The following is a 71,339-nucleotide window of genomic DNA, read 5'->3' on the forward strand; positions in this document are numbered from 1 at the left end:
AGTCGAGCTCCGGATGTGGTGGGGGCCCGGTCTGGGATGTGACATTTTGGTATCAGAGCCTAACCTTGGCCGTGGTGTGCCGACGAGGTCGTCGGGCCCCTTAAGGTGGGTGGATTGTAACATCCCACATCGCCTAGGGGAGTGATCCTTAAATGTATATTCCCATCCCTACCTAGCATGAGGCATTTTAGGAGCTTACTGGCTTCGGGTTCCATCGGAACTTCGAAGTTAAGCGAGTTGGCACGAGAGCAATCCTAGGATGGGTGACCCATTGGGAAGTTCTCGTGTGAGTTCCCAGAAACAAAACCGTGATGGTGTGGTCGGGGCCCAAAGCGGACAATATCGTGCTACGGTGGAGTCGAGCCCGGGATGTGGTGGGGGCCTAGGTTGGGATGTGACAGTTTTGATGCTCGTCTTTTCTTTTGTGCTTATCTTGTAATAGGGCTTATGTTTGTACTTCTTGTTTGTTGGTAATGATAGTTACCCTTTGTCCAAAAAAAAAAGAAAAAAAAAAGAGAAAAGATCTGGAGCTCTACATTTGTTCACAGCTCGCATCTCTTGGTGAAATCTGGTCCTTTTGGGCTAGATTCATCTATCTTGTGTCAAGAGTTAGTGGTTGGTAGCGGTTAAAAGTGGTGCTTGTGGTCGGTCTCAGCCAGTGAGTGCTCAGTATCACGTATTTAATACAATGTCGACTATGATATATATTCTAAGTTTTCCTTCTAGGCTTGTCATAAACATGTCTTTGGGCTTTTTCTTTGCCTTGGGTCCATTTGTTGAATGTGGGTTTCTCTACATTTTATAATGGGTCACTGAAAAAGGACTATGAAGTACGAAATCCAAAAGTCTAGCTGAGTTCTCCAAAGTAGTGTGTAGAGAACTCTAATGAATAAGCCTTATTTATACACTAAAAAAGAATCTCCTACACTAATGTGGAGAATCTGCTAGTTTACAAAGCTGTCAAGTTCATGGGCCAAATCAGCTCCAAAATAGGCCCAAGACTCTTTTTAAAGCTTAAGTCGTTTTGAACATATTTGTAGAGGGCCCATCGCCATAAAACACCATCTTGGACGCCAAAGAGCCCAAATAAGCCTGTCACTTTGACAGTTTCGCGCGTTGGTGTTTTATTTAATCATCATAACTTAACCGCTTGGCATAAAAATCTGAAACTCTGACACGAACAAGTTGAAAGACTTGTGAAAGCCGTCCAATTGGAATTACTCCAAAATTCATCCGTTTGATAACTTTTTGCTTAAGAGTCTCGCATTAGAAATATAAAGCAAAGTATTAAAATACCACCAAAATATACTAAAAATAAGATAAAATTACAATATAATATTGACTCATCAATGAGTCTTGTCTTTTCCCACCATGTCTTATTCTATCAAAATTGTGCTCACCAAAGGTGACCTCTTTTTTTTTATTTTTTTATTATTAAGGAAATCTTGACGCTATAAAGAAATTTTATTGATAACGAAAAATGAAGTTAGACCTAGTCAAGGGGGACATAAACCTTACCCAATAAATAAATAAATAAATAAAATACATGAAAAAGAAAGGGGGACATGAACCTTACCCTCTAGAAACAAATACAAAAATGATACAAAAAAAAGAGAGAGGGACATCACAAAAGGTGACTTTCTCGACATGGGATGTGCCAACACCGTTGACCAAGCCATCAAGTCTTAGCTTCTTGTCTCGAAAATAAACAATAGAAGGTATGTGAAAATAACTCGTCTGTGAACCATGTGATCATGGCGCTACGGATCCGTGAGATGTTTCCTGAATCATTGGCCCTTGGAAAATTGATATAGACTAGACAAATTAAGCAGCCACAATTTATGTTATTCTAATTTTTTTTTTGTTTGGTGATGAGCAAAAGAAAATAAAATGGTACAATTTGAGCGATCTATTCAATATATCCATTCACTTTGAGGTAGGGAACGTTTTTTATTATGGTGAATATATAGGTTTGTCTATTCATTTGATTGGAGTATGAAATTCCCCATGTGACTAGGCAAACTTAGTCCTCTGCATAATTCAAAACTTGTGGTATTTAGAAAGTTAAAAGAAAATCTAAAGCGTAGTATCAAACGGTGTGGTGGTGGTAAACCCCTCAGATGATGTAGAAACAATTGACTTGTCATGAAGAATACATTCTCATTTTATGGACATTCACCATACGATTTTCAGAGAGTTGTAACTTCTCGTGAAAGGTAATTTGGAGAAGTACTTTCTCTTAAGCTATTTCACTACTACAAAAGGGCCTTATAGTGTCAGTTGTTGCGTCGGTTTAATATAATATAGTAGCGCACAAGAGAGTTGCGACACCCACTAAATATGACGTCGGATTTACAAAGCCTGCGTCGCTTTTAAACCGACGTAAACAGTTAATGTCGCTTATAACCGACACACATTTTAATAATTTTAAATACTGGCGTCGCTTTAAATAAAACAGTGTCGCTTTTAAGCGACATAAAGTATGGGTGTCGCATATAGAAGCGACACTAATTGTTGTTTTTATATATTTTAAATCCTGCGTCGGTTCTGAGCGACATATATTTTGTTTTTTTAAATATTTTGAAACCCGGTGTCGGTTGTAAGCGATAGATTGATAGTCTTTATATACCCTCCCCCGTGTTTTCTTCTTCTTCTCTTGCATTTATCTCATTCTCACGATTTACAAAGCCTTCTGGTTCTCTCTTTCACCATTGCAATTTCTTCTTCTCTTTCACCTTCCCGAGTTCTTGCAAGTTCATTCTTCACAAAGGTAAGTTTTTCTTGCTTGTAATATTTTTATTTTCTCCTCTTATGTTTAATTTTTAGATACAATTTATTTTTGTAGGGAATTTATTTGAGCTGGTTAAGTACATAAAGAATTGATCGACGATGGAATTCTTCTATAATTCAGGTTTCTATCACTAAATTCTTTAATTTTTAAATTGTATAATACACAAGTTTATTTATTTAAAAATTGTAATTTAAGTAGTTAGATAAATTTCTACTATTTTTGTTAAATTAATTAATATTTAGGCGAATTAATTAATTTTGTCACTTGAATTGTTATGAGAAAATGGAATGAATATTATTTATAAGCATTTATGTTAAATTAACAACATTAAATATAACATAAACTTATAATATTGAGTAATTTAAGAATATATTATGTTAAATTAAATTTTTTTGCACTCTAATTGTTATTTTAATTTGTTGTTATTTTGATAATTTTTTGTTGTTATTTACTAGAATGGATTAGATGAGAATAATTTGAATTGTTATGAGAAAATGGAATGAATAATATTTATAAGCATTTATAAACGAAACTAACAATATTAAATATAACATAAACTTATAATATTGAGTAATATAAGAATATATTATGTTAAATTAATTTTTTTGCACTCTAATTGTTATTTTAATTTGTTGTTATTTTGATAATTTTTTGTTGTTATTTACTAGAATGGATTAGATGAGAATAATTTGAATTGTTATTAGAAAATGGAATGAATAATATTTATAAGCATTTATGTTAAATTAACAATATTAAATATAACATAAAATTATAATATTTAGTAATATAAGAATATATTATGTTAAATTAATTTTTTTTTGCAATTTGAATTGTTATGAGAAAATGGAATGAATAATATTTATAAGCATTTATGTTAAATTAAAAATATTAAATATAACATAAACTTATAATATTTAGTAATATAAGAATATATTATGTTAAATAATTTTTTTTTTGCAATTTGAATTTTTATGAGAAAATGGAATGAATAATATTTATAAGCATTTATGTTAAATTAACAATATTAAATATAACATAAACTTATAATATTTAGTAATATAAAAATATATTATGTTAAATTAATTTTTTTTTGCAATTTGAATGGTTATGAGAAAATGAAATGAATAATATTTATAAGCATTTATGTTAAATTAACAATATTAAATATAACATAAACTTATCATTTTTAGTAATATAAGAATATATTATTTTAAATTAAATTTTTTTACAATTTGAATTGTTATGAGAAAATGGAATGAATAATTTAAATAAGCATTTATGTTAAATTAACAATATTAAATATAACTTTTGCACTATAATTGTTATTTTAATTTATTGTTATTTTGATAACTTTTGGTTGTTATTTACTAGAATGGATTAGATGAGCATAATTTTGATAACTTTTTGTTGTTATTTTAATTTGTTTTTACTATAATAGGTGTTGAAAATTAAAAGATTACAATCGTGATAGAGTTCGAGGGTTGAAAGATAGAAATTGAAAATTCTAATAGTTATGCCTACATGATAGGGATTGCAAGATTGTAGGCATCTTAGTGTCAGGGTAATATTTTACCTTCGTAAACTGGTAAAACATGGACAAGAGTTGGTTGACGATACCCCGAAATTTTGAACCATATACAGCTGGAATTAATTTGTTTTTGGATCAAGCAGTTGCAAATGGTGTTGGTCCTGATAAGTTTAGATGTCCTTACAAAAGATGTTGTAATCGATATACTTTTGTTAGGAACACTATTATTGAACATCTCATATTGTATGATATGGATAAAGATTATAAAAATGCTTGCTGGCGACATCATGGCGAGCAAAACATTGGAGAGCAAAATGTGGCAATTGGAGAAGAAGAAACAGGAGATGAGGTGATTGGCATGCATGACTTTCTTAATGATGTATTTGTCCAACCATTAACAGAAGAATGTGTTGGGCCGTCTACTGAACCGTCTATTGGGGAAGGGCATCCAGAAGAGGTGGAGACTTTTTTTAGGTTGCTTGAAGAGGCAAATCAAGATTTGTGTGTAAGGAGTTTAAGAAATTAGAAGCAGTTGTAAGACTGTATCAGATCAAGTGTTTAGTGGGAATGCCAGACGAGATCTTCACAACTTTACTGGAGTTAATTAAAAGAATGTTGCCTGAAGGGGATTGTTTGCCTGAATCTTATTATAAGGCAAAAAAACTTATCAATGACTTGGGTCTGACGTATGTGAAAATTGATGCATGTCCCAATGATTGCATGATCTATTGGAAAGAAACTTCGGATTTGACCGTGTGCTCGGTTTGTGGTGAATCAAGATATACAATTACCAACGCAGCGGATAGGTCGAGAAAAAAGATCGCAGCTAAGGTTATGTGGTATTTTCCTTTAAAACCACGATTGCAACGATTTTTTATGTTGAAGCATACAACTGAACATATGAGGTGGCATGCAATTAAATGTCCTAAATATGAGTTTATGAGACATCCTTTAGATTCTCCAGCATGGAAGCATTTGGATAATTTATATCCGGATTTTGCGTCAGAAATTCAAAATGTCCGATTAGGGTTGGCTAGTGATGGATTTAATCCTTTTGGAAAAATGAGGAATGACCATAGCACATGGCCTGTGGTGCTTTTTGTTTACAATTTGCCGCCTTGGATATGCATGAAGCAACCAAATTTGTTGTTGTCTCTTTTAATACCAGGACCGCGTAGTCCTGGTAAAGAGATTGATGTATACATGCATCCACTGATTGACAAGTTGAATGAGTTGTGGGAGGTGGGCACTCCAACTTATGATGCTTATTCCAACCAAAGTTTTACGATGAAGGCTACTGTCTTATGGACTATAAGTGATTTTCCAGCTTATGGAATGTTGTCTGGATGGAGTACACATGGCTATAAAACCTGTCCACATTTCATGCATGATAAATAATCTATTTACTTGCTGGCAAGTCGTAAAATTTGTTATATGGGGAATCGATGCTTTCTTGAAGATAATCATAGGTTTCGAAGGCAAACTACAGCTTTTAATGGTCGTCGAGAGCATCGTAGTGCACCAAGGCAGTGGACTGGTTTACAATGTCTCGAAGAACTTTGTACATTGAGATTTACTTTTGGAAAACCAAAGAAAAATGCTTCAGTTGGGCAATGCAGAAAAAGAACTTCGAGCAGTACAAATGGTAACAGTCAGTGGAAGAAGAAATCTATTTTTTATGAACTACCTTATTGGAGGCATCTGTTGATTAGACACAATCTTGATGTTATGCATATCGAGAAGAATATATGTGACAGTGTGATGGGAAGATTGCTAAGTATAAAAAAGTCTAAAGATGGATTGGTTGCACGTGCAGATCTTGAAGTCTTGAACATAAGACGCAGTCAACACCCACGTAGAGAAGGAAATAGAACATTTCTACCTCCAACTTTGTTCACGTTGAAAAGAGAAGAAAAAACTGCATTTTGCAATGTGTTGTCTACTATTCGGGTCCCCGATGGATATTCATCAAATTTATCGCAATGTGTGCACGTGAATGAACGAAAAATACATGGGTTGAAAAGTCATGATTGCCATGTTTTAATGCAGCAGTTACTCCCGCTTGCAATACGCCCGGTTTTGCCTAAAGCTGTTACTATGGTATTATTAGAGTTGAGTGCAATTTTCAGACAGTTGTGTAGTAAGAAGGAGTCTGAGGAAGGATTCAAGGAACTGAGTTCAAGAATTGCCTTGACATTAAGTCAACTTGAAAAAATATTTCCTCCTGCATTTTTTGATATAATGGTGCACCTTCCAGTTCACTTGGCAGATGAAGCAGCTCTTGCAGGGCCTGTTCCCTATAGATGGATGTATCCAATTGAATGGTAATTAATAAATTTTTATAAATTTTTTACAATTGTAGTCATAACTTTAATTTATAATTATAATTGTTTGTGTTTCGTTTATAATTATAGGTATTTGCAAACGTTGAAGCGCTATGTTCGTAATAAGGGTCGTTCTGAAGGTTCTATTGCTGAAGCATATTTGGTGGATGAGTGATTGTCCTTCTATTCCATGTATCTTAGAGGTGTCGAGTCTCGTCGTACCCGTAGAGGCCGAAATGAAGATGGTATTGGACGTGGAATGTCTGGTGGGTTATCAATTTTTGACTCCAAATGATGTTATATGGGTTCAGGAGAACATGTGGAGCTCGATCTAAATGCTCTTGATCAGTGCCATAGATACATTCTAAATAATTATGATGAAGTGAACCCATTTAGAAGGTAAGAACGTTTAATCATACGTCTTAATGTTTTATTGATTTTCTTAACTTTGAAAAATTAATTATCTAAATTTGGACATAATTGTGTAGCCAACATGAGGAATTCTTGAAAACTAAACATCGTCGAGAAAGGTTAACTATGCGACAAATTAAGGAGCTAAGCAAGAAAGAATTTCCAGAATGGTTCAAGCAACATGTGAGTTGATATAACAATCACATTATTTATTTATTGTTTTGCATTTTAATTATAACATGTTATAGTTATTCTGTCAATTTTTATCTTCATACTTATTACAGATGAATTCAAGTTATCATGCTAATGACACGTTGATATCTCAAGACTTGCATTGGCTAGCTAATTATCCTAGTAGGGTTGTGAGTAGATATAAAAGTCACATTGTTCATGGGTTTAGATTTCGTATAAAATCTGTGGATGATAAGTATAGGAATCAAAATTGTGGTGTCTTTGTACCTGCAAATGTTCCTAGAGCAATTGGGCAAGTGAATTGTTATGGCAGAGTTGTAGATATGTTCGAGTTCGTTAATCATGCCAATGTCGACGATGAGTTAACAGAGGATGACGGAGAATAAATATGTTAATTATTTTATGTATTAATTATACTATCTTTCATTTTGTATGTTATGATATCTTATTATAAAATTATATTTCTATTTTTTATTAAGTATTATATATAAGTCAAATCTTTTTTTTTAATATTGGGTTATACTTTTTTTTTTTAGCTTGTTTCCTGTCGCTTTTAACCGACGTCGGTTTAATTGAAATATTTTGGGCGGCACTTTTCCCCGTTTTTTTCATTTAGTTGGCATCGGTTTTAACTGACGCAACCTAAGTCTGTGTCGACGCAATGAAAACTTATTTCGACACAGACTGTCATGTTGGCGTCGGTTTTAACCGACGCAACCTAAGATTCTTTCGACGCAATGAAAGCTTATTTCGACACAAACTGTCATGTTATGTCGGTTTTATCCGACGCAATGTTAGCCTATTTCGATGCAATGTCAGTCTATTTCGACGCAAGATAAAAACCTGTTGTGAATTATATGTATTAATGCGAAAAAAAGGATGATTATTTTTTCTTATTTACAGTTCACGAAATTTTTGAGTTGTTAATTACACTATTTTTCTTTTTATTTAACAATTTTATACTTCTAAAAACTATAATTATATATATATATATATTAAATTCTTTTATTTAACAATTTTATACCCTAAAAAACGATCGATCTTCAATTTGAAATATTTACACTAGTGAATAGCACAAAATCTTATATTATACTTAATGAAAGTATGAATAAACTCTTTAAGTGTTAGTGAATCTATCGTTTTGATGGAATACGAATTTTACGAAACTAATTTCAACGATCGAACCATCAAACATGTTTGTATATAATTCGAGATCGCATACACCAAAAATTGTGAAAAAAAAAACTTTCAGAGACAAAGTAACGGGAAAAACTTATTCGACGGTTATTAACGAAAAATCACGATTTAACGGTTATTTTAACTCCGATTTTGATGAGTTTTTATATGTACACTCCTTCACCCTATATGAATACAGTGAATGAATGCGATCTTCAATTTGAAATATTTACACTAGTGGATATCACAAAATCTTGTGTTATACTTAATGAAAGTATGAATAAACTCTTTAAGTGTTAGTGAATCTATCGTTTTGATGGAATACGAATTCTAAGAAACTAATTTCAATGATCGAACCGTCAAACATGTTTGTATATAATTCGAGATCGCATACGCCAAAAATTGCAAAAAAAAAACATTCTGAGACAAAGTAACGGGAAAAACTTATTTGATGGTTATTAACGAAAAATCATGATTTAACGGTTATTTTAACTCCGATTTTGATGATTTTTTATATGTACACTCCTTCACCCTATATGAATACAGTGAATGAATGCGATCTTCAATTTGAAATATTTACACTAGTAGATATCACAAAATCTTGTGTTATACTTAATGAAAGTATGAATAAACTCTTTAAGTGTTAGAAAATCTATCGTTTTGATGGAATACGAATTCTAAGAAACTAATTTTAACAATCGAACTGTCAAACATGTTTGTATATAATTCGAGATCACATATGCCAAAAATTGCAAAAAAAAAAACAATCTGAGACAAAGTAACGGGAAAAACTTATTTGATGGTTATTAACGAAAAATCACGATTTAACGGTTATTTTAACTCCGATTTTGATGATTTTTTATATGTACACTCCTTCACCCTATATGAATACAGTGAACGAATGCGATCTTCAATTCGAAATATTTACACTAGTGGATATCACAAAATCTTCTGTTATATTTAATGAAAGTATGAATAAACTCTTTAAGTGTTAGTGAATCTATCGTTTTGATGGAATACAAATTCTAAGAAACTAATTTCAACGATCGAACCGTCAAACATGTTTGCATATAATTCGAGATCGCATACGCTAAAAATTGCAAAAAAAAAACATTATGAGACAAAGTAACGGGAAAAACTTATTCGACGGTTATTAACGAAAAATCATGATTTAACGGTTATTTTAACTCCGATTTTGATGATTTTTTATATGTACACTCCTTCACCCTATATGAATACAGTGAATGAATGCGATCTTCAATTTGAAATATTTACACTAGTAGATATCACAAAATCTTGTGTTATACTTAATGAAAGTATGAATAAACTCTTTAAGTGTTAGTGAATCTATCGTTTTGATGGAATACGAATTCTAAGAAACTAATTTTAACGATCGAACTGTCAAACATGTTTGTATATAATTCGAGATCGCATATGCCAAAAATTGCAAAAAAAAAAACAATCTGAGACAAAGTAACGGGAAAAACTTATTTGACGGTTATTAACGAAAAATCACGATTTAACGGTTATTTTATTTTTATTTCGTTATAACTATAAATTTGTGTAATAATTTTTTTATTTTTATTTTCAGGAGGTTGCTGAAAAAAACAAGATTAATCGGCAAAGGAAAACAATGAACCATACTATTGGTACAGAATCTTTTGCAAGAAGGCGGCAATAATATGTATGGATTGTACAATTTGAAGAAATGTTATTTTAAATATTCTATAGTTGTTATAAATTTTAATTTTAATGAGGTTTGCCTAAAATTGTTTGTGTGAAATTTTATTTTTGGTAAAGCGGAAGAAGCATGGGAAAGAAGCCGATCCTGTAACCTTTTTTCGTGAATGTCATACACGAAAAAATGAAACTTGGATTGATGAAGCATCGGAGCGTACATGGGTAATTTAGTTTACTGTGTTAGTATTTCATTGTTATTCATTTTTATTATCTATAGCTTATTTTTCTGTTTTACGATTGAATTTTTATTTTTAAAAATTGTAATGCAAGGCAACAATGGAGAGCAATCTACAAACTTTGATTCAGTCGGGGCAAGAGGATAATGAAGATCCTAAGACCCAAGTGTATGTTGATACAATGGGTCCTGAGAGGTATAATAAAGTCAGAGGATACGGTCATGGGGTGACTCTTGATATGGTGTCCTATACGTCTTTTTCGTCTTCTACATCAATTTCCTCCAAGAGGTCATCTAACAGTGCAATGGCATTGCTGATGACTCAAAATAATGAGTTGAAATTGAGGGATGAAAATAACAATAAACGGATTTTAGACCTAGAGAACAAGCAAAGTCAGATGTTTGCGTGGCTTTTCCAAAGATTTCAGCCATAACCACAACCACCGTATAGCCCGGGAACCCAACAGTCAGGCCAGAGTCAGCCACCTCCTCTTCAATAGTCGGGTCAAAGTCAGCTACCCCCTGCATATTCGTATGCTGGCCATAATCAGCAACATTCGTATCCTATGTATTCGATGCTTATGCAGCCCACGACATACATGCAGCAGCCGCCTATGCCATACATGCAGCAACCTCCCATGCCTTACATGCAGGAGCCGCCTTATCAAGTGCCAGTATATCGACCCGAGATGGCTGCTCCTTGTCTTGAATTTCCAGCTGGGGGGTTTGCTGAAATGCTTGTGGGTGTTGGATCTGATGTGGACTTGTCGAGGATGTTGGCATCAAATATAGGACCTCAAGGACGAGAAGGATCTGTGCCACGTTCAGGCGCAAATTCGGTTCAGTAGTTTATTTGGTTCGCTTTCTTGTCGGTTAAATATGACACTTTAATCGTGCTATCTTTTTTGTTTTTTTTATGTTATGTTTGTAATGTCGGATTTAGTAGTTGTTATGACGGATGAGTTTTTGTATACTAAGTGGAACGTTAGATGTACAATATTTGTGTATTTTGGCACTATTTTTATTGTTAATTATTTTCATTAATGTATGTACAATATTTGTGTATTTTGGCACTATTTTTCTTGTTAATTAATTTCATTAATGTTTATTTTGGCCTTGGAATTTATTAATATAATTATATAAATTTCTTCTGTTACAATGAATTGAAGACGAATGCAGTTTGCCGGTTTTTTTTATTATTATTAACAAAGGTGGTGTCGGTTAAGACCGTTATTAGTTTGCAAATTTTATTTATTTAATTGTTATTTGACGTCGGTTTATGGGATATTAAATTGATTTAATATTATTTCAGTGTCGTTTAAAAGCGACAGTAGGATGGATATTTTACAATTAAATTGCTAATGAACGTTGCCTTAAAGCGACGTAACGTGTACGTATACGTCGCTTTAAACCGACGTGAATTTTAGTGTTGCTTTAAAGCGACGCTGTTTAGTGGCGGTTTAAGCCAACAAACTGACGCTAAAGCCCTTTCGTGACGCTAGCAATAGTGTCGCTTTGAAAATGCGACATTCCATTATTTTATGTCGGATTTTTGCCAAAATTCCGACAGAAATCGGATTTCTCGTCGGTTTTTGCTCCGACGGTGATAGCATATATTGTAGTAATGTTTTGGAGATTTTTCTCGATACGTACTAGAGAAAATGATTTAATGTTGCATACTAAAACCAACATCATCATAATCATTTTCAAAACACTTAAAAAGCGTAGTCAGAGGCACTGAAGATGAATTTTTTTTACTCCATATAAGATATGTGACAGAGGAATCAAAGTTGTTATTGTGTTTTGCTAATGTTGAGGAAAGGAGATGATGTTTAAACTCTTCAAATTTGAAAAATAGCTCGAAACTTTTCATCAACCATAGTGTAAACATATTTTTCCTTACAAATATCCTTACTTTGAATTAAAAATCTGGTTATATACAGATAACTAATAGACAAAGTAGTACTTAAAATTTTCCAGTTTGAACAATAATTCATGCAACCTAAGAGATGCTTATTTGCACAGGAGCACTATCCGCTGGTTGGGGGATCTCTCTGTTGGACTGCGTCCGGAATTCAGAGACAACAAGCTGTAAATGGTCAGCCATGAGAACAAAGACTTCAACTTCAGTGCGGGACTTGACAGTTTTGGCTGAGATGGGAAAGTCGGAAAGGGAGTTATATGCCTTTGCCCAACCTATAAGTTCTTCTCCATAAAAATCACGACGTATAATGCTTGACGAGCCACTTCCTCCGCCAATAGTAGTCTTGTAGGTAAGTACACTGCCCTGCGTGATGAAAAGCATCCTATCCAGTGGCTCCCCCTCTCGAATAATATAGCTACCATCAGCATAGTTAACTGGCTCAAGATATCCCATGATTTTTTTCAACACTTCTCCATCTTTGTTTTCAAGCCCTCGCACCTAGGGTTAATTTATACATGTAATGAGAAATTTATAAATACATCGATAAGATCCAATAAGCAACATCATTTTACTAGGACGGATGATAATCAACTGTTCAAAAGTACACTCATGAAAGAACACCAAAAGAACTCAAATAGGAGTTCATGTTCCTATCTATATAATAGCTTGAATTCGTTAACTAGATTATTTGAAAAGCCTTCTACTACCACAAGTTTATAGAAAACTAAATAGAGCTATGCATATGGAGAAATTGAGAGAGATAGGACATTAGGAACTTACTTTCTTTAGTTTAGCCAAGAAGAGATGGTTCTTAATATGTTCCTTAAGTTCATTAGGAAGTAAAGAGAAGATATTCTTCACAGGAAGATCTTCGTCCTTTTCAAGCGCTTCTCTTACTAATTCCCAAATCGCCTCAGCTACAGGTTCACGGGAATCAGGGTTCGGAAGGTTATCAGGGATGCGATATTCAGATAACATGAAACGTATTTGTTGAAATATGACTTTCTTCCTCAGCCGTATCCTATATGTTCTGGTAGTTGCCTGCATAAATGTCTACTCCACAACAGGGAGGTTCTGGACTTGAGTTTATTAAATCCTGAAATGCATATATATGTAGAAACTACTCAAAAGAGAACAGATATACAGTATATAACTCATCACCGACCTGCAAATGTCCAAGCAGATATATGAATAGTACTAGGCCACTCATCGAAATAAAAATTACGAAGACGGTTTCCCATGCATAGGTACTAGTGTTGAGATTTGAAGCAAAAGAACTGCAAAAATGATTGAAGTAAAAAAATAAAATAAAAAATATATTAAAATAGTATTTTAAGAGTATTGGTATTCCAAAAATTTAATTATACACTTTTCGTAAGAGTGTTTTTCTTTCTATACACACACACACACAACACACACACACACACACACACACAACACACAACACACACACAACACACACACACAACACATACACACACACACACACATATATATATATATATATATATATATCAATGTTCTAAAAATTGGCCTAGGCGGCGGAGCTCGGACCCAATTTAGACCAAAACGTTCAGTTAGGCGGGGAGAACTTAGGCGGCTGCCTAGGCGCTCACTAGGCTCCTTAGGCGGGCTAGGCGGTGCTAGGCAACAGTCTAGACGGTTTGAATCTCGCTGTAAATCCTAAACTCATTGCAATTTTCGCAACGGATCTACAACTTCCGATCTCATACGTAGCAGTAGATCCCCAACGAATTTCTGTAGCTCGTCTATGTGAAGATGAGGGAAGAGAGAGTGTGAAGAGAAAGAGAGAGAGAAAAGGAGAGAGAGACTATTAAACATTTCAATCTGTGGTGAAGCTAGTTGGATTTGAGATCCAATTTTGAGGTTCTGAAATGGTGAAGAAGAAGAACGAAGATGAGGGGAGAGTGCGAAGAGAGAGAGAGAGACTAAAAGATATAATTTTGATATTCTGAAAGGGCAAAGAAGAAGAAAGAGGTAAGGTGGACAGGCGCCACCTTGGGTGATGTGAAACATGTAAAGTGGACAACATTGAAGGGTCATCAGATGGTTTTAATTGAAGGGTGATTTTCAACTACTTGAAAGGTCATCAGGCTTTAATTATGAAAACCACCCACTTGCGTGGGCTTTTTATATTTTTAAAAGTTTGGGATATATATATTATATATTATTTAGATAATATTGTTTTTTTTTTCCTAAGCAAGCATATTATATATGTACTTAAAACATTCACATATGTATGTTCTTCTATAAGAAATAACATATTATTCAATAATTATTTACATTTGATATAGTAAATTTAATTAATTCATATAATATATAAGAAATTTATCTAAATCTGTCTAGGCCGCCTAGGCGCCTACCTAGACCCCGCCTGGCAGCCTAGCCCACCGCCTGACTAGCTTCTAGCATTTTTTAGAACATTGATATAAATATATATAGAAAGGTTGGAGAACAATACTAGTGTTGAGATTTGAAGCAAAAGAACTGCAGAAATCATTGGAGCAATATATTAAAATAATATTTGAACATAACTATTATTAACACTCCAAAAATTTAATTATGCACTCCTCATAAAATTATTTTTCTTTCTAAATATAAAGGAAGTTCGGAGAAGAATAACAAATCCTTATGTGAAAAAGGACAACTTATTAGACGATTGGATTTGCATGACTGAATTTTGATAGTCAATTTCAATGTGGCCCTTAAACATTGGTGCATCCCATGCATCGGTGTGCTGTAGAAAAAAAAAACCATATGCATAACGCAATATCTTAGAATAAAAACACTTATGTAGGACAAACCTTAGATTTCGTAAGCCCCATGAGAAACACATCAAGAATTTTTGAGGAAAATCTGTTGTTCCCACTATGCCAGACTGGAGAGTGTTTAGGAATATGCCAAAATCGAATACCACTGGATTTGGTGGATTTGTTGGACATAAATCATGTAGAAATGTGATATTTCTGAACGTAGTATTATCACATTGCAAAGTACTTAAGTCACATTCATTTTCACTTCGACAAGTAGAAATCCAACAATCTATCTCTCGTTGAATAGAAAAAAAATACCAAAATGCCCCGAGTACCTAACAAACCAAGAATTACATTTGTAACTCAACAATATTTAAAGCAACTTATATATGGAGCAGTTAAAACAAAACAAAGATAAGACGATAACTTACATGGCTAGCAAGGATGTACATGATGAAATTTAATAGACCTGGAATCCATATTTTCTTTCTCATAGCAATGTTGTTGCTAAGTTCACGTGTTGACTTGTTATAGTTCTTACAGAATGTGAATATTGGACAAGCTCGTGCAACATATTGCAATAGAATAAGTAAGTTCAAAAACTTCATTCCATTCAACGATCTTGAGCCCCTCATTTTCGGAAGGAAAATTAAAATTACGATCTGTACACAAATGTAACTAGGAATTAAATTTAGGATGTTGTGTGACAGAATCAGCAAAATCAGATTATCCTAATTCCTAATATATGACTTAAGAGATTACGAAAAATAATTAACTCCAGAAAAGTAATTGGCTTACTTGTGGAATAGGAAGAACAGGTAAAATGTTATGAAGTAGGAATTCTGGGTGAAAAAGCCGACCTGCTTCTCTCCACCAGTAACTGTTCCTGTCCGTAGATCTCAATGCTTGCAACACAGACAGCACATGAAGGATGGTATTATATAGGTAAGGGACATCTATAATTGATCGCAAAACAATAGCTGTCTTTTTTAATTTTTCGTCCAACGCGAGACACTTGATATTTTCATTGATGATAGGAACATACAAGAACAAAGGGTCCACAAGCATAGGGCCAATATAAACCATCACGATGATCAGATACGATATCTGTAACATTATTGCAATTGTTGACTCTATTGACCACTCTGATCCATCTTTTCCATCTCTCTTATCAGACTTCCTCCTTCCATACTCAAACGTTTCAAATAATGATAATGTTGATTCTAGTGTTGATTCCTTTGATCTCTTTGCAAGCTCTAAAATTTCCTCACTTAACGACCTGAACAGTTAATACACAATAATTAACGCATGAAATTTATTTGTTTGATTTGTTTTTTCCTATTTCAAACAACCATGCATATTGATCTGATGCAAAAATTCTTTGGTTTAATTTGAAAAGGAAAAAAAAAATGTTAGAGATATCAAAAGAAGGGTTAATTTCAGTTTATTATCATAAAGTTTATTAGTTTTCAAACCCGAAGTTTTTTTAATCCCATAGTTGTACATCGAAGTCATAATTTTAGGATAATCTCGTATATCTGTTAAGATTGTTGTTAAGTCAACTGTTAACTAGTGATGTGGCTTCCACTTGGACAATAACTGGGCGCGACTTGTCAATATAGCCACGTGAAAATTAAAAAAAAATTAAAAATTAAAAAAATTAAAAATCAAAAATTAAAAATTAAAAAAAAATTTCTTCTTTCCAAACCCATGGCTGACTGCTTCCTCCACTTCTCCTCCTCCTCCCACGACCTCCTCTCCTTCCCATGGCTTTCAAGACCTCCTCGACTCCTTCGTCCGCATACACCAGGAGTTCAAAACTCTCATCCTCTCCTCCACTAAAATCCACATCTCCAAATCCACCGTTGACCGCTACATCTCCGAATACTTCGAACGCAGCGTCAAAGCCCTAGACGTCTGCAACGCCATCCGCGACGGAATCGAGCAGATGCGTCAATGGCTTAAATTGCTCGACATCGCCTCCCTCATTACCCACTTCACCCCTGTTTTCAACACTTCAGACCAAAACCCAATTTCCCAATTCGGATCAAGCCACGTCGTCATCTTCTTCTTCGACCAGATCAGCCATTTCTGCCGCAGGAACCTTCTTCGCCGTTGACAACTCAGCCACATCTCCATCCCCGCCTTCCCCTCCTTCGAACCCAACTCCCTCAAAGTACCCATTTTCCAGTTCCAATTCTCACCCCTCCCAATTCCCCATTTTTCCCATCCAACTCTTCCCCTCCCGACCCAGCCACCGCCTTCGCTTCATTCCCCGCCAACATCGCCGAGCCGATTAAGGCCCTTGCAACCTAGCGATCGCAATGCTCTTCCCTGTCCAAAATCCTTGTTGAGCTCCTGATGGTGGAGATCAAAGGGGGAAAGAAAGAAAATTTGTTTTGATTTTTAATTTTTTTAGTTTTTTAATTTTTAATTCCTTTTAACTTTTATTAATTTTTTTTCTTTTTATTTTATAATTTTTTCTTTTTTGATATTTTAATATTCATGTGGGCTTATATTGATACGTGATGTCCAGTCATTATTCACGTGGACACGACGTCATCAGTTAATGGTTGATTTAACAACAATTTTAACAGATGTATAAGATTGTTATAAAATTATGACTTCAGGTACCACTCTCGGATGAAAAAAACTTCATGTACCAAATGTTGAAAACCAATAAACTTTAAGATATTAAACTGATATTAACCTTTAAAAGAAATATGATACCTTGTTTGGTCGATTGACTTGTTATCGGAGGTGTCCATTTTTTGAATTGGTTCAGCAGAGTTCATCATAACTCAAGCTTCAAAATCCTCTGAACTATCAAAACCCGAATGAGGAGCTTCTTGAAATTACGACAAAGTACATATGTTCATTACAACCACTACAAGATGGAGAATTAGGAGGCTGGGGGTTGAATGGACAAATTAAGAAGCTAGCTAGCTAGGGTTTTGGAAATCCGCAAATGAAGGTATCATGCAGCAAATCCAACTGAAATTTAAGATCAAGCATAAATGGCTTTTTAGGCAGGTCGTTAGATTTATAATGGTCCACGGGGTCTTGGACTTTTCCCAAGTACGTACATTTTCTCATATATAATTGTGCTCACCAACCAGAGCAATAAATAGGCCACTTACCAACCGTTTCGGACAGTAGATGAAAGGCAAATGGGGTCTCGTCATTTATAGCTCATAATATATTAACAAAAATTTGGTTCAAAATCGTTTTGGAAGAGAATCGAACCTAAGATTTCTCACTTATAAATGAAAAAAAATACTACTAAACCGTAGTACTAAGTGGCGATGGGGTCTTGTCATTTAAATTCTTATTTATTTCGCCTGGAATGGTTTTGCTTCAAGTGAGCTATAAATTTTCGGATTCCAAGTGATGAGTTAAATCATCTCGGTGTACCTACTACGTAATATTACGGCATCTCTAAAAGAGATGTCAAATTTAAAACATTAAATTGATATTTAATGGCTTATGTAGTAATTTGACATTTTGTACAATTTTTTGATCCACCCAATATTTTGATTAATAATTTAAATTTTTGGCTAAATTGGATTAATGGTCTTTGTGGTGTTAGAGAATCAGAAGATAACCCCCGTGGTGAAACAATTCGGATTTAAACTCTCATGGTGAAGTCTATTACGATTCAAGCCAAAATTAATATTTACACCAACTTTCTGTTAGCCAAAATTAACAATCCCACCCTTCCTCAAAATTTTCCTGAGTTCCCATTACAGAACTCCTAATGGATGTGATATACATCCTACTATAAAACTCGGTATGATATTAAACCGTTTACGGTCTCAACAACCAATCGACTCATGCGTACAAGCAGCAGCAAGTAAGATCTCGCTTTGGGAACTATATCAATGAACAACAACCAATCAGGCCATTGAACTTGACATCTCTAAAATCTGTTTTCTGGAGTTACGAGAAGTAGTCGGATTGCCTCATGAAAGTCTGGTGGTAAAGAGATTTCAAATGAAATATGTGTGCATATGCCAACAAGTATGCACATAAGGAATGCTATTGTTCTTGCATGAAATCAAAGTCTTGCCTAAGCCCAAGGATGAAATTTCATCTTGATGGAAGAAATTATTCCCCCTTGCTTTCAGGCTTGAGTTAATCTTTTCGACATCAGCAAGCAGGTCCTTAAAGTCGAGTCCAACACACCACAAATTTTGTGTTAACAGAGAGTTGATGGAAATGTTAATTTTGAGCTTGAATTCTAACGGACTTCACCACGAGAGTTTAAATCAAATTTTTTCACTACGGGGCTATCTTCCGATTACCCTATTACTATGGGGACCATTAATCTAATTTAGCCAAAAATTTTTATCACTTTGTGGGTCCATTTATGGAGGCAATCAATTAAATTCTTAGAATACACAACATTTATTATATATGCATTAAATTCAGAAAAAAAAAAAAAAAACTAAATGAATTTGCTAGTAGAAGACTTTACCTTCAATTGACTTAGTGCCATGTAGGAAATTGAAGACTCGGTTGGAGAGAGTTTGTTGCCATTTTTTACTGTTTTATGTCTATATGACAGTTTTGACATCTCATTTGAAGATACTTTTAGAGAGATCACATTTTGAGAGGCCACATTGTACTATGTAGGACACATTGATACATATAGGTCACTCCTTTGCTAAAAATGATGGTTAAAAGATGGTATTATGTGTCCACTTCTGGTAACAGACAAAAATCAGTGATCACATCTTGAGAGACGACATTATGCAAGAAAACATGGTCATGGTACCCACACCAAGATAGGAACTAGCACCTATACGCTTTGGAACCATGTCCCCTGAAGGAAGACCACCTCTAATATCACAAAAAGGCATGCTTTTTAGTACTCTATAGGCTTTACTTGGTTTTAATATGAGCTCAACAGAAGGAGTATAAGAAGTGCCCAAATTAATGTTGAATGAGGAGGCACAAGCCTGGATAGACCAATTCATATGCCAGATTGGAGAAAAGAAGACAGGTGCTCATGGGCCAAGCAACTTTCATATTAACATGACCTACATGTTGTCCTCTATGTTCTGTGCATAACCTGATCAGCCAGCTGGATTGAAGGATGATTATGTGTCATAAGAGCTAATGATGGCTTTAGTAAACATTGAAGAAGTTAATAAGGTGGAGTTTGGCCCAACAAACAAGCCTGACCACACACAGAAAAAGCTTAAGAGAATCTACTATGAGAATATGGTATTCAAGAGCCCGAGTCTGGCTTTAGCACACAATTTGAAGCCCATATACGTGACAGCCCACTTGGAAGGAGTCCATGTTAAGAAAATGTTGATAGATGAAAGAGCAGCAGTTAATGTACTGCCCCTAAAGTAAATGAAGAGACTATAGAAGTGATGAGGACCTCATTCCCACTGATCTTGCTGTATCTAGCTTATTTGGAGCTATTACCAAAACACATGGGATATTTCCTTTGGAGGTAGATTTGGGATCCAAGAAGATCATGATGGCTTTCTTTGTGGTAGACAGTAGTTCTACTTATGGAGCTTTGTTGGGAAGAGATTGGATACACCAGAGTTTGTCAGTACCATCCACTCTGCACCAACAAGTTGCTGTGTATCATGAACCCACTGTTGTAATGCAAAGATTTTGGGAGATAGTGAAGGTCGAATCACAACCATTTCTCCCCACAACTAATATGGCTGAATCCAACTTCTACAATCCCAATGTAGGGGTTTTGCAATGTTCATGAGCTGAGCAGAATGGTCGCCCGACTAAGGACCGCCCAGAAGCTCCTAGAACAAGAACTTTCTCTCACTCAGGAGGAAGAGGACATGCCTCAAGTTGTCCCTGCCCACTAGTACCCATGATCACAGACTAGAAGAGAATGGACCAAGTAGTAGCAGTTAGGTCCTTAATCAAGAGACTGTTGAATTATGGAAGAGAGAAGAGATATCAAAGAGATTTTAGCCAAAGAGATGGCAGAGTGGGGAGAAGGAATGTCGAGTATAAAAGACGACCAAGGTAAAAAAATTTTGGAGAAAAAAGAAGAAGTGAAGGCTGCCATCCATATGGCAGAGTATTAATAAGCTTATATTTATATATATTTTACATCAAATTCACTTGTCTTTTCTTAGTTAGTTCATTATATATATTTGAACTATTTACGTTGTTTTGTGTTTTGTGGGATTTGTCAAGCAAAGAAAAGAAAAATAGCACAAGTGGGATTTTAAGTAAGAAATTCGTCAAAACTGCCTATGCAGGTCAGCTGACTTTGGAAACAAGTTGTGAACAGATCAGAATGAGTTAGAGAAGGAGCCTTACATGCTTGGAAATCTATGGATGTCTATTTTCTGGATCATTTTGTGGATTGTTAATATCATTTTTCTAGAAGAAGTTATGGCCGTTTTAACACTAAAAGGTTCCCAAGAGGCTGAGCAGTTTGTAATTGACAATACTGCAATGAAAACAATAAACCCAATAAATCTAACAGCAAAAAATGATGCAGCCAAGAACAAGTCAGCTGATACCTATTCAAATATTAGAGGAAATGGAAAAAAAATGAGAATTAAGTGGGAGTAATGGGCATAAAGTCTACCCAAAGAGTTACAATTGTTTTACCATTTCCTCTCACTTATGGTCATCACTAAATGACTGTTAGTGAGGTGAGTTATGGAGAAAAAAACTGGGGTATCAAGCAAGAACAAAAAGGTGCAGGTTTCAGCTGCAAAGAGGAGGGGAGAAAAAAATAGAATAGAAAGAAAAGGCAAGGCAGCAGCGTTGGGGAAGGAAGGAAAGGAAGGAGGAAATCTTGGCATTCTCTTCTCTCGGTTTTATCTTCTCAAATTCATGTCTTTCTTTTGGTTTTATTTGATAATAATGTGTAACTAAATTTTTAGTAGTTAGGGGCTGTTTTGAAGCTCTAAATATGATTGCAAGTTTGTTATGACATTTCGTTTGAATTACTTTTATGAATAGATGAAAATTGGTTCACTACTTGTCTCATTGATGAATTCTTTATTTGTTTTCTATGGATGCATACGTAGTAAGCATATCTAGGATTCTAACACTATGAATATGTGTGTGCCTACCCTTGTCGAATGAGGACCTACATATGTTCTAGAGTAGTACTTGTTAATTGCGATTAACATGTGAACCAATTTCTAGGATAAGTAAGACAACGCTAGTACTTACGATGCCTTGTGATGACTCAAACTCTTTTCGTTTTTAATGATTTCTACTTTTTAAATCTACGAACACGCCATTCTAGATTGCATGCTAAGAACTAAGTTAAGTTGAAAACCCCATTCTCTTAACATACTACATAAGAAAGAGTAATAAGTTGAGTTCTAACATTGAGCCAACTTGAGCATCTTCTTCTGGAAATAAAAGGAATTTGAATGAAACATAACATGTTTGCATGATTATTTGGTGGTGGATAGCAATTCCCCTAACTCGTTTTTCTTAATTTGTGAACTACTTAAAATTTGCTTCTGTCCTGTTTTTGTTCGATTTAATTTAAATAGCAAATCAACTCCACAAATCCCAAAAATTTGTATAAGTGTAGCTCTATGTGTCTAGTGTCTGCATGTAAAATTTCGTAGACTTTAGATTAGTGTAAGTTGGTCTAATAATTATTTTTTGGTGGCTGGTCAGTAGGGACAACAACCAGTTTTTGTGACATTTTAAGTAGTTAGATAAAACAACCTTTTGCGGGAAAGACCCTTATTTTCATATGCTACAATTGACAAATCTTAGTGTTAATAAGGAAAATCAATATGCATAACTCATTTTTCCCTATTCCTTTTCCTCGTAGGTTTATGAAGTCTAAGAAAGAGCAAACTGATAAGGAAATCTTGGATACTTTCTGGAAAGTCCAAGTGAACTTACCTCTTTTAGATGCCATAAAACAAGTGCCCAAGTATGCAAAGTTCCTTAAAGAGCTTTGTACGAACAAGAGGAGATTCAATGATCAAGAAACTATGGCATTAAGCGAGGAAGTATCAGCTGTTTTGCAGAGGAAGCTGCCACCGAAGTTGAAAGATGCAGGTAGCTTTACCATTCCATGTGTAATCGGAGGGAAAGAGTTTGGGAGAGCATTGTGTGATTTGGGGGCATCCATTAATCTGATGCCGTATTTAGTGTATGAATCATTGAACCTTGGAGACTTGAAGGAAACAAAGGTAGTAATCCAGTTGGCAGATCGTTCAAATAGATATCCCAAGGGCCTATTGAAGGATGTACTTGTGCAAGTGAATGAGTTCATTTTTCCCGCTGACTTTTTTGTTCTTGAGATGGAACATGACCCTATGCCTACTGCACTTCCTCTTATATTGGGAAGACCATTCCTTAGAACGGCACATAAGAAGATTGATGTCTACGATGATACCTTAACCATGAAAATTGATGGGGAAAGCGTCAAGTTCAGAATCTTCAATGCTATGAGGTACCCTAGTGATTTTGAATCTTGTTTGTCTATTGATGTGTTTGACTATTTTGTGTAGGATTGTTTTAATAAAGGTATGGGACAAGATAATTTAGAGAAAGCATTAGTGCATAGCATTACACATGGAAATCTTATTTATTCCGAGCACATTGAAGAAGAATTAATCCAAACAGTGGCCGCTCTTGAGTCTCGTTCACCAATTCGTGGTAAGTCTTATTCCTATTTTATTTCTATTCCTACTTCTAACGAAAAACTCTTCTTTCTGTGATTCAGGCACCCAAATTGGAGCCTAAACCGATTCCTGAACATCTGAAGTATGCATTTTTGGGAGAGGATGAAACATTACCAGTCATTATATCATCACAACTCACAGCAGAAGAGAGGGAGAAACTGATCCGGTTACTGAAGGATCACAAAACTGCCATAGCTTGGAGTATTGCAGATATCAAAGGTATAAATCCAGCTACATGTATGCATAGGATTTTGTTGGAGGAAGGTGCAAAACCAACAAGGGAAGCTCAACGCCGTTTGAACCCACTCATGATGGAGGTCGTTAAGAAAGAGGTTATCAAACTTCTTGATGTTGGCATTGCTAACATATATATAACATACCTACAACATAAATTATTCAACATAGATTAGTTAGCACAATTAACTTGTGATAGAAGTAAAAGATAAAAATTGAGATACGGATTGAGAGCAGGAGAAACAACATTTAATTCTCATATTTATTCTTAAAACTAAGTAAAAGATATATATATATATATATATATATATATATATATATGTATGTATTAGTCACTCTTGGTTCATCACATTTGATAAAAGTTTCAGGTTACATTTCCCAGCATGGTTTCCCAATTGGTGGTTAGTTCACTGCCCAACAGCCAGCTTATTACCCGAATATTTCATGCAAATTTTATCATCTGGTTTCCAAAAGAAGTTTGACCGAAGCCGTTTCGATGACAGAATTACTCTTCTTTTGTTGTTCATGGCAAAATACAAGGTCCCTTGGATCATGAAATGGAATTACGAGATTGAAACATGTCAAGTCTACAGAGCCCTGTGGATTAAATGGTGGGACAAATTTGGGAGAAACATCTCACCGAACAGTCCAGAAATGAAATAATATACGATGTTAAAAAAGATGAAGAAGGATTACCTATTTTTGATGAAAACATTGGGCAAGGTGTCCCTGATGCAATTAACACGTTACTCTTCACAATCATAGAACACTTCATAGGAACACCTAGTAATGTCACCTCTAGGATCCATGATCAACTCAGCAATCTGAGATGTCCAACCCTAAGCGACTTTAGATGGTACAAATAAGATGATATAATAGTCAATGAACGGGCCTAAACTAACAAAGTGGACGAATCCCAGTAGTGACTTACAAAACTGGACTTATAAGTGACATGGGAATACATTAATACTAGCTTGCGAGGTGTACATAAGTCACGAACTTTGATAAAAAATTTAAAACCAATAAGATTACAATCAAAGAACATTGAAGACTAGGAACCACATCCAAAGTATTTGACTAATTAATTCAAAGGTATACTTTGATTAAGATAAACATTGTAGACTACAATAAATGCTAAGGAGACTTCCTCAAAAGTGAGACTCTCTATTGGACTCTCTGCCACCTTATATTTTTTGCACAATATATTATAATGTTAGCACAAAAATTGTAAAGTGGCAAAAAATCTATGAAAAATCTCATTTTGAGAAACTCTCATTAGAATTTCTCCAAGACAAAATCATAGGTTCGATTGATGGCCTCCAATGGGTTTTCACCTTATCCATCAAACTCTATCCACAGAAAAATAAATCTGATCTTATGAGTTGTAAAGCACTAAAAAGTACACAGATCAAAGAAATTAAAAGATTAGATAAAGACAAAAGAAATCATTTAACATAATCTTATGTAGCAACAAACAGTTTCTTCCATTCCCATACCAATTGACAATTCTCATACTTCAAGCTGTAATTCTTATGAGTTGCAAAGCAATGAAAGAACACAGATCAAAGAAATTAAAATTGGATAAAGACAAAAAATCATTTAACAAAAATATTATGCAGCAACAGTTTCTGCTTCCCCCTAGCCACTTGCCAATTCTCATACTTCAAGCTGTAATACATCCTCTGCAATACATCTTCCATATGGAGGAATTGGTTGCTCATAATTCATATATATGTACATAGGTTGGCTTGGATTTTCTAGCAGAGATCTCAAATCGGAGTTTGTCTATAATGAATCAGCTCTTAGCATATACCAGGACCATTGGCCGGTAAATCATTAGTCATTGAATCTTTACTTTTTAGTTACGATTTGAACTATCACGAAATATAATAAATCATAATCAGACTGTTGAATCCTTAATCATTGAATGTTTAACTAAGAATTGAACAGCCATGAACCTCGATGCATGTTATAATAATCATAATTTGTGACTGTTGAATTCTTATAAATTTTGATACATGTTCTAGTAAACCAAAATTTGTAATTGTTGAATCCTTAAATTTTTAGCTAAGAATCGAATGGTCATGATTCTCAATCCACGTCATGGACCACTCACTTGAATTTTCGCCAAATCGGCCTAACTCATGGGGGTCCAATATGTCTTTGTCTGCATGCATGCAATCACATGAATTTCACAATAAAGAAAAAAAATGTAGGCCCCACATGTTGTGGGAACTTGGTCGAGTAGCCACATTTAAATCATGAAAGGGTGTCGGCATGAAGTGGCACATCAACTTCTCTCCCCTATTTTTTTTCTTTTTTCTTCTTTATCCTTCTATTTAAACAGTAACAGTTAAATCACGTTAATATTTTATATTAATTTTTTATAATAAAAGAAAAACAAAATAAAAGAATGTGAGATGAGAGGATGAAAAGAAATAGAAAGATAAAGGAGAGAATATTTGTCCGACTCTGACCAGCAGCAGATATCTGGTAAACTTGTCAGCATATTCAAAAGATAAGGCATCATAAGAGGATATGTCTTTCTGTAGACAGTGACTCACTGCATGGGGATGGGGTGTCCTTATATTATTAATTTCTCGGCTGCCAGAAGCACTACATCCAGATCTTGCCTACACTTTCTCAGCAACCAAACAGACTTTTGAGTTAATCACTCACTCAAAAAACCCTACTTTTAGTTGTTGAATTTTCTCTAACTCTGACTCGTTTTGTTGGATTGAGAGCTTGAAGAAGAAGAAGAAGAAGCAGCTATGGAGTCTGCTGTTATGGTCTCTGCAGCTTCTTTTCATGATCTGGAGTCTTCTCATGAGCCGGAGAAGCCACTCCTTGTCGATAATTCTCGAACCCGAAAGAACCGTGCCCGAGATGTTCATATTCTCAGCTCTGCCTTCTTGCTCATCTTTCTTGCTTTTGGTGCCACTCAGAATCTAGAGAGCACTCTCATCACTGTGAGTTGGGCTTTTATGTTATTTCCTATTTTCTCTATTTTTCGAGAGACTTTTTTAAGGGTGGTAGCGATTTTGACACTCAACTCTTTTAGTTATTTACACTCCAAACTGAATATTTTATGATTTTTTCAGCACTCCCAGAAGTAGTTCTGAGGATAAAGAATGAGTGCTAGAAGCACTAGATTTTATATATTTGATTGAGAGCATGTTTTGAAGGAAAACAAAATTTAATTTGATGATTTAGTTTTATTTAATTACAGAGAAAATTAAACGAGATTAGCTCTTCAACAGTAATATGATTATGACATGCAACACTAATGGTATTAGGAAAATATGAATCTTGAGTTAGAAGTTATTTTATGGTTTTGATCAACTTGATTCTGATGGTTTTGGAACTTTTGAATTTGGTAATCAGGAGAAGAATTTGGGTACCACATCACTTGGAATTTTGTATCTATCATTCGCATTTTTCTCTTTGGTGGCGTCCTCGGTTGTTCGACGTTTGGGTTCAAAGAACTCTTTGATTCTTGGGACTACTGGCTATTGGTTGTTCATAGCTGCACATTTGAAACCAACTTGGTAGCTACTTTACTAATCCACTAAATAACTAGCAACTGAATTCTAAGTCTAAAGTAAAAAAGTCCCGACTCATGCGCAAAGAACGCAGCTCTTTAACTGCAAATCACAGTATTATACATATACTGTAAGCAGTATATGAATAAATAAACTACTGCAACACAGCAAACCAACACAACCCTAGGATTACCAACTAATATTATATTCATCATAACTAGAGATATACCAGTTTATAATCTGTAAGACACTTACCTGTGGGCATCGCCATTTTGAAGAAACAACCGAAGAAGAAGTCTTCTACTTCCAGCACACAAAAGTCTCTCTTCTAAGTGAATAGGGTTTTAGATAATATTGAGAGAGTACATGAGGAAGCAGGGACTGCAACTATATATATCCCACCATATATCTAGAGATTCACTCGGTCCAGCCTATTATTAGAAGGAGTGATTATCTCTATCTCTTAACAAGTTTTAGTCCTATCATGACTCTATATACTAGTATATATTTGATAAGGATCGAAATAGAACAGCTGCAACGTATAGAACTCCACAATTCTTGTCATACTAAAGCTCTCGGACTCCTTGTGTTTCGCATAACTAGTATAACTAGTTAAACGCCACCCAAGTGGTCCAGTTGCAATCTCATTGTTATTCAAACAAGTTTTACATTCTCCCACTTGAATGTCAATGATATGCCTTAGTATTACAAGAATCATGATGATCATAGAGTTCACAAAAGCTTGCAACTGATCCTTCTTAGTAACTTGTCATTTTTTAAGAAAAATATAGGACCACAGAAAACAAGGCACGTACAGCTTGCACTTTGCACTCTGTAATCACATACACATTTAACTTAAAAAACACTATGTCACTCTTGAGAGTCATGATGTTAAGAACTGACAATTCAGAATGTCAGTTCCCCATAACAAACTGAAATAATTCCAGTACCAAAGTTGTTTGCAGAAACATGATCAGCCAATTTAAGCAAATTATTAAAGATAACAAATTTGCAAGCTAACTAACAACTGTCAATCAATAAACAAGATAACTGAAACAAACTCAACACAGTTTAAGGAGTGCTTACTCCCACTCATTAATTGAATCAAAGGCCTCTCTTACTCCCATGTTGAAAACATGTTTCTTGAAAACTCCCACTGGTAAAGCCTTTGTCATTGGATCCGCAACCATTAAACTTGTGTTGATGTACTCAATCTCGACAGTTCCTTTCTTCACTTCATCTCGTACTTTTAAGTATTTGATGTCCATTAATCTGCTGGCATAAGACCTCTTGTTATTCTTTGAAAAGAAAACTGCAGCTTTGTTGTCACAATACAACTTAAGAGGCTTTTCAACACTGTCAACAATTTCCAATCCTTTCATCATGTTTTTAAGCCAAACAGCTTGTTGAGTTGCTGCATAGCACCCTACAAATTCAGCTTCCATAGTTGAAGATGCAATACCTTTCTGTTTTGCACTCTTCCACGATACTGCACCATTAGCCAACATAAAGATATATGCATTAGTTGACTTTCTGTCGTCTACGCACCCTGCCAAGTCCGAATCCGTAAACCCCACCAATTCCAGCTTGTTCCCATGACTGTAAGTTAACATAAAATCTCTTGTTCTTTTGAGATACCTCAGTACCTTTTTCGCTGCAACCCAGTGACATGCACCAGGATTTGATTGAAACCTACCAAGCACGCTCAGTGCAAAAGCCAAATCCGGTCTTGTACATACCTGAGCATACATTAGACTCCCGACAAGAGATGCATAGGGCTTGTCTTTCATTCCCTCCTTTTCTAATTCATTTTTGGGACATTGATCACTGCTCAGTTTGTCTCCTTTGCCGATAGGCAATTCTCCATTCGAACATTTGTCCATATTGAATCTTTTAGCAATTCTATCGATATACTGCCTTTGAGAAAGACCAAGAGACTTCATAGCACGATCTCTTACTATTTCTATTCCCAGAACAAATCGAGCTTCCCCCAAGTCCTTCATGTCAAAGTTTTGTGTGAGCATACTCTTAGTTGCCTGTAGTAGAGACATATCGGAGCTAGCTAATAATATATCGTCTACGTACAATACTAAGAATATGACCTTCGCACCAAGGACTTTCAGATAAATACACTCATCCAATTTGTTCTCTTGGAAACCAGAAGCTGCCATTACCTGATCAAATTTCCTATTCCATTGCCTCGAGGCTTGTTTTAAGCCGTATATAGACTTATTCAGTTTACAAACCATCGTTTCCTTCCCCCTTTCAACAAATCCAGGTGCTTGTTGCATGTAAATATCTTCTTCAAGCTCTCCATTTAGAAATGCCGTCTTGACGTCCATTTGATGAAGTTCTAAATCAAAATGTGCTGTGAGAGCGAGGATTATTCTCATGGAATCTTTTGTTGAGACTGGGGAAAATGTCTCATTATAATCAATGCCTTCCCTTTGTGTAAAGCCCTTTGCCACTAACCTTGCTTTGTGTTTGTCAATGTTGCCTTGTGAGTCTCGTTTTGTCTTGAACACCCATTTACAACCAATAATTTTTGTTGTTCCAGTTGGCTTTGAAACTAAGCTCCACACACGGTTTTTCTCCATGGACTCTAGTTCTTCATGCATGGCTTGCTTCCATAGTGTGGATCTTGAACTTGTTATGGCTTGATTGTAGGACAAGGGATCATCTTCATCACCTATAGTATGTTCTGCCTCATTTAGGTATACGAAATCAGGCAACAATGCTGGCTTACGTACTCGCTGTGATTTTCGAATAGTTGATTCGAAAACTGCAGTTGCTGGATCATTCACAAGGTCTTCTTCAGTTAATTGTACTGGTGCATGTACTTCATGTTCCTGGACGTCTGCATGGGGTGCATACTCCTCATTTGTTGTATCATTTTCATGGACCGTATGTGAACTGTCATGAAAAGGGTGTGGCTGTAGGTCCACGGGAATGGAAAGAGTAGGTGCATGGGGATCAAGAATGTCGTTATCAAGTGTAATTTCATCGAATTCTGAGAATGTAGCTGCTGATATTCTGATATCAGTTTCATCCTCATCTTCAAGAAATCTTGCATTATGAGTTTCCATAACCCTCGAGTGACTGTTAGGGCAATAGAACTTATACCCTTTAGACTTCTCAGAATACCCAATGAACTTGCAACTGGTGGTCCTTGGATCGAGTTTTTTCTCTGTTGGATTATAGAATCTGGCCTCAGCATTACAACCCCATACACGAAAGTGATGAAAGCTCGGTTTCCTTCCAGTCCAAGCTTCAAATGGAACCATGTCTACGGACTTGCTTGGTACACGGTTCAATATATAGTTTGCAGTTTTCAGTGCTTCACCCCAAAGAAACATTGGAAGCTTTGAATGTGCAAACATGGATCTGATCATGTCTTTCAGGGTTCGATTCCTTCGTTCAGCAACTCCATTCTGGTGTGGAGTCCCAGGAGTGGTATACTGGGCCACGATGCCATTTTGTTCAAGATAAGCTGCAAACGGTCCTTTGTTTTGTCCAGCCTCAGTGAACCTGCCAAAATACTCACCACCTCTATCGGATCTCACAATCTTAATGTGTTTTTCTAGTTGTTTTTCAACTTCCAAACGGAATATTTTAAAACAATGCAAGGCTTCAGATTTTTCAGAAATCAGAAATACATATGCAAACCGTGAAAAATCATCAATGAAAGTTATAAAATATGATTTTCCACATATGGTTTTAATTGGAAAGGGTCCGCAAATATCAGTGTGTATAATTTCTAGTAGAGATTGGCTACGGTTTGACCCTATTTTCCTAGTATTGGTGAGTTTTCCTTTAAAACAATCAACACACTCTTTAAAGTTGGTGAAATCAAGCTGTGGCAACAAGTTTTGTTTGGTAAGTGTGATGATTCTTTCTTTAGAAATATGCCCCAACCTTTTGTGCCAAAGCATGGAGGTTTTTTCATGAGTGAGCATTTGTTGTGAACCAACACTTTGAACATTAAAACATTCAATCTCATAAGTACAACTCATTTGCCACATATCAACTTTAAGATATGCTTCACCAAGCAATTTATTCAAATCATTTGAATGGAAAAACTTTACACTTTGACTGTCACCCACAAATGTAAAGCCGGACTTAACTAACTTAGATGCAGAAATCAAATTCCTTCTCATTGAAGGTACATAGAGTACTGGACTTAAATTTAAAATAAAGCTAGAAGAAAGAACTAATTTGACACTTCCTATGGATTCGACAGCAACTTTGCTGCCATTCCCTACATAAACATTGTAGACTTCATTGTTTATCACCCTTGTTTTTGAGAAGCCCTGCAAAGAATTAGTTATGTGAATAGAGCAGCCTGTGTCAAACCACCAACTTTGAGGAGGAACGTAAACTAAATTAGACTCAACACACACAAAAATATTTATTTCATTACCTTTCTTAACAAGCCAATTCTTGAAGCCATTGCAATTCTTTCTTAAGTGACCTGTTTCTTTGCAAAAATAACACTCTTTTTCTTTCTCAGGTTCAAAGTTAACAGGCTTTATTTTATGAGATCCTTTAGAGATGATGTTAGTATTTTTAAAAGTAGAAGAAATTTCTTTCTTCTTCTTCTTACCAGCAGCCACGGTTGAACTTTGAGTGAAGTCCCTTTTGCGTTTTTCTCCTTGCACAAAATTCACATCTACTGATTTGTCACTCTTGAGCCGATCTTCTTCTTGCGCACACATAGTGATCAGTTCATCGATGCCCCATTTGTCTTTCTGAGTGTTATAAGAAACCTTGAGCTGCCCATATTTTGGAGGCAATGAGTTCAAGGCCATGTGAACTAAGAACTGGTCAGTCATGGGTACTTCGAGATCCTTTAATTTCTGAGCAAGATCAACCATCTTGAGAATGTGTTCTCTGACACTTCCCTCACCATCAAATTTCATAGAGGTAATTTGAGTGAGAAAAGTCCCAGTTTCAGCCTTGTCAGATTCTTTAAATTTTTCCCCAACTGCAGCCAAGAAAGCTTTTGCATTGTCTTGTTTCGGAACACCCCCTTTAACTGATGGAGCCATAGCCTTCCTCATAATCATCAGGGACATTCGGTTTGTTCTCTCCCATTTTTCAAACTTTGCCTTATGATCTGCAGTGCTCTCTGCAGTAATTGCTGCAGGTTTTTCCTCCCTTAATGCCAAATCGAGATCCATAAGGCCAAGAACCATTTCAACATCCTCCTTCCACTTCTTGTAGTTAGAACCGGTCAGAGTCTCAATATTGTTGAAATTGAGAGATGTCATATGAGGAGCTGCAAAAAAACCAAATATTAATTTTATAGTTGTTAGTCATTAAGTGTCAGCAAACAAAAGAAAAGATTACATATAATCTCTTCTCAACACATAATCGTATAAGTACAGCATCATCTTTGGACAGAAACCATTTATACTAGATTTGCATAGCCAAAATATTGAACACAAGGGCAATTTACATAACTCCAACACTTTTGAGCAGATGAAGAAAGCAATCTTGTCAATTCAATATTTCACTATACATTGATTCATTTGTTTAACTTGAATAAATAAACACTTTTGAGCAGATTATTATTCACTTGATACAAATAAATCACATGTCCAATTACTTAGACAGCAAGCCAAAATCAACAAACTAAACACTTTTGAGCAGATTAGTTGTTGAAATTCTTGTTTATGATTCAAATCTCAAAATCAGTTTGACTTTTGACAAATAAGATATGAATCCAAAAGGTCTTCTTGATTGAGTTCCCAGTATTGTAACTATTCTTGAATGTTGTTCTCTGCACAGAATAGCAAACACAACTGGGGGAATATATGGTAATAATTGATTATACATCATGATCATACGATTTAATTGTCAGTATGCAGCGGAAGCATTTAATGACATAAGAGCAAAACATATAGATCATTCATATCAAGAGTTAACCATATATTGAATAAGGAACCCTAGCCATGTTGGGTTTGCTCTGATACCACATGTAAGCAGTATATGAATAAATAAACTACTGCAACACAGCAAACCAACACAACCCTAGGATTACCAACTAATATTATATTCATCATAACTAGAGATATACCAGTTTATAATCTGTAAGACACTTACCTGTGGGCATCGCCATTTTGAAGAAACAACCGAAGAAGAAGTCTTCTACTTCCAGCACACAAAAGTCTCTCTTCTAAGTGAATAGGGTTTTAGATAATATTGAGAGAGTACATGAGGAAGCAGGGACTGCAACTATATATATCCCACCATATATCTAGAGATTCACTCGGTCCAGCCTATTATTAGAAGGAGTGATTATCTCTATCTCTTAACAAGTTTTAGTCCTATCATGACTCTATATACTAGTATATATTTGATAAGGATCGAAATAGAACAGCTGCAACGTATAGAACTCCACAATTCTTGTCATACTAAAGCTCTCGGACTCCTTGTGTTTCGCATAACTAGTATAACTAGTTAAACGCCACCCAAGTGGTCCAGTTGCAATCTCATTGTTATTCAAACAAGTTTTACATATACAACATACACTCTTTGTGAGGTATTGAAATTGCGAAAGTAAAAATTTATGCAAACATGTCAAATTGTAATTTGTCTGCACGAAGGAGCTAAGTATAAGAAAGTCTTTACTCTAGTTTTTTTGCATATGCTTTAACTTTGAACTATTTCTTTGTAGGTACATAATGGTTCCGGTTTCTTTGTACCTTGGGTTTGCCTCTTCAATAATATGGGTCGAGCAGGTACGAGATCTCATTGCTTCAACTGCAAGTCTTAAGTGTATATTGACAAAAACTAGAATTTAATTTCTGAACTTATTGTGGATCCATCAGGGAGCATATCTAACTGCAGCAGCGCGTAGTCATGCCCGAGACAATGGATTACATGAAGCAACAGTTATTGGCAACTTCAATGGAGAATTTTGGGGAATGTTTGCCTGTCGACAGGTGAATCTGTTCGGTCCTCCAAATGAGTTTGTGCTATAATTTTCTATCAAATTTATCCAGTCATTTTGTCTTATGATGGTTGCTGTGAACTTTGCAGTTCGTTGGAAATCTTTTACCACTCTTCTTGCTAAAAAGTGGAACAGTGCGTGCGATCCTTTTGTATACATTGCTTGTTCGATTTTGCGTTTAGAATTCATGGTTGTTTGGATATATGATGTGCATTGATTTTGTTTCCCTTTTGATCACTGCAGGACGGAAATGCAGGCGACATAACTTTGTTGTTCACTGTGTTTCTCTGCAGTATGACCTTAGGAACCATACTGATGTGCTTCTTAAGCAAACGGGATGAAGTAGAGCACCCCCACGGTTCTTCTCTCAACTTACTTGCTACTCTGTCATCTTCGTCAATGTCGCTCATCCCTCCTTTGTTTGATATACGGATGCTATTGATCGTCCCCCTTATGGCGTATACAGGATTACAACAAGCATTTGTATGGTAATTACTTGACGAATTATCTCCCTATACTGTCTTGCAGCCAAACAAAAATCACTTATTTTCCTTTGTTCATCGTTCTTTTGCTGGTCTAGTATTAAGATTTGCACAATTATTCTAATTTCAGGGCTGAATTCACCAAGTTCATCGTTAAACCAATGCTCGGTGTGTCTGGTGTGGGCGGTGCAATGGCAGTTTATGGGGCTTTCGATGCAATAGTAAGTGTATATGCACAAGTAGTTCTTTAACCCTTGATAAAAGTTTTTTCTAGACTTGTGATCTCACATTTGGGTGCCGCTCATGTTAGTGTTCACTCACTGCTGGTCGACTTACCTCGGGTCTCAAGTCCATCACTCTTATCGTCACAGGCGGAGCTTTAGTTCAGGCCGTCGTATTCATCTGGCTGCTTCTATTTTACAGGTTACTTAGCAGTTTTTATTGCAATTCTAGTCTCCAATCTGAAGTGAATGCCTTCTTGTCTCTAGTTCCTTATTTTACCTTTGTTATGATCACGCAGCCCGTCAAGCGGACTACATGGCACTATGAATCTTCTTATAATGGCAGCTCTGTTGGGCATCGGGGATGGGGTTTTCAACACACAGCTCAGTGCTTTGATTGGAATATTCTTCAAACACGAAACGGTATGACAAATCTCCACTTTTCCCCCTTCCTTTTTAAGTTTTGTTTATCCATCAACTTCAGAACCACTACATTGACAAACCGAATCTGTTTGGTATTTCGGGGACATGCAGGAAGGAGCATTTGCACAGCTCAAGGTGTGGCAGTGTGGCGGCGTTGCACTCATCTTCTTCATCAGTCCATACATCTCATTACAGGCAATGCTGGTGCTTATGCTCTCTGCAATCTGCCTCGCATACGCCTCCTTTCTATTTCTGCATCGTCGAGGAGACAAATCAATCTCGCTTCGTTAAGTTCAAGTTCAGGTTCATGATATGTGCACATGAAACATTCAATCATTTTCAAGAGAAAAAAAAAAAGTTGTCGTAGTCATACAAGTTTGGGTATCATTGTGTTTTGTTACTGTCTCTAAATCCATATCATCCACCTTGTAATGTTGTTTCTGAAACTAATGAAAAATGACCGTTATGCTGTCACAAAACAATACTGCATCTAATACATTACTTGAATTCGGTTCAAATCTACTTGAAGGACAGACTCCTAGCTCTGAATCCTTTCCAATCTGTGTTTGTTTAGCTCAATTTGCACTTTTGTACTCTTTATAATTTGGTGTTTAGCTCGCAATTATATTGAAAAAAATAAATAGCCCTGTCTAAATTGTTGGTTAATCTTAATGTAGCAAAATGTGAAATGACCAAAAAGATCTTTGGACATGCCTTGCCTTCTAGCATATATATATATATATATATATATATATATATTTTAAACAAATGATATCATCGTAACTAAGGGGGTGAGTTTAATCTCGCATTGGGCTAGAATAATATGGTTTAAATTCGTCTTTAGCGAGAATCGAACATAAACCTCTCAATTATAAATGAAGAGGAATAACAATATACTGTAATACTAAAAGACCTGAAATATTGACACATTAATATGAATACGAGGTCGTATGATGTCATTATACTCCAATTAATTATACTAAAATCAATGTCAATAGACTATTAATGGGTTCCATTTTACATTAATATTTTGGAACATGTTACCGACATCATTTTAGTTTTTTCAAAATTTTGATTTTGATTGCAACCTAAGGCCAAACCACAAGCCTACAAGTGCAATTTCAAAGAAAAAAACATAAAAAAGTAGGAAAAGGGAAAAGAGTTGCAATTATATGGTTGGCGGCAATAATAACGAATTGATTGGCAAACTGCAGGACGGCGATTGTCGTTTCGTCAGATATTTCTTTTCCCGACAAAAACCCAAAATTCAGAATCCTCTCAATTTTCTTGCTGCATTTTCTCACCAACCAAACGGTATTTTAGAGTTTTTGAGCTAATAAGTAATCCCAATTGAAAGTCAAATCTCTCGGTTTGTTCGCTAGCTTTCGATTTTCTCGCCGGCAGAAACCCTCTTCCTTTTGGCCTCGCTCTGTTGGACTCTCTCACTCATGTCTAGTGTTTTATAGCGATTCTTTGAGAATCTCTACAGAGAAAGAAGAACTCGAAAAGCTATGGACTCTGCCGGTTTTCCCGACGAAGAGACGCCGCTGGTGGTGGATAATTCGCCGATTCAGAGTCGGAGGAGGCATACCAGAGATGTGCATATTCTCAGCTGTGCCTTCTTGCTGATTTTTCTGGCTTATGGGGCCGCGCAGAATCTAGAGACAAGTGTCAACACTGTGAGTATAAAGTTCGAAACTTGAATCGAAAAGAAATGATTTTCCTTTCATAATTTGATGATATTTCAGCATTGTGAATTTAAAATTGAGTTTAAAGATGTAAAATCTGTTTGGGATTGCTTCTGAAAAAGCCAAAAGTGCTTTCTGACAATCAGAAGACACTTCTGACAACTTTCGGCGGAAGAATTAAATATGCTTTTGGGTCGTAGAAGTACCTCTTCTAGATGTAGTAAAAGCACTTCTAGAATAAGCAATTTTGAGCTGAAGTGATTCCTATAGAAGCAATCCCGAACGAGCACGTAAATTCAACTTGATTTTGATTATTTGTTTGGAGCTGTGAATTTGGTTTTCAGGAGGATGATTTGGGGACAATTTCACTTGGGATTTTGTATTTGTCTTTCACATTTTTCTCTATGGTGGCGTCTCCGGTGGTTCGAGCATTGGGATCAAAGAATGCTTTGATTCTTGGGACTACTGGCTATTGGTTGTTCATAGCTGCAAACTTGATACCCTCTTGGTAGCTACTGATTTGCTTGTATCCATACTTCCCCACATAAATTTGTTCACAATGCATTCCCCACATAAATTTGTTCACAATGCATATGCTTTAGAATTTGAAGTATTTCAATGTAGGTATACTATGGTTCCGGCTTCTTTGTACATGGGATTTGCTGCTTCGATAATATGGGTTGGGCAGGTACAAATTAACCCATATGTATTTGTTTTAAGTCTCGTTTTAGTGTTTGGTGGGAATTCTGACCATAATGTGGGTCTATCAGGGGACATATCTTACTTCTACTGCACGTAGTCATGCCAAAGATTATAACTTACATGAAGGAACAGTCATTGGCCACTTCAATGGAGAATTTTGGGGAATGTTTGCCACTCACCAGGTGACTTTTGTTATTGGTGAATTTGTGTTACATTATTAATAATGTTTTTGTTGGTTGTTTTGGCTTATAATCTTTACTCTTAACTTTTGCAGTTTGTGGGAAATCTTATATCACTCGCCGTGCTAACAGATGGAACAGTATGTGACTCCTGCCATTCTTGTAGAGGACTTGTGTTTGTTGTGACAATTCCGTTGATTTTGTTCACTCATTAGACCCCACAGGTCTGATGGCCTAGTATATAAACGAACTGTCATTTTGGAATCCTATTCAGCCCCTTAGGTTAAACCAAATTGCATTTTTTGGTTACAAAACTTTATATTAATTTAACAAGTACAGCAATGTTATGGATGTGCAAGCATGGCTGAGGTTTCTTACTTCATCTTGATTTTCTCAGTCACGAGGAATTTTAGGGAGTCCTGCACATAAACTAATCTTAGATTTTGATTTAGAATTTATTAGTGTTTTGAAATTATGCGCATTGAATTATTTTTCTTCCCATCACCGCAGGGGGGAAGTACTAATAGCACAACCTTATTGTTCAGCGTGTTTCTCATCAGTATGACTTTGGGTACCATACTGATGTGCTTCTTGCATAAAAGGGATGGTAAAGCAGAGGAGAACACCCAGGATTCTTCTCCCAGCTTCTATGCTTCTCTGTTGTCTTTGTCAAAGGCAATTGTCACTCCTCTGTATGATGTAAGGATGTTATTGATCATCCCCCTCATGGCGTATTCAGGATTGCAACAAGCATTTGTGTGGTAATTACATGACCAATTCTTACTGCCTACTTTCTTGTATCCGAAACACTAACACTTGTTTTAGGCTTCCATTTCTTCTTTTACTTTTTTGGTTCTTGAACATTGCACAATTGTTCTAATGTTAGGGCCGAATACACCAAGTATATTGTTACTCCAACACTTGGTGTGCCTGGCGTGGGTGGTGCAATGGCAGTTTATGGAGCTTTTGATGCAATCGTAAGTATACTGGCATAAGTAGTTTGAATCATTTATCCAACGCGGTTTGTACCATTAGTTCAGGTGGAGATTGCATTCAAAATCAACACTTTTAACCCATTCATATACTTTAATGGAGTTTTTATGCATGCTCGATATCTGGTGTTTATTTTGGGCGGAACATATACAGTGTTCACTGGCTGCTGGTCGACTTACCTCTGGTCTCAAGTCCATTACTATTATAATTTCTGGTGGAGTCCTCCTTCAGGCTATAATATTCCTGTGGATTCTTCTAGGATACAGGTTAGTTGTATATACGTGTAGCGTACTACACTTTTGTAGAGTTGAAATTTTTATGGTAAAATCTAATTTGAACCTTTCCCCGAAAAAGTAAATCTCTAATTTGAAGCTATTGGTAATATGCAATTTCTCGTCACGATGCAGCGCAGAGAGTGGTGTCCTCGGAATTGTCTACCCTCTTATAATGGCAGCTGTATTGGGTGTTGGTGATGGTGTCTTAAACACACAGCTCAGTGCTTTGCTTGGGATATTCTTCAAGAACGACACGGTATTGACTACACATTTCCCTAATTCTGCCCCCTAATGCTTTACGTGTATCGATCTATACTCACAGTGTGTTGTTTTTGGGAATAGGAAGGAGCATTTGCACAGCTCAAGGTCTGGCAGAGTGCTTCGATTGCAGTCATCTTCTTTATCAGTTCATACATCTCATTGCAAGCAATGCTGATCGTTATGCTTGCCGCTGTTGCAATCTCATATGCTGCCTTTGTTTGTCTCTCGCTTCGAGAGAAAGCATTCCAGTCTTCAACTTCTTAATGTGTAGACATGAAAATTGAAATCATCCTTGAGAAAAAATCGTGTATACAGGTATATGTTATGTTTGCTAAATTCTCCAAATCCATCCGCAAGGAAATCTGTTGTTTGTAACAAGTTCATCTACTTCAAGAGAAATTAATGGCTAGTCTTCAAAGTTCAAAGATCATTCAGAATTTGAATCCCTTTCCTAGTAGGATTAGGTTACGGTGGCTATAAATACCCTAGTTTCGGTTGTAGAGTTCACATTCGGTTGCATATTAAAGCAGAAATGAAGGTGGTAGCTGCGTACTTGTTGGCCATGTTGGGAGGCAAGACCGTCCCATCTGCCGAACATCTGAAGTACATCCTTGGCTCTGTCGGAGCTGAGGCTGATGATGGCAGGATTTAGCTTCTTCTTTCAGAAGTCGAGGGTAAGGACATGAGAGAGCTGGTTGCTTCGGGGCGGGAAAAGATGGACTCTGTACCGTCTGGTGGTGGTGGTAGTGTTGCAGTTGCTGCAACCGGAGGCGGCAGCAATGGTGCCACAGCGCCTGCTGCTGCTGAGACAAAGAAAGAAGAGAGGGTCGAGGAAGAGGAGTCCGATGAGGACATGGACTTGTAGAGTATTAGGGTGCATACGTCCCGGAAGAACAGCTTTTCTTTTCTGAGTGAAATAGTAGTATGTAATGGAATTGTGGTGGATTTGAACCTTGTGTGCTATTAATTTAAAAAACTCTTTTTAAGTTTCTGAAAACATTAAAACCAAGTGATTGAGCTAAGAAGCACCTGTAGACAGAAGCACGACAACAACAAAGGCACAAACAATAGAGAAATGAAAACTGGAATCGGAAAATATGAATGAATTTTTGAGAGATTGAATATAAACATGAAATTTGAAAAATTGAGCCAAATATTGTGTAACGTTTTTTTCTTTAATTTTTCGGGCCCACTAACCTTCCTAATTGACAATTTATCCAAATGTAGGCCTGAAATAAATTTTCTTTTTCATGACACGTCTGTGCTCATTGTGCATGCCTTTTACGCAGATTCCGCCTTTGCTATAAATGGCCTTTCTATTCTCTACAATTGTGTGCAATTCTCTCCCGTTCTATTGTTCCTGCGTATCTTCAATACAATTACAAGGCTTACTCCACCTAGAGCTTCTGCTCCAGCAGAATCCACTCCATCAACTTCCTTAACCGGCCAAGGGTTTGATTTCTTAACATTCATGAGTCTTCAAATGAATTTAGCAGAAGAAAGTCAGAAAATACAGAAAAGCAGCGAAGAGGGAATGAAGAGAGAGAAGTAAGAGAGAGGAAAACTGAATAGGCTTTCTGGATTACATCAATCTTAATTCTTTTACACATGGATAGCTATATATATATATATATAGCTGCTCACAGTTGATGACTCAGCACTCTCTTTCTTAACCAACTAACTTGTAACTAACTATTGTTGACATGGCGGCATGAGGTGTATGCTAAGCTATTATACACCCTCAGTTATTATCCCCCCTCAATCTCAGCTAGGGTAACCTAATCTGAGATTGCAACAATGACGAACAAATGCAGGTCCATGCAGTCCCTTTGTCAAGATATTTATAGTCTGGTGTTCAGTTGACACATACTGAACTTGTACATCCTTCCACTGAACCTTTTCACGAACTAAATGAAAGTCTGTGTCCATATGTTTAATCCGTGTATGAAACACAGGATTTGAACAGAGAGCTAGAGCAGATAGGTTGTCACATTGTAACAAAGGTGGCTCAGAAATGAACTGATGCAAATCCTTTAACAACAATCTTATCCACGCAATATCAGCTGCACAATGTGCTAATGCTTTATATTCGGCCTCCATAGAACTTCTTGACACCAAGGCTTGCTTCTTAGACTGCCACGATATAGCATTTTGACCCATGAAAACAACAAATCCAGTAACAGATCTCCTTGTATTTGGATTGGCAGCCCAATCAGAGTCGGAGAAAGCAGTTAAGGAGGTATCCTGTGATGCTGAATATGTAACACCACATTGCACAATACCTTGAATATACCTTAAGATCCTTTTGACTAGATCAAAAATGTATATTAGTAGGATTACGCATTTATTGACAAGCCCCACTCACAGCATATGACAAATCTGGTCTAGTGAAAGTTAAGTATTGCAGAGCACCAACTAGACTTCTATATGCACTTGGATCAGCCAAAGTCTTACCTTCAGTGGCTAGAAGTTGAGTATGAGGCTTACATGGAGTTGCAGTAGGTTTGCACCCATCCATTCCAGCTTTGTTAAGCAAATCTCTTGCATACTTAGACTGGTTTATGAAAATATCTCCATTTTCTTTATACTCAACCTATAATCCCAGAAAATAGGCCAATCTTGCCATATCTTTTAATTCAAACACATCACAAAGTTCCTGAATTATAGCCTGAACTTTATCCTTGTTGGATCTAGTGAGAATAATGTCATCCACATATAGCAATAAGACAACAATATCAGTTCTATCGTGTTTCACAAACAAACTTGTATCAAATTGAGATATTTGGAACCTTATTGCAGGCAAATATCCTGTAAATTTGGCATTCTAGGCTTTGGGGCCTGTTTCAAGCCATACAAAGATTTCACCAACTTGCATACATAATCAGGATGTATAGAATCCACAAAACTTTGTGGCTGCTTCATATAAACCTCTTCCTCTAGTTCACCATGCAAGAATGCATTCTTGACATCCAACTGTCTTAATTCCCATTTAAATTGAGCTGCAAGAGAAATGATTAACCTGACTGTGGTATGTCTCACAACAGGACTGAATGTCTCAAAATAGTCTAAACCATCTTCCTGATTATACCCTTGAGCCACTAATCTAGCCTTATACCTTGAAATGAAACCATCACGATTCTTTTTCAGCTTGTAAAGACCATTTACTACCAATGACAGCTCTGTGTGTAAGTGGAGGGACTAGCTTCCATGTGTCTTGACCTTTCAATGCAGCAAACTTTTCTTGCATTTCTTGTTGCTAATAACATTTGTTGCTGCACTTCGAAATGTTGTTGGTTCTGCAAGATCACTTATTTGAGCCATAAAAGATAACCCTCCAGTATAATAGGAATCTTGTTCATTAATCTGTAAAGTTAACAACTGAGGAAAGCTAGCTATAAAGGCTGAATAGTCTTTTCTTGAAATAATCCTTCTTTGTAACCGAGTTTGCATCCTTGAAACAACAGGATCAGTTTGAATATGCTCAGGTACTTCAGATGAAATTAGAGAAAAGTGTACCTCTAAATGTGCAGAATTCTGGACAAGTAACATCAAAGCTGTGTGTGGAAGAGATGAGTGAGTTGTTTCAGGCGACTGTGAAGATGTCGTTGTTGAAATGTTGTTGCATACCCTAATTGTAGTTGCACTGGTCTCATTAGCATCTGCACTTGCTGAATGTGTATACACTTACTGATTTATGTGTCACATTTCTGCCATCTAAATGACCAGAGCTAGGCTGAACTGGAAGTGTAACAATAATTGGACCATTCATAGAACAATCTCTTTGAGATTCACCATGAGATTGATACTTAGTATTACAACCCATGAATTTGTAAGGAAATACACTCTCATCATGTATAACATGCCTGGATATAATTAGTTTCTGAGACTGCATATGAAAACATAGTACTCCCTTATAACCTTCTGCATAACCAACAAACACACATTGAACAGCCCTTGGTTGCAATTTGTTCTCATTATAGGGCCTAATATAAGGATAAATTGTTGTTCCAAATATCTTTAGATCTTGTAAATGAGGCGTTGTACCAAACATCAATTGATAAGGTGATTTCATCCCTAATGTTTTACTTGGCATCCGATTTATGAGAAATACAGAATGTGCACAGGCATGAAACCACAAGTTTTGAGACAACTTAACAACAGTCATTAAAGTAATTGCAGTCTTTATGATATGTATGTGCTTCCTCTCAGCTATCCCATTTTGTTGAGGAGTGTATGGACATGAAATCTTATGAACTACACCTTTCAGTTTCAAAAAATCATCAAACTTTTTACTCATGAATTGTCCTCCTCCATCAGTTTGTAAACATTTGATTGTTACATTAAACTGATTATGAACAAAGTTGAGAAATTTCTTAAATACCCCAAAAACTTCTGATTTATTGACCAAAGGAAATATCCATACATGTCTTGTAAACTCATCAACAAAACTAACATAGTATCTATATCATTCTATAGACCTAGTTGGTGAAGGACCCCAGAGATCTGAGTGAACCTTCTGAAATGGAAAAATATATGTATTTGTCCTATCTGGAAACACCTGTCTCGACATTTTACCAGAAATACAGAATGAACATACATGCTTATTAACAACCATTGTAGTAGCTATATCTGATTGGGATGTCCAAGCCTTTGGTGCCAAACTGTAGAATTCACTTTATGTCCAAGTAATGCTACTAACTTCTGAATTGATGGAGACAAACACCTTGGAAACAGCTTTAATAGAATCTAAAACAACTTACTATCCTCACTCCTTCCTTGGTAGATGACAACTTTGGTTACCTTGTCCTGCACATAGAAATTCACATCATCACATATGAACCAACAAAAATTGTCTTTGCACAATTGTTGAATAGAGAGTAAATTCATAACTATAGGGTACATGTAACACATTTCTCAAGATCAAAGAGTAAGGCAATGTATTTAAATGTGTAGAACCAATGTGTTTGATCGGCAAACCTTCACCATTGCCAATTGTAATCTTGTCATTTCCCGTATACGAAGTAACATGTTGCAAAGACTTAATGTTTGCAGTCATGTGATGTGAAGCTCCTGTATCTATAATCCAAGAATCATTGGGCAAGACTGTTGGTGGAGCTTGAGCTTGCATTACTGTGAGACTAGGAGCAGGTGGTGTCCCTTGGTAAGCAAAATTATTTATGTGATAACAATCTAATGCACTGTACCCTTTATTGCCACAAAGTTGACATTCCAGGACTTGTCCCACTGAGCTTGGTTGGGTAGATCTTTTCCAGCAATTAGGTGTTGTATGCCCTATTTTGAAACAAATCTGACACTCAGGCACTAAATTAGACTTTGTCTCAAAATTACCGTACCAAGATTGCCAGCTTTCTCCATTTAATTTGCCCCCAAAATGACCACCTATATTGTTTCCATAATTTTGATATTTGTAAGTACCACTCCCATTTGTCTTAGAGCCATACTGAGGTAGAGAACCATTATTATGAAACTGTCTTGGAGTATTTGTTGTTCCCACAAAACCATAAGCATTTGCACCCTCATGATACACTGAATCTTGAGATTGTGGAAAAGGATAAGAAGAAGGAAACATCACTGAAGTTTGAGACTGTGAAAGAGGCATATGTATTGGAGCTTGAGACTATGGAAAAGAATATGGTATCTGTGCAGCAATGGAAGGTGATATTCTTGAACTATAATGTTCTTGAGACTGTGGAATAGGATATGGCATCTGTGAGGCATTGGAAGATGATGCTCCTACACTATAATGTCCTCCAAAAATAGAACTTGCACTTGGTATTGGTGTCAAGGTACCTCCAGTGATGGAAGGCACATTATTAGAGTTACTAGAAGACCTTTGATGCATTAAAGACCCTTGATGCATTAAAGAATAAGAACTTGACCCAGTATGCCCTTGCATAAACAATCCAGCAATATTTGGAGACAAATTATGAATAACGAAATCAACTTCTCTTTCTGCACACAATAGCTGCTCCCTAAACTATCTTAGTGTCATAGGTGTATCTTTTGTAAAAATGACAATTCGTATAACATAATATTCTCTTGGTAGACCAGATAATGCTGCAACAATGAAATCATTATCACTCACTACTTCTCCAGCTGCTATTAACTGATCTTTGATATTTCTAAGGTGAGACAGATAATGATCAATCGAACTTGCTCCTTTTTGCATGGTCTAAAATTCTGTCTTAAGGGCATTAACCCAAGCTTTAGAAACAGAAGCATATTGATCTTGCAAACTCATCCAAGCTTCAATTGCAGTTCTAGACCCTAACACATACTCAATTTACTCATCCAACAGATTAGCAATTAACAAACTTAAAAGAGCAAGATCAACAGACTCTCATTCCAAGAATGCACCAGAAACTGCATTAGTTACTCCTTGATCCGCACTTATTACATACTTTGGTGGACATGGAATAGAGCCATCAAAATGGCCAAACAGTTTATAACCTCTAAGAATAGAAGTAAATTGAAACACCCACTTCGCAAAATTATTATCATTCAGCTTGATTGTCAACATGCCTAAAAAACTCTCTACTTTCACAGATGATGACGACATTATGTGTACACTTTGTAAGAAAGCAAATACCCAAATCTTCACACAAAACTTCAATTCAACCAAGAAAGCAAATACCCAAATATTCACACAGAGAACTTCAATTCAACCAAGAAAACAAACACCTAATTTAACACCTTCAAACACAGTAAGATACCAACCAAGAAAAGAGAATTACCAAATTGAATCAAGCTCAATCAAGAAACGACTTCGTGCCCACAACAAACTACAAGAATCAAGGAATGGCTTCATGCCCACAACAATCTACAGCGAAGTAATCAACAATGGCTTTGTGCCCATTACAAATCAAGAATCAAGAAATGGCTTCATGCCTTCACCAAACTAAAAAAAAAATATCCAAAAATGGCTTCGTACACAATTTCCCTCAAAAATTTCAACAACTACCAGTAATCACAGAGATACCTAGAAATTAGGTCAAGAAAAATGAGAACAATTTGACCTGAATCTGCCACTGTCAGCCCCCAAAACCAAGAAAATCGCCATTGATGGAGCAACAGAAAAATATCAACAGAACCACTGAGACGTAGCAACCCTTAGTCCTCACAGCATAATCACTGGCTCGATACCATCTTAACATTCATGAGTCTTCAGATGAATTTAGCAGAAGAAAATCAGAAAATACAGAAAATGTGAAATCCCGTCCTTGATTTTCACTATTGCAAACTATGTATGTGTATTAAAAAGTTATTATATTATTTTTTTGGAATTTATATTAATTGTAGAGTGTTGAGATTGTGTATTCAAAAGATATCAAGGTGAAAAAGCTACAATTAAAAAGTTTCCCTTAATTAATTAAGGAGAGAAAAAAAAATTAAAGAAAAAACCACAGGGGGTGGCTGAGGGAGGAAAGGTAGAAAAAAAATTTAATTAGAAACTGAAAAAAAAAAAAGGGTTGCCCAATCAGGGAGAAGGGGGAGATAGAGAGACCAATAAGAGGAGGGAAGAGCGAGAACAAAAAAGAAAGAAGGGTAGAGGACTGCCCAATTGAATAAGGAATGAGAAAACTGCCCAATCAGAATAGGAGAAAGGAAGGGAAAGGAGTGGGAGAGAAGGAGGGAATTGGACTTCCCCCTTGACCCGGTTCCTGACCCGACTTCGGACCGGTATTTTTCCGACGCGATTTCAGTCGTTTTTCAGGCGAATCGCGACCATTCACCACCACCATTCGTCAACCCGACCTCCCCTCTTCATTTTTCACCAGGTACAATTGGGTTTGACCCCAGTTTGTGATGGATTGCACCTCGCCAGTTTTCGAATAGGGTAGAGGATGAGGGAATTGGACTTCCCCCTTGACCCGGTTCCTGACCCGACTTTGAATCGGTATTTTTCCGACTCGATTTCAGTCCTTTTTCAGGCGAATCACGACCATTCACCACCACCATTCGTCAACCCGGCCTCCCCTCTTCATTTTCCACTAGGTACAATTGGGTTTGACCCCAATTTGTGACGGATTGCACCTCGTCGGTTTTTGAACTCCACGGCGGCAAATACACCATTTTCGTAAGCCCCAACGTCAATCATCACTATGAACCATCTCCTCTTGAGTCCAGGAACAAAGCCCAAACAAGTTTGGGGGCGTTGGAGTTGCTATGGAGCCGAATCGATGACACCCAAATTATAGGGTTCTGGCGGGTTCTTGTTAAATTGAGGCTTTTCCAGGCCAAATTGGCCTTGGTCACATGTATGAAAGTTGTTTAACTCATTGAAATCTACATTTATGTATATTTTGGTAATTTTTGGAAATAGTTGAATTTCCGGCAAGTCGGGGCGGCCGAGTGCCACCCGTGGCGGCGCATGCGGTGGTGGCCTAGCCAGTGGGCCGACGATGTCCTTTTAAGTTAAAATAGATGCCTTGATTTCATAATTGATATCCGTATGACGTAATTTGATTGTTTGGACTTAGTTTCATTACGATACCTCACTTAATCAAAATTTGAATCGACGATTCGACCGTTAGATCGCCACCAAACTTTAATGCGTTATAGAACATAATATTTGAGGACATTTGGAACTGACGGATCGGTAATCCTATATATGGATCATTCTGAATGGGATTTCTAAGTTAGTAAAAATTAATTGTTGACCGCCTCTTGATTTGGCAATTGACAGAGATCCGTCCGTTGGATCATAATGAAATTTTAGTATGTGGTTCTAGAAGTGTAATGTGTATTTTGGGAAGTTATGGATCGGAAATATGATAGGCGGATCTTCCAGTTTAGATTTCTAGGGATTCTAGACCCTATTATCGACCTTGATCGACGATTGGCTCTTTAGTCAACTAGTTCAAGTTCTTCTAGTGTGTCATCTATTGTAGAGTGTGGTTGAGATTTCATGGAACTTGATGGGCTTATCGTGGTGACGTGTCCTTCTCGTTTGACGCATGTCTCGAATTGTTTATAAAGTTAAAATTAGTAATAATAGAGGCTCAGTGAGGCTTTGCGGCTTATCTCGATGAATGATTTTAATTTATGTGATATTGGTAATTACCTTGTTTTCGTAATTGTTAGCCTATGTGGATATAGCTTGGTTTTATAAATATGTTTTCTATTGAATTGTTATTTTAATGCTTAGCCATTGATTGAAGTTTATGAAATGAGATATGACATGTATATATTGAAATATGGTTTGATTTGTTTGATTGGCATGTTGTGATGAAATGTGAGGTCTAATGGTGGGTCGTTAAACCATTGGGATGGGAATTTGTTGTTTCGATATTGTTTCATTTCCCACTTCGTTGATTCGTTCTAAATTTAGTACTTGTGCCTTATTTCCCTTGGTTGAGCTTTGGTAAATTAAGTGACTTGTGCTTGTCTCATTTCCTTGAGCCGTTGTACATATAGTTGTTGACCTTCCGTGATTCCGTTGAGTGATGGTCCATGATCGTATTCACCTTTGGTTTAATTGAATTTGGATTGAGATAGCTTCAAAGATGTAGGCTTCGGCCGAACTGTGTCGCTCTAGCCCTACTCTTCATTGTGTTGTAAGAGATTATGGTTGTGAGATGTTGTGACTTGCTTCAGATGAACCGTTGGATGTCTGGGTGACTCCTTCAGAGTTTTCAAAGGTTTGGTATTGATTCCTTACGAATGATTTATATTCGAGGTTTATAAACTGTGATTGATGGCTAATTTTATTATTATTATCACATACTTTGTATTATTGTCACTCACACGAGCTTTGCAGTCTCTCCAAGTTCTTGATGCCGATGCACCATTCCTATGGTGTGGGCACTGATTGTACAAATGTCAGGTCTGAAGAGAGTACAAGAGGTCACTTGGTATTTTGGTTGGATTATGTTGAGTGGTCTAGAATCCCTACTTTTGCTCATTTTCCATAAAGGTAGTCTGATCTTAGAATCGAGTGAATACAAATTGTTCATAGTAGACATTGTGTATAAATTAGACTTATCATATTAGTACTTGGAATCCAGGTGGGGAATTATGTAGGGATCCTTTTATTAAAATGTGTGAATTGATATGGGACCTTATTGATTGGATAACATAGTAAATGTTAATATCATTCTTCTTTGATTTTTAGCATTGATTCATTAAAATGATTGCGGAATGATGTGGGATATGATTATTATTATTATTAGTCTCGTTACTCAATGTGGCTTGAGAATAATACTGTGCTTTGCTGGTTCTTGGATATGTTACATATTGTGGAATAAGGTTTCATGTTGAAACATAATGATGTATTTGATGGATGAAATAGAAACCTTGATTATCATGTGGGTTGTTATGTAGCTTGAATTGAATAATTCATGCTCGTCAAGTCCAAATGTTTGATTGAGGAATGTTATGTCTTTTGGCTTGAGTGAATAATGTTATATGTCGAGTTATAGAGACGTTGAACTACGAATGGCTTGATCCCTATTGAGGGTACGTAGGCAGTCTAACGAAGAGATTAGATGCAGCCATAATGTATACGCAAAATTATTATGCATCTGGATCTTGAACTATATTTTGTACATATCCAAAAAGGTAGGATACGTTGAGTTACGGGCATTTAGTGACGTCACATGTTGATCTTGGACGTATGTCGGGATCGAGGCGTGACAGAAAAGCAGCGAAGAGGGAATGAAGAGAGAGAAGTAAGAGAGAGGAAAACTAAATAGTCTTTCTGGATTACATCAATCTTAATTCTTTTACACATGGATAACTATATATATATATATATATATATAGCTGCTCACAATTGATGACTCAACACTCTCTTTCTTAACCAACTAACTTGTAACCAGGGGCGGATCCAAAGAGGGATCAAGGTGGTCACAGGACCACCCGAAAGCTGGAAAAACGCCCATGAAGGTCCTCTGGGGACCCTCCAAATGTTTCGGCAGGGGGGGAGAGATCTACTCCTAAGATTATATAGGCTACGCCAAGGCAATTATTTTGTCAAATAATATTATAGTCCATTCAAAACCTGATCCATCCATGGAGGAGGTGAAGGAATTGCAGGGCTCTAGCAGCTTTCTCACGAGGAAGATGAAAGAGACGCTGACTTTTTTATTTTTACTTCCACGTTGTCGTTTTGGATGTCTCAATTAACATCTTTATGGGCTATCAAATTTAAGAGTGATAAAAGCCCACTAACTTTAAAGACCTTTAATTCATTTTTTTTTTCTTCTGGAAGTTGCCCATGTTTTAGATAATTTAATAGAAAAAATAACTGATTTTAGAGAACTATTATCTTCTTTTCTTGCCAAAGAAAATACTTTTTTATTTATTTATTATTTCGTAATAGATAGAAAACTATCAATGTAAGAGAACAAGAGAATTAAGGTCACTTAGTACTACTACGGTCTAGTGATATTCATCTTCACTTGTAAGTAAGAGGTTTTAAGTTCGATTCTCACCAAAGGCGAATCCGAACCACATTATTACTAGCCTATTGTGAAGCTAAGCTCACCCCCTGTAAGATCCCACATCGCCCAGGGAAGTGATCCTTATATGTATATTCTCATCCCATCCTAGCACAAGACTTTTTGGGAACTCACTGACCTCGGGTTCCATCGGAACTCCGAAGTTAAACGAGTTCCCGCTAGAGCAATCCCAAGATGGGTGACCTACCGGGAAGTTCTCGTGTGAGTTCCCATAAACAAAATCATGAGGGCGTAGTCGGGGCCCAAAACGGACAATATCGTGCTACGGTGGTGGAGCGGGCCCAGGATGTGATGGACCCCGGGCCGGGATGTGACACCCCCTCCCCCTTTGGTGTAGATATCGTTTGTTAAAAAAAAATGTTTAAATTTTGTAACTTCTTGTGTTGTTTTTACCATGATTTATGGATGAAAAGTTAATGTTTAACTTTTTAATGTTATTTTCCCTTAATTTGTTTTTGGATGTCTTATATTGGGACCACCCTATGCTAGAATCCTGGATCCGCCACTGCTTGTAACTAACTATAGCTAACATGGCGGCATGAGGTGTATGCTAAGCTATTATACACCCTCAGTTATTATGATTCTCTATCCACTAGGGTTAGCCTAGTACTAGCCCTCCCGTTGATATGGAACCAAATCCTATTGCATTTGGAGAAGTTGATGGGGTGTGTGCTGTAAGAGCAAAAATGTTTGAGTGGAGAGGAATTAACATTGATGATGACGACTTATTCAATGGGCTAGACCATTAATTGAAAAGGATTATATTGCATAGAAAACTGTCTAGTGTTATAAATAAGCAAAAATAAGAGAGAGAACCTTTGCTAGGAGTTGGAGTGGAACACGATCAGAGTATCACATTGCCTTGTTATTTTTACTTGTTTTGAAAATGAAAAATGAATACAAAAGAAAAGGAGTGAAAAAAACTTGTATGACTTCTTTCTGCTATTATTTGCACTTTGCTGCTCACAAGGGAAAAAGTGGAGTTGGCTTTTTTCGGTCTGTATTTGGGGTCTCAAAGTTACCCCTTTATGTAGAAAAGTTCACCAGCAAAACATAGAAAAACCCACCAAAACAAATATGAGAGTAGTCAACTAAGTGTTGTCATATCCCATCTTTCCTCCACCTAAACTCCAGTACAAAGTCGTTCAACCCCTTCTCTTTCTCCCTCTCTCACTTTTGACTCTGAGTCACGTACAAATAAATTCCCAACGTCACCCCTCCTTATTCGCAAAACCTCAACCAACAAAATGCTCCGTTCACTCTTCACGTCCACCCTCACGCGCCTCTCCTCTCGCTGGCCAGTGCTAATCTACGCCGCCTCGTGGACCACAGTTCTCATTCTGACGGTGGCCGTGGCCTCCTTCTCGCCCGAGGTTGCTTTCGTGTCCGCCATTTCGTCGACGTCTAAGTTCTCCCGCGTCTGCGGCTCAGAAGGCTCGATCAGGATTCCATCGGACGTGCCGGGAGACGTCCTGTGCCTGCCGGCTCACCTGTTCAGCAAGTCCGCCATCGATTACATCGTGCCTCCTGTTTTCGCGGCAGCCGTGGTGGCTGCGTCGGCTTACCTGGTTAGAGCCGTGGGCTTGTGGGAGGCCGATGAGGTCCCTTGAGTTGGGCCTGTTGGGCTTCGACTTACAAGTTTAGGTGTTTACTCTTTATTTTTTTGTTACAGTGTTTAGATTGATTTTTTGTTACAATTTTCATCTTGTTTACTTGCACGGAATGAAAATTCAAAGATGAAAGAAAAATGATAAGTTTAATCAACTTAATTCTTGATTGTTCATGCATTGAACTATGCAATTTGTAATGTGATGTGGAGCTCTCATTTTTTTTTTTATAAGTAAGTGCTAGTAATTCTAGGGTAAGTTAGAGTAATTTTGTGCTTGTGTCTTTGAAAACGAATGAGAAGTCAAAAATCAAAATAATTCAAATACAGGTTGAAAAACTAAGTAGATAAGCAATATCATGTTACAATTTGATAAAATCAAATCATAAAATACCAACTAATTTTAAATTTAGTAATTCTTTTCTTTCTCTCACATTCAAATTGTAAAATATGAATGCTGTTAATCCCACCCACCAGTCTGATTCCGCACCCCACCTCATACTCTCACCCATCAATAAAAGTTGAAAATGAAAATGCTCTTTTCTCACCCCACCTAGATTCCTAAAATACCTTGATATATTTTTCGAAACAAAAAAAAAAAAAAAAAAAAAATTGAAGAACAACTCAATGAATCTTGCATCCGTATCCACCTACCCGTCGCGGCTACAAACACCCCCTTCTATCCTAAGTTCCGCACCGGACCATGAACAGCCAACAAGGATGGATTGAAATTCTCTCTCTATTCTCTCTGTATTTGTCTTCCCCTCTTCTCTCTTGCATCCATACTGGTTGTTATCAAGAACAATTGTCCTCACATGGTCTCCTTCTTCCGGTTGCTCTCTATTGACTGCGCCGTCGAAATCAAGGAAATTGGCACGAAAAGTTCAATTCCGGAATAATGGGCAGGAGGAATCTGGTGCACGACTGCAATTTTACTTGGGCGATTGGACATTTCTTAGTGTCATCGAGTGTTCTTTGGTCTCTTTGCCAACAAAAAGGGTTAGGCCATCTCCAACCGAAGGGTCCAGAGGGCCAGAGGGTCGAAAATAGCCCTAAAATCGTCTCCAACCGAGGGCTAGGCCAGAGGGCTCTGGAATCTGGGAGGGTTCCACGGGATCGGAGAGGGCTGGAGGGCTGGAGGGCTGGCTGCTTTCGGCCAGCCAGCCAGCCCCGGGCTGGCTTATTTTTTTTTTTAATGTTTTCTATTGCTGTCGGTTAAAACCGACAGCATTAAACAGGTTTTATTTTTTTTTAATAGTTCTACTATTAGTGTCGGTTATAACCGACACTAATAGTTTGAATGTTTTTTAATACAACGGCTAGTAGCCGTTGTATTATTAGGCTTTTTTTTTTTTTTTTAAACTTTTTTTTTTCCTTTTTTTTTTCCTTTTCATATTAATCAAATTTTGTTTCATATTTTTTTTCAATTCTATTTTACAAAATTTGTTTCAATTTTTTTTTAAATTCTATTTTTTTCCTATAACTTCTATTTTACAAAATTTGATTCATATTTTATTTCCTATAACTTCTATTTCACAAAATTTGTTTCATAATTTTTTTCAATTCTATTTTTTTCCTAGGCCATTTATACAACATTAAATTAAATTAAGTAACATGAAACAACATTAAACAATATGAAATAACATTAAATAACATTAACCAACATACAAATTATACAACATAAAAAAACATTTAACAACATGAAACTTAAACAACATTTTTAAAAACATTTAACAACATAAAACTTAAAAGCCTACTCCATGCTTCTTTTGGCCCAAAGATGTGCAACAAGATCCTGTTGTAGGTACATCATGTTGACGTACCTAGCCGTTAGATTTGAATTTAAATTGTAGTTTTTAAATAATAAATTATGTTTGGCCCTATGACCCTTTGGCCCTCGGTTGGAGACGGTTTTTTGTGACAGGGCTAAAACGAGCCCTCTGGCCCTCGGTTGGAGACGGAGGCAAATATGGCCCTGTACTGTTCATTAAAATATTAATATCTTGGAGAATCTTGGAGGGCCAGAGGGCTAAAACGAGCCCTCTGGCCAGCCATCGGTTGGAGATGGCCTTAGGTGGGTGCTAGCTGGTGACGTAAAGAAGTCTCTTTCATCACTTTTTAAATTTAGAACCTTGTTTTTTTTAGGTCTTCTTGGTCATTTTGCATGAGGTTAAATTTGTCAATAAAATTTTCGTATTAAAGTGAGTTGGAAAATAAGACAATGGGTGTGTACAACACCACTCTAAAATTTCAAAAGAATGGAACTGAGTTGACTCTTTTCGGCCTCTTATATATATTTTTTTATTTTTGACCATAAAAGTGAATAAGTCAAATAAAAACAACAAACATGATTAATAAAATGTGCAAGTAGAAAAAATTGTTTATCATTTCATATATTTTTATACTTCATTCCTACTTTTGATTTTCTTTTAGGCACTTTTAGATTTGGTCCTAAGTTTCACCAAGGTTCCAATTTGGTGCAAAAGGAAAAAAAGTTGCTTTGTGTTAAGGATGAGTAGTATCTTATTTTAATCCAAGAGACAGGGAGTTCACTCCAAAGCAAAATTTCAATTTAAACTAACATTAAAGCTAAATAATTATGACAATCACTATGACCCTAATAGCACCTATATTATCCAACAAACGGCTTATTCCTTATGGGAAATAACATTCAAACGACTAATATGACAAAACGACAGTATTTCAAATTAATCACTCAATAATATGTAGACTTTAACATTTCGATGGTATGTAAGTTTCTCTCGAGGCTTTGCATATAATAATGTTGTCGTAGATTTAACACAGGATGCTTCCAAGATTCAGATTTTGGAAGCTCCATCAATCAACTTGTTGCTGAAGTCACAAAGCTTTTTAGCCAAGTTTTCATCACCAGCATCTTTGCTGGGTTTCGTCTCATTGCAGTCGACATAGTATTTTCCGCTTATACCTTTCAACTTTGGGTGCAGTGCCACGTACAATGTTGTGGCTGCTCCCTGAAAAAAAAAAACAATAACATAACAAGCCAGTTAATAACAGTTTAACCCCTCTGTTAAAACGAGGAATTGAAATATAATTAGTGAGACTAATCACCTGAGGTACGTTCTTCCACATGCAAAAGGTGAATATCTTAAAAGCCTCTGGAAAAGAAGGACCATTCAATTATGTTAATACAATACCACGTGTTATAACTTAAATGAATTGATACAAACACCGCAGACCATATCATGCAGTGTATTGAACAAGTAAGATAATTGCTCTTTTATTAATTCCGGATGTGGGGAGAGTGTAACATAACATACTCATCAAAAGAGGACTATGCCTCATGAGACGTGTCGTGATCAATCCTGGGTGGACAGAGTTGACTGTAATGCTCACCCCTTCTTCCTGCACACAGACGGGCAAAACAGTATACCATTTAGGACCAGAACTTGACTTGAGTTTACAAGAAAAAAAAAAAAAAGGTTGATTGACATCAGAAATTACTAGCCACATCTTTACAGAAAATGTTGATTCCCATAAAATGAAGAATTATAATTGGATCATTCATTTTTACATAGATCGAGCTTCTCTGCCCTCACACTTTTCATACACTCTCATTCCTTCCTATTTGTGCGGTCACGGTTAAGTTACGTTAACATTTATATTACTATTTCTTTTTGTCTTATTATCTCTATAAAAAAAAATCAATATAAAATGTTGACCTGACTTAACCGTGATCTCACAAAATAAGAGAGAATGAAAATGTATGGGAAGTGGAAGGGCAGAGAAGCCGGATCCTTTACATGGCTATGTGAAACATTTCACCATACAAATATCATGATTTGAATTGATTGTTTTCTTTATCATCTATAAAAAAATTTAATTGATTTGAATACAGTTTAATCATCCATATATGTCGAACAAATCGACTAACAAATAATATTCTCGTGATCAACCATCAACTTGTTTGATTCATATAGATAATTAAACGGCATCCAAATATAATAAAATTTTATATAAATAATAATAAAGAGAATGAATAAATCAAAATTTCAAATTATGACGTTTAAACAGTGAGAGACAAGCAACGTCCTAGTGTAAATACCAAATTGCTACTCGACCCAATGATCGTTGTCCGTACGAAAACATTGATGACTCTTAGTTTTGTGCATAGGGACAGCCATCTTTGGCAAAGCTCAATATACTTTTTGGTTTCGTAGCTATCTCAAACTAGAAGGGTTAAATATAATCTCCTTAATAATTTATTAGTTTTAAGTTTACTTTTTAAATTTATTAGTTAATTTGACTTTTGAATGTTTTCAAATCTACTTGTTGAATGAATCAATTATTGCAACTATATTTAGCCATGCAAATGCTCATTTGACTAAATAATGGTCTTGTGGACTCGATAGAATTATAGCCCAGCTTTCGGTTAAAGATAAATTTTTAGACAAATTAGATAATATTTTAACTTTTGAACCTTTAGTCATCTCCATTGGAGTGGCCTAGTTTTGTATCTCCGAGCCCCGCTACATCTGCCTCCAGAGTCTTGTAGGGATCATATATGTTTATTGTGAGTGTGAGTCCTATGGGGCACAAGTTACCAACTTTTGAGGCAAGACATTAATGAAGTGTCAAAACATCCCTTCTTTTGGACTACAATGAGTAGATTGAGCATTATATAGATTGTTGTTCTTATATAAGATGCTTTATCGTAATAAAAAAAAAAAAAAAAAAAACCGATACCAAACGTGATGTGCGATTTTAGTAAAGAATGAAAATCTAAATGAGTAGATTGAGCATTATATAGATTGTCGTTCTTACATAAGATGCTTTATCGTAATAAAAAAAAAAAAAAAAAAAACCGATACCAAACGTGATGTGCGATTTTAGTAAAGAATGAAAATCTAAATGCCTCGTGATTTAATTGGTATATGATGCACATGTGTAACAATGGTCGGGGAATTTTATGGAAATTAGGATGTAAAAGAGGGTAATGCACAGCATATAGGTAAAAGGTGATCACCTGCAATCGACGAGAGAGCTCATTGGCGTGCAGTATGTTTGCTAATTTGGACTGCCCGTATGCATTTAACGTGGAGTAACTGAAAGGACACATAAAGAACAGTGAGCTAGAGCTAGCTGCTTATAAACTATCAAACCATGGAAAGAGATGGATTACTCAAATCATTACTTACCTATCTGGATCATTGATCCTGTCCAATCGAATCCCGCCTTCGTAAGTGCTTGTATGAGCAATCGATGACAAATTCACAATTCTGGCTTCCACGCCAGTAGTTTGAACTGTAGTCTTCATTTTTTCAAGCAGAAGGTTTGTTAACAGAAAATGACCTGTAAAATAGGTAAATATAATTAACTAGATTGCAATCAGTGGAATAAAACACTTCCAACCCCAGTACTTTAGTAAAACACTAGGCACCAAATAAATTTGACGGCTAACTACCAAGTAGAATATGATAAGTGCCTAGCAGAGCGGTTTGTTCTCCCGATAAATTTTTTAGTATGCCGAGAACACGGTCTGATACATTAAGTGTTATAACACAATAAGTTGGAATTTCTTTTTCAAGTTTCTAACCAATTGTATTATTACACTTGATGTAGCAGCATATCGAAAAATCTATATGTTCTCCCATTCAAGATGGGCCCCACAGTGAAATTTGATAGATCATGACAACAAAAAAGAGATAATAGTAGAAAATTACCAAGATGATTGGTTGCAAATTGCATCTCTATTCCATCTTCTGAAAGCTGGAAGGGGCAGAACATAACACCAGCATTGTTTCTGCAACATATATAAAACCAATACATATAAATATGTAAAACTGAACAACTGAAAAATGGTGATCAAATTTTTAGGAAAAATGGAAAGAATTTATCACATTAAGAGGTTGAGAGGGAGATCGAGAGCGTTGAAACTATCGACGAATGCTCTAACAGACTTGATAGAGGAGAGGTCAAGTTTCAGAATATCGATTCGAGCAGTTTGATTGTCTTTAAGAATAAGCTGTTTAGCTTCGTTTGCGGCCTCAAGGTTTCTGGCGGCGATGATGACATGAGCTCCGCGGAGTGCCAACACCCTTGCAGTCTCCAACCCAATCCCACTAGCCCCTCCTGCAGTTTACAAAACAGGGCCAGCAAAGTTTAATTCAAACCAGAACATAGTTAATCCAAGAAATAAGATATTGGCCCAGTTTCTAGTTAATTAGCTGCGCAAAATTTACATTCAAAAGCAGTATGGTACAGCTTGATACCGCTTTTGATTTCATGTTTATTTGTGTATGAAGAAAGTTGAGGTTACACACCAAACAAATTAGGAAATCAGGTGACATGTAGCACGTGTCAGCAAATCTAACTCTGATACTATGAAAGTATATTTAAAGGTTCCACCCAAATTGTCACTCAGTACTACGATTTGGTGGTATTCATCTTCATTTGGAAGTGAGAGGTCTTAGGTTCGAATCTCGTGGATGACGAATTTGATACCAAATTAGGCTACCCATTGTGTGGCTTTGCCGAACTCCCCCTCCCCTTAGTGTAAAAATATCGATTTACTAAAAAAAATAAAAAAAAATAAAAAAAAAAGGAGGTTCCACCCAAACTTATTTTGTAAATGGAAATGATAGTCCAAATTCTTATAAGCTCACGCAAAACTTAACTTTCAAAAGTGGAACAATTCAAATCCTCACATCCATATCTATAATTTTGTTCACAATAAAACCCAGCAAAGGGTTCCAATGAATGACAAAGCCATTTGTTTATAGTCATAGTTAGATTTATACACACGATTTTTTTTTAAAGAAGATTACGATATTTCCCTTATTGATAATTAATCAATCCCAACAAAACCAACCATATTTGTCCTCCTGCAGATTGGTAGTCTGAAAGAGCCCCACAATTGAAAGAAAAAAAACCACAAGTAGAAGGAAAATTAACACCTTAAAAGAAATTTTTATGGTGCTCCCGAGTATTTTGTATTATGTTCTTTTAAAACCATTAGATCAAAATCATTGTATTTTAGACAAAAATTTAACGGTTAATACTCCGGACCATTAAAAATCCCCATAAAGGACAAGAAAAAAAAAATATGGAAATAGAACTGACCAGTAACAATGGCGGTGAGGTTGGATGCATCAACTCCTTCAGTAACCTGCTCAGCAGTGGAAGCTGATCCAAACCCACTTGGCCCTCGCCTTCCCGTCACCAATGCAAAGAAACCCATCTCCCAAAAATCTCACAAAATTAACCAACCAACCAATAACAAAACTCCACAGAGTCAGAGAAGCTCAGAGTTCTTTTTTTTTTCCTTCTCCTTTTTGTCAAAAGCACAAGAACATGTGAGGGACAATTTGAGTTATTGAAGGTCTTTCTTGCTTAATTTATAGCAATTTGGAATCACAGAATTGAAAACTTTTAGAGGGTAAAGACAAAGATGCAGAACCAAAGCAAACAAAAATACATTAGATGTCATTATGGCGGGTTGAGTGTTGGTATTTAATGACAAAAATTCTTGGTATTTAACTCTTAAATCTTGATTTTTGTTTTTTAAACAAAATCAAATGGTTAAATATTCAGAGTATTAGATACTCCGGAACACCCAAGAAAGTCCCAAATAATATCAGGTTTATTTATGACAACGCCACTTCAAACTCTATTCAAGGCTCATTTAAGGATTTTTTTTCAGTTCCGAGGAGTATCCGATGTTTTAACTGTAAGATATTTGTTAAAAAGTAAAATAAAGAGTGGAGTAATAAATTGGTATCAAACTCTCATGAGATTCAAATTTAAGATTTTTTAAACTCAATTTTTTTTATTAACTCTCTAAAATTAGTTAACAAAACCGCCAATTGTTTATATGGCACAAACGAGACCCATTGTTGTAAAGATGTGTGTCACACACCTCAACAACAATTGGTCTTATTTGTTCCACATAAACAGTTTTAACATACTTGTTAAATAGTAATGCTAGAAGATCATATGATGCAGTTGTTAATGATTGAATTAAATTAACGGGATTTTAACAATAAGAGTCAAAGTGAGACACAAATTGAGTTTCACCAGAGACGTAAATGTAATTAACTTGATATAATCAAGTCGGTCGAATTTACTGTTGGGAGGCAATTTAGGGTAAGAATTAAAAACATGTCCCGCCCAATTGGGATTTTGTGAGTAAATGAGAAGTGTAACTCTTACGCGTTACCGTCGAGTCCAACGATTATGTCATTCAATACCAATCGGACTTTGGTGGCGTCTAGGTGTAGGACAAGGTCAAAGGACCAATCGTAGCGCAAGGAACGGGTGTTGTGGTCACGTCATGACTCCTGTATGAACCCATGAACATCCTGACTAATTCCTCTATGTGGAAACATTATACTGTCGTAGCGAAATATTAATGCGTAGTATAATTCGTTTACATGATACAACATGAATGACCAAATAATATGTATTTTGTACTATTATAATATACGTGAAAGGTTGTATCAAGTGATGGTACTCAGATTCAATTAGTAGTATTGTTTCGATGATCTGTAAATGAATGAAACCATTTATATTAATATTAGTCACTTAGTACTACGGTCTAATGGTATTCCTCTTCACTGGTATGTGAGATGTCTTAGATTTGGTTCTTACCAAAAGTGAATTTGAACCACATTATTATTAGCTCATTGTGAGGCTAAACCCACCCCCTTCTCTTAGTGTAAATAATATCGCTTTGTTAAAAAAAATATATATTAACATTAAAAAATTTATATTCTCACTATCAATTAATTTCAGATAAGCACCATATACCTATCAAATTACACATTGTTAATTAGTTATTCTTAATTAAAACATTTTCTTAAAGAACTTGATTAACATTATTGGTTAAATGCGTTTGACCTGAAGGAAAAACAAATATGAGTCACATCCCGCCCGCTTTAGATTCCTAGCTTAGGGCTGGTTTGGTATTGCTGTGCTTTGAAAAAAAACTGCTGTGACAATAAGCGGCTGTGAAATAAATCAGCAGAGTGTTTGGTAAACTTTTTTGTAAAAGTGCTTTTGGAAAAAAAAAAAAAAGCAGTCTGATAGTGGGTCTTTTCATTAAAGGAGCACTGTAGCTCCATGTGCTTTGAAAAAAAGCCAGTTTTCCAAAGCTGCAAATAGCAGCTTCAGCTTTTTCCTTTGATTTCAGCTTATTCTCACAGCAGCTTCCAAAATAAGTCATTTTTTTCAGTTTACCAAACACCTAAAACCCTCACAGCTTTTTTTCATGGGTGCTTTTTTTTTAAGCACCTCACTCCCAAACCACCCCTTAGTCTTGGAGTCAAGTGTTCATTTTTATACAGATTACCATTTTAAAAACATTACATACCAAGCTACCAACTAACAAAGTTAACAGTACAATCATCAAACAAAAACCAGAGGACAATGACCATAAAACATTTGAAGTTTCCAATTGCACCGCAATCACACCACAAAACAATATTATATATGCGCAAGTTTCTCATTCAGCTTTTGGAATCGCCATCAATCAATTTGTTGCTGAAATCCCAAAGTTTATTTTTTCTTTTTTTTTTTTGCCACTTCGCAGGAATGATCAACATTTGACATTTGATTGCAAAAATATTCAGTGTTTATTATGTTATTATTACATCATCATTGTGTGGTTGTTATATCATCATTGAATCATTGATATATGATCAATAATTCAATATGATTAATATGTCGTCATTACAAAAATTGATCATTTATGCAATGAAATCTCAAAAACTAATCATCCCTGCTAATTGCTCAAGTTTTGTATTGCTAACTTTTCATCTATAGCATATTAGTTTATTGGATGCAAAGCCAAGTGAGCAAACAGTTGCAAAGAAAGACAATGAATGATCGCACGATGTACGATGAACGGATATAATTCACGGATTCTTGAGATCCTCACAAAGAGGATCTGGATTCGCCGAAAACATGATGAAAGAATGATACTTGTCATTAGTGTATTGAATGTAAACCCATGTTAGCAGACTTCAAATCTTCTGCACTCAAATCTCTTTAGCCTTTTTGTGCTCAATCTATTTAAGTGACACGTGTCATTTTGACTTAATTTATCTTTTTATTCTATTTTTTTTATTTTATATTTTATTGAGGAGATAAGTTGAAGCATTAACGCTATTAAGTGGGGTTTAAATGAATGGCCAGGGGTCGCTCAAGTAGATAGCGCATATGGACGGCATAGAGGATTTTGAATACAGAAGAATTGAACTTGTATCAGCAAGAAGCTTTTAGAATTTTTATTAGTCCATGCAATGAAGTGATGACTTAAACATCTCTAATGGTCTTCCTAAATGAGTTCCTAACGGGAATTTAGGGAGAATTTTAAAAACAAATCAACTTCAGTCATGCTCCCTATGAACTTCCTAAGATTCATATAGGAGCTCCTAAATATAGTGAGGGAGAAATGAACTCTTAGAGCATCTTCAAAGAAGATGTCAAAAAGTCCACATCAGCAATAATGGTAAAAAAAAGACATACAAATGTTTTCCAACCGAAATGCCAATTCCTATGTGGCAGACATGGAAAGGCAGCAGAGAAAGTTGTTGTCAAATTTGACAGTAGTTTCAAATCTATTTTTAGTAATTAATAAATAATTTTTATACTTATCTTTTGTTTTAAAATACTAATTGCAACTATAAAAGTAAATAATAGTTTAAATTTGACATATTGGTTGGAGAACGAAACTTACAAAATAATGAATGTGCTACATAAGACTTCAAATTTAAATTTTATGTTTAAAATTTGTCAAATCCTAAGTGGAATGTCATGTAATCAAATTTGAAGGTCGAAGCAAGTTTCAACCGATATGTCAATCCTATGTGGATTGACATATGAGAAAAGGTGATGTCAAATAATTTTTAATTATTTGTGTAGGTCCATTAATGCACCAATTATAGATCTTAAAAATTTATTTTAATTGATTTATTTTTAAAATGAATTCTACAAATATCATTTATAACAAAAAAACATATCGGTTGGAAAAAGAGAAAATTTGACATTGCCACGTCAGCCATCAAATTAACATTTAACATTTATCTTTTGACATCTCCATTAGAGATAGAGTATCTCCAAAGGAGATGTCAAAATCCTAGGTGGAATTTTACTGTGTATATTTGACCTCAAAAGTCTCTCCAACCGAAATGTTATTTGCTGACTGGATTTGAAGGCTTTGTGATTTAGTGTCAAATTTGACATCAATGTCAATTTTATTTTTAATTCATTTAATGATGAGTCATTTATTCCACTAACATTTCAACAAGTAAAAATTTTATTTCAACATTTTTTAAATAATTGCAAGCATTTAAAACTCTATTTAAGTAATAAAATAACATTTGACAATTCGGTTGGAGATATACATAATTTGACATAAGGCTTCAAATTGTCACATCAGCCATCAATTGTAATTTGACATTTCTTTTGGAGATTGCCTCTCCAAAAGAGATGTCAAATCCTAAATGGAATGTCATGTAATCAAATTTTATATGTCAAATTTGACATATGAGAGCATCTCCACAGGAGATGCCAAATTTTAAACATCAAAATGATACTTGATGGCTTATGCGGCAATATGACATTTTGTACAATATTTTGTTCCACCCGATATGTTAAATAATAATGTCATTTAATAATTTATTTATTTATTTATAATATTTTTGTGGAGTCCAATTGACACACCCCGACCTGGAATGTCCACCTGGATTCCGAATCGAGCTGTGTTGGCTAACAGCCGGAGGGTGACGAAGCCTTGAAGTGTAGTGATGTGGAAAATGTGAATAAATTTAAAACTAAAAGTGCCTAAATACAAGAGTACCCTAGTGAGCGGGAATGAACTAATTTCACATGTGATGTCAGAGTATAAGTAAAGTACAATAAAATAAGATGAGAATTATACCATTGAAGGTAATCTCCGATACCAAGATTTGCCAAGAATCCTCGTCAACAGGAATGCTCAGCCACTAAAACCTAGAAAGGCAAAAAACAAGGGTGAGTGGGCCTAAAAATAAATATTTGTAAAACCTTTTCGAAAACATAATAACCCCTAGCCATAAAACAAGTATAGTTTCCAAAATATACATACTACGTATAGTAAGAAAATACTTACCGTATCTTGCAATATTTCAAGAATTAATACGGCACAATATTTCGTAAGTAGACACATGATGTCCGTAATCACATAATCTCGCATAAGCAAACATATCATGCTCATTAACACATACTGACACACGAGTTCATGCAAAGATATTCTGGCATGAACATGACTGGGTGTAATAATGACATACGTTATAATACTACAATCACGTGAAGACTGGCGCTATGCGTAGCACATACGAGTCCTAATTGCCTATAGCAATCTAGAACAATATTGGCACCTACAATGGATCCAAAGTGAGCGTACGGTGCGATGTGCACATACACGTGAAAGACTGGCCCTGGCCCGGATGAGTACTAACACCGGTGCAGCAAATGATGAACAGATAACATAAATTTAGTCATGCCATAGTGATTCGATAATTCTAGTTAGCATATACTATTCATGGCTGCAAATATAATTAAGGCAACCCATGCATACTTGTGCATCTCGCAGGATTCAAAATAATTTCGTAAATTCCGTCATTTCGCTAATTCTTGTAAACATTAGTCTAATCTAGGCATATGTAGGAAATTATTTTTCAAATGTATAAATGGAAACTAACAAATATGTATATACTATATAAAAGAAAAGGCCTACTCACAGATCATGTCGTCGGGTTGAAGCTGTTCGAACTAAGAAAGCTGGAGTCATCGATAATAATCACACCTAAGTATAATATTAGGACCCATTAATAAAACACCACTAAAACAATTAAATTTGGGAAAATGGAGTGCAGATTTGTAATCATGGCGTCGAAATACGCTAAGGAGGGTCCCTAACAAATTTTACAATAAGTCAACGGTCAACCCTAAAAGGTCAACCAAGCCGCCCCGGCGGTCAACTACGTCAAAACTTTGGAATTACACTACATGGATTTCAAAAATAGATTTGGGCTGTCGAAATTAGTCTAAGAGGTTTCCGAGAAAATTTCTAAAAAGTCAAAGGAAACAATATTTCGAAGAATATTCCAAAGAATATTCCAAATCCATTTGGTAAATGGGCCAACCGGATCTAGGGTTAATGGGTCGGGCTTGGATCAGGTTTTGGGCTTAAGCCCTTTTTTTTTTCCTGACGGTTGTCGCTGCAACCGCCGGAGATTGGAAGAAGGAAGTCGAAACTGGGCGCAGTTTGACCGGGAAAGTTTGAAATGCTTTAACGAGTGCATTTCTCGACAAAAAGAAAAAATTCTAAAGCCAAAATGAAGTTCAAGAGATAAGGAACAAAAATATACCTAAGTGGGGCTGAGTCGTAGTCGATATTGGCTAGAAACGGCCTGTGAAGCTTCGGATGGTTCGTCGGAAAACTGGGGAGTTCTTTCGAACGTGGTTCTATGTTCCAACATCATTAAACTGTCTCAAAATCATCTAAATTGTCATCTTAGGCACGATCTACAAATTTATTGGAAGGTTTCAGGCCTTACCTTCGTCGGATTCGATTTTTGCACAATGATGGTGCTGTGTAGCAAGGAAGTGATGGGTCTTGGCCTGGGTTAGGTTTGTGATGGGGAGATTCTTTGGGTGGTGTTCGCCGGAACGGCGAGTGATGGTGGTGGTGGTTTGCCATCCGAGAAAGAGAGATAACTGAGGGAGATAGAGAGAGAGTGAAGAGCGAGAGATAGAGTGGGGAGAGCTACGGGAAGAGGAGAAAAAAAGAGCCTGGGAGCTATGGAAAAAAGATGACGTTTGGCAAGAAGTGAGATGAGGATTTGTGTAGGTGTGGGCCCATGATCAGAAATATAATTAAAATAATAAAATATCATTTTCAAAAAAATATTTAACTAATAATATAGTAATATAAAAGTTTGAATAAATAAATAAATAAATGAAATATAAAAAAGAAATTTTTATGAAAGTATTTTTCGGATTCGTAGTTCCATAAAATTTTCGTCGTAACTCTGAACTCGATTCAGCTTGCGCCTATGCGTTCGTTCCGTTGAGTACTTCGAGAATATGATAGAATAGTAGCTCGTACGTGTCACGAAATAACGGTCTACGAAAGTCAATTATCTCACCTCTAGGGGCATTTTCATCAATTCACTCATTTAAAATTAATAAAATTGTAAAATTAGGGAAGGGTTGTCACAATCTACCCACCTTAAAAAATTTCGTTCCCGAAATTTGAAATAAGTTGCTATGCATAAAATACTCAAGATAGAAAGAAAATATATAAAGAATAAATCAAGCTAGAGCGGTTGCATAAAAGAGAATAACATTCTGTTGTGATTGGATTGCAATGATTCCTCTTTCATGCCTCCAAACTCATACTTTCCTTCTCCTTCAGTATAATATTAAAATATAATACCTTTATAAAAACATAAGGTCAAAATATATATAATAACATAACGTCAACATACATATATACAATAACGTAGTATTAAAATAGTTGTATTGAAACTAAACTAAACATAGAAAAGTTTTCCACCTACGCACTCATTGCATCATGTGATCTGAAGATAAGTGTGTAGTATCTCTGAGTCTAGCCCAAACAATAATTAAATAAACGAATAAAATACCAACATAGACGGACCTATTTATCCACTTGCATAACGAACCCAACGAATAAGTTATTGATACTATTATCTACCTATGGAAGTGATTGAAAAGGTGGCTAGTCGAAACGGTTTTGTTTACCTAGATAGGTGATAAGGTAAAAACAACTATGAGTTTATTGTCCTAATACAAAGCTTGCTCCTAAATTTCCATGATTTAGTTTCTTCGGCTCAGGTAGTCATTGTTCGTGCTCGACGAGGTGGCAAGATTCGAAAATTGGGCTTAAGAATCGAGAATGCTTACATCACACATGTGATGAACGCAATACTGCCCAAACTTATGCTCTGATACCAAATTGACACACCTCAACCCGGAATGTCCATCTGGACTCCAAATCGAGCTATGCTAACCGACACCCAGAGGGTAACGAAGTCATAAAGTGTAGTGATGTGGAAAATGTGAATAAATTTAAACATAAAAATGCCAAATACAAGAGTACGCTAGTGAGCAGGAATGAACTCATTTCACACGTGATGTCAGAGTATAAGTAAAGTACAGTAAAATAAGATGAGAATTATACCATCGAAGGTAATCTCCGATACCAAGATTTGCCAAGAATCCTCGTTGACACGAATGCTCAGCTACTAAAACTTGGTGGGGTGAAAAATAAGGGTGAGTGGGCCTAAATATAAAACTTCGTAAAACCTTTTCAAAAACATAATAACCTATTGCCATAAAGCAATTATAGTTTCCAAAATATACATACTACATATAGTAAGAAAATACTTACCGTAACCTACAATATTTCAAGAATTTAATACGGCATAATATTTCGTAAGTAGACACATGACGTCCGTAATCACATAATCTCGCATAAGAAAACATATCATATCAAGTGCTCATCGACACATGCTGACACACAAGTTCATGCAGAGATATTCTGGCATGAACAAGACTGGGTGTAACAATGATATATGTTTTATTACTACAATCACGTGAAGACTGGTGCTATGCACAACACATACGAGTCCTAATTGCGTATAGTAATCTAGGACAAGACTGGCACCTACAATGGATCCAAAGTGAGCGTACGGTGCGATGTGCATATACACGTGAAAGATTGGCCTTGGCTCGAGTGAGTACTAACACCGGTGCAGCAAACGATGAGCAGATAACATAAATATGGTCACACCACAGTGATTCGATAATTCTAGTCAACATATATTATTCATGGCTGCAAATATAATTAAGGCATCCCACATAAAATGTGCATCCCGCAAGATTTTGAATAATTTCGTAAATTCCGTCATTTCGCTAATTCTTGTAAACATTAGTCTAATCTAGGCATATGCAGGAAATTCTTTTTCAAATGTATAAATGGAAACTAACAAATATGTATATAGTATATCAAAGAAAGGACCCACTCACATATCATGTTGTCAGGTCGAAGCTATTCGAACTAAGAAAGCTAGAGTCACCGATAATAATCGCATCTAAGCATCATATTAGGACCCATTAATAAAACAGCACTAAAATAATTAAATTTGGGAAAACGGAGTGCGGATTTGGAATCAGAGCATCGAAATATGTTAAGGGGGGTCCTCGGCAAATTTTGGAATTACACTAAATGGATGTCAAAAATAGACTCGGGACATCGAAATTAATCTAGGAAGGTTTCTGAGAAAATTTCCAAAAACTCAATAGAAAGAATATTTCAAAGAATATTTCAAAGAATATTCCAATCCATTTGGTAAATGGACCAACTGGATCTAAGGTTAATGGGTCATGGTTAAGAGAATATTCTAATTTTTTTTTTGGTCGGTTGTTGCTGCAACCTCTAAAGACTGGAAGAAGGTGGCCGGAACTGGGAAATCCAAATGCTTTAACTAGTTCATTTCTCAATAAAAATCAGAAATTCAAAAGCCAAAATGAAGCTCAAGAGATAAAGAACAATAATACCTAAGTGGGGCTGAGTCGTGGTTGGTACTGGCCAGAAACGACCTGCAAAGCTTCGGATGGTTCGTCGGAAAACTGGGGAGTTCTTCCTCAATGTGGTTCTTTGTTCAAACATCACGAAACCATCTCAAAAACATCTAAATCGTCGTCCTAGGCACTATCTACAAATTTATAAGAAGGTTTCAGGCCTTACCTTCACCAAAGACGGCGAGAACTCGCCGGATTCAATTTTTGCACAATGATGGTATTGTACAGCAAGGAAGTGATGGGTCTCAGCCTGGGGTAGGTTCGTGATGGGAGATTATGTGGGTGGTGTTCGTCGAAACGGCAAGTGGTGGTGGTGGTGTGGTCTGTCATCCGAGAAAGAGAGAGATAGATGAGGGAGACAGAGAGAGTGAAGAGTGAGAGAGAAACTAGGGAGAGCTACGGGAAGAGAAGAGAAAAGATAGCCCGAGAGCTCTGGAAAAAGGAGGACGCGTGGCAAGAAGTGAGAGGAGGCTTTGTGTAGGTGTGGGCCTCACGGTCAGAAATATAATTAAAATAATAAAATATCCTTTTCAAAAAAAATATTTAACTAATAATATAGTAATATAAAAGTTTGAATAAATAATTAAATATATAAAATATAAAATAGAAATTTTTACGAAAGTATTTTTCGGATTCATAATTCCGTAAAATCTTTGTCGTAACTCCGAACTCGATTCCGCTTGTGCCTATGTGTTCGTATCGTTGAGTATTTCGAGAATACGGTAGAATAGTAGCTCGTACACGTCACAAAATAATGGTCTACGAAAGTCAATAATCTTGCCTCTAGGGGCATTTTCTTCAATTCACTCATTTAAAATTAATAAAATCGTAAAATGAGAGACGGATTGTCACAACAATGATTAAGGCAACCAATCAAATATTTGAAAAGCATAACAAGATTTATTATATATTATATTAATCTATCAAAAAATCATTTAATAAATTTGACATCTGCTGTCAAATTTGATAGCAAAAGGATTTGCCTTCAAATGACTCAGCGCCACGTACAAAATTGAAGGTTCGGTTGGAGAGAGTTTGCTGCCATTTATTACTGTTATATGTCTACATAACATTTTTGACATCTCCTTTGAAGATGCTCTGAGAAAATGTGATGTCAAATATTTTTTTAATTATTTTATTGTGTGAGCCTCATTATTGCACCAATTATAGATCTTGAAAATTTATTTTAATTGATTTTATTTTAAAAATGAGTCCTAAAAATTTCATTTTTATATATATATATATATATATAAAAACATATGGGTTGGAGAAATAAAAAATTTGACATTATCACATCATCCATCAAATAAATTGACATTTGACATTTGACATTTGTCTTTGGACATCTTCGTTGTAAATGCTCTTAGTGACTCTCTATTATTAATGTATATTGTTTTACTGTTATTTTAAATAAGTAATTACTTCCTTTTGTCTAACTATTGACTCATAGTGAATATGACTCTATAAATTATGAGAGATTTTTTAGTGTACCCGAAACATGGAGTAGAACACTGAATGACATGTGGTATCCGCCCTGTGTGAAAAAAAAAAAAAAAACTTTCCTCCAATTCTATAATGACATGTGGTATCCGCCCTGTGTGCAAAAAAAAAAAATTCAATGTACAATTGAAGGGACACTTGAAGAAAAAAAAAAAAAAACTTTCCTCCAATTCTATAATGACATGTGGTATCCGCCCCGTGTGCCTACTGAAAAGTCTCTTTTGGGAGTATGGTTGGAATATAACTCTTCTAGAGAGCGTCTAAAATAACTTTTGATAATTTTAACTAAAACTTTATTATAAAATAAATAGCATGATTTAAGATACTCTTAGTGTCTAAAAGCTCATTGCCTAAAATTTTCATTTCTCATTCTCTAGAAAATGCATTAGAATTTATTTTTCATGCATTTATTTCTGCATACCAAACATAGCCTTAAATTTGTTATACAAAAAGCCCTATGTT

The 71,339-nt window shown here is 35.9% G+C and overlaps 6 protein-coding genes, 1 long non-coding RNA gene and 1 pseudogene across 8 annotated transcripts; 5 read left to right on the forward strand and 3 right to left on the reverse strand.

The window, feature by feature from the left end:
* The first annotated feature begins 5,381 nt into the window (after positions 1-5,381).
* On the forward strand, positions 5,382-7,632 carry LOC126618178 (uncharacterized). Its single transcript, XM_050286262.1, has 6 exons — positions 5,382-5,670; positions 5,779-6,643; positions 6,734-6,783; positions 6,955-7,042; positions 7,132-7,237; positions 7,339-7,632. The coding sequence occupies exons 1-6, from the start codon at positions 5,382-5,384 to the stop codon at positions 7,630-7,632; spliced, it is 1,692 nt and encodes a 563-aa protein (XP_050142219.1).
* Positions 7,633-12,183: 4,551 nt separating this feature from the next.
* LOC126620213 (cyclic nucleotide-gated ion channel 1-like) lies at positions 12,184-18,065 on the reverse strand. Its single transcript, XM_050288726.1, has 7 exons — positions 17,766-18,065; positions 15,834-16,314; positions 15,467-15,697; positions 15,087-15,370; positions 13,427-13,538; positions 13,042-13,314; positions 12,184-12,759 (listed from the first exon to the last, which is right to left on the reverse strand). The coding sequence occupies exons 1-7, from the start codon at positions 17,831-17,833 to the stop codon at positions 12,340-12,342; spliced, it is 1,869 nt and encodes a 622-aa protein (XP_050144683.1). The 5' UTR covers positions 17,834-18,065; the 3' UTR covers positions 12,184-12,339.
* An 8,464-nt stretch (positions 18,066-26,529) lies between these two features.
* LOC126620214 (UNC93-like protein 3) lies at positions 26,530-36,119 on the forward strand. The gene is made up of 10 exons (XM_050288727.1): positions 26,530-26,904; positions 27,320-27,483; positions 34,157-34,220; positions 34,311-34,424; positions 34,522-34,566; positions 34,676-34,920; positions 35,045-35,135; positions 35,225-35,337; positions 35,435-35,558; positions 35,670-36,119. The coding sequence occupies exons 1-10, from the start codon at positions 26,707-26,709 to the stop codon at positions 35,847-35,849; spliced, it is 1,338 nt and encodes a 445-aa protein (XP_050144684.1). The 5' UTR covers positions 26,530-26,706; the 3' UTR covers positions 35,850-36,119.
* Positions 36,120-36,750: 631 nt separating this feature from the next.
* LOC126620215 (UNC93-like protein 3) lies at positions 36,751-40,086 on the forward strand. Its single transcript, XM_050288729.1, has 10 exons — positions 36,751-37,237; positions 37,591-37,754; positions 37,871-37,934; positions 38,017-38,130; positions 38,223-38,267; positions 38,638-38,888; positions 39,014-39,104; positions 39,274-39,386; positions 39,528-39,651; positions 39,738-40,086. Exons 1-10 carry the CDS (start codon positions 37,070-37,072, stop codon positions 39,918-39,920), a joined length of 1,317 nt encoding a protein of 438 aa, XP_050144686.1. The 5' UTR covers positions 36,751-37,069; the 3' UTR covers positions 39,921-40,086.
* Positions 40,087-40,188: 102 nt separating this feature from the next.
* LOC126620216 (60S acidic ribosomal protein P2-2-like) lies at positions 40,189-40,875 on the forward strand (annotated as a pseudogene).
* Positions 40,876-52,243: 11,368 nt separating this feature from the next.
* On the forward strand, positions 52,244-52,931 carry LOC126620217 (uncharacterized). Its single transcript, XM_050288730.1, has one exon. It carries the CDS (start codon positions 52,387-52,389, stop codon positions 52,747-52,749), a length of 363 nt encoding a protein of 120 aa, XP_050144687.1. The 5' UTR covers positions 52,244-52,386; the 3' UTR covers positions 52,750-52,931.
* Positions 52,932-55,293: 2,362 nt separating this feature from the next.
* On the reverse strand, positions 55,294-60,446 carry LOC126620218 (short-chain dehydrogenase TIC 32 B, chloroplastic-like). Its single transcript, XM_050288731.1, has 8 exons — positions 59,847-60,446; positions 58,625-58,856; positions 58,448-58,527; positions 57,923-58,076; positions 57,751-57,829; positions 56,045-56,129; positions 55,836-55,882; positions 55,294-55,738 (listed from the first exon to the last, which is right to left on the reverse strand). The coding sequence occupies exons 1-8, from the start codon at positions 59,962-59,964 to the stop codon at positions 55,565-55,567; spliced, it is 969 nt and encodes a 322-aa protein (XP_050144688.1). The 5' UTR covers positions 59,965-60,446; the 3' UTR covers positions 55,294-55,564.
* Positions 60,447-64,376: 3,930 nt separating this feature from the next.
* LOC126620220 (uncharacterized) lies at positions 64,377-69,787 on the reverse strand. 2 transcript variants are annotated; one of them, XR_007622273.1, is made up of 3 exons: positions 69,544-69,787; positions 69,354-69,451; positions 64,377-64,736 (listed from the first exon to the last, which is right to left on the reverse strand). It is a non-coding gene; the product is annotated as an uncharacterized LOC126620220 (long non-coding RNA). The 2 variants fall into 2 exon arrangements; XR_007622272.1 differs by having other exon boundaries at positions 69,354-69,787.
* Positions 69,788-71,339: the final 1,552 nt, after the last annotated feature.

This window comes from Malus sylvestris, chromosome 4 (genome assembly GCF_916048215.2).
Source record: "Malus sylvestris chromosome 4, drMalSylv7.2, whole genome shotgun sequence".
Taxonomy (NCBI): domain Eukaryota; kingdom Viridiplantae; phylum Streptophyta; class Magnoliopsida; order Rosales; family Rosaceae; genus Malus; species Malus sylvestris.

What these genes read in the sequence shown, in the direction of transcription:
- LOC126618178 (XM_050286262.1), top strand. Translation starts at nt 5,382, where the DNA reads ATGAGGAATGACCATAGCACATGGCCTGTGGTGCTTTTTGTTTACAAT. An exon ending in GAAGTGAACCCATTTAGAAG is followed by an intron (nt 7,043 to 7,131) that starts GTAAGAACGTTT and finishes ATAATTGTGTAG; the next exon opens with CCAACATGAGGAATTCTTGA. An exon ending in CAGAATGGTTCAAGCAACAT is followed by an intron (nt 7,238 to 7,338) that starts GTGAGTTGATAT and finishes TACTTATTACAG; the next exon opens with ATGAATTCAAGTTATCATGC.
- LOC126620213 (XM_050288726.1), bottom strand. Translation starts at nt 17,833, where the DNA reads ATGATGAACTCTGCTGAACCAATTCAAAAAATGGACACCTCCGATAAC. An exon ending in AAGTCAATCGACCAAACAAG is followed by an intron (nt 16,315 to 17,765) that starts GTATCATATTTC and finishes TTAACTGTTCAG; the next exon opens with GTCGTTAAGTGAGGAAATTT. An exon ending in ATCTGCTTGGACATTTGCAG is followed by an intron (nt 13,315 to 13,426) that starts GTCGGTGATGAG and finishes GTTGTGGAGTAG; the next exon opens with ACATTTATGCAGGCAACTAC.
- LOC126620214 (XM_050288727.1), top strand. Translation starts at nt 26,707, where the DNA reads ATGGAGTCTGCTGTTATGGTCTCTGCAGCTTCTTTTCATGATCTGGAG. An exon ending in CAATAATATGGGTCGAGCAG is followed by an intron (nt 34,221 to 34,310) that starts GTACGAGATCTC and finishes TGGATCCATCAG; the next exon opens with GGAGCATATCTAACTGCAGC. An exon ending in GAATGTTTGCCTGTCGACAG is followed by an intron (nt 34,425 to 34,521) that starts GTGAATCTGTTC and finishes TGAACTTTGCAG; the next exon opens with TTCGTTGGAAATCTTTTACC.
- LOC126620215 (XM_050288729.1), top strand. Translation starts at nt 37,070, where the DNA reads ATGGACTCTGCCGGTTTTCCCGACGAAGAGACGCCGCTGGTGGTGGAT. An exon ending in CGATAATATGGGTTGGGCAG is followed by an intron (nt 37,935 to 38,016) that starts GTACAAATTAAC and finishes TGGGTCTATCAG; the next exon opens with GGGACATATCTTACTTCTAC. An exon ending in TATTCTTCAAGAACGACACG is followed by an intron (nt 39,652 to 39,737) that starts GTATTGACTACA and finishes TTTTGGGAATAG; the next exon opens with GAAGGAGCATTTGCACAGCT.
- LOC126620217 (XM_050288730.1), top strand. Translation starts at nt 52,387, where the DNA reads ATGCTCCGTTCACTCTTCACGTCCACCCTCACGCGCCTCTCCTCTCGC.
- LOC126620218 (XM_050288731.1), bottom strand. Translation starts at nt 59,964, where the DNA reads ATGGGTTTCTTTGCATTGGTGACGGGAAGGCGAGGGCCAAGTGGGTTT. An exon ending in AGGATCAATGATCCAGATAG is followed by an intron (nt 57,830 to 57,922) that starts GTAAGTAATGAT and finishes GTGTCCTTTCAG; the next exon opens with TTACTCCACGTTAAATGCAT. An exon ending in AGCTCTCTCGTCGATTGCAG is followed by an intron (nt 56,130 to 57,750) that starts GTGATCACCTTT and finishes GTCTGTGTGCAG; the next exon opens with GAAGAAGGGGTGAGCATTAC.